The 70,679-nt window shown below is 40.7% G+C and overlaps 4 protein-coding genes across 9 annotated transcripts in view; 3 read left to right on the plus strand and 1 right to left on the minus strand.

Annotated features, from left to right (window-relative positions):
- The first annotated feature begins 1,195 nt into the window (after positions 1-1,195).
- Positions 1,196-28,530, plus strand: cfap20dc (CFAP20 domain containing). 3 transcript variants are annotated; one of them, XM_034586338.1, is made up of 16 exons: positions 1,196-1,375; positions 1,509-1,598; positions 2,580-2,673; positions 2,770-2,842; positions 3,898-4,012; positions 4,180-4,327; positions 5,369-5,515; positions 7,702-7,874; positions 8,002-8,110; positions 9,439-9,573; positions 11,015-11,340; positions 16,276-16,654; positions 18,728-18,990; positions 22,870-22,931; positions 26,985-27,079; positions 27,923-28,530. In XM_034586338.1, exons 1-16 carry the CDS (start codon positions 1,355-1,357, stop codon positions 28,027-28,029), a joined length of 2,337 nt encoding a protein of 778 aa, XP_034442229.1. In that variant the 5' UTR covers positions 1,196-1,354; the 3' UTR covers positions 28,030-28,530. The 3 variants fall into 3 exon arrangements, with proteins under 3 accessions (XP_034442229.1, XP_034442230.1, XP_034442231.1); XM_034586339.1 differs by having other exon boundaries at positions 16,276-16,653; positions 18,742-18,990; XM_034586340.1 differs by lacking the exons at positions 26,985-27,079; positions 27,923-28,530 and adding an exon at positions 22,977-24,030 and having other exon boundaries at positions 22,870-22,939.
- A 7,712-nt stretch (positions 28,531-36,242) lies between these two features.
- On the plus strand, positions 36,243-40,146 carry si:dkeyp-67f1.2 (uncharacterized protein LOC556106 homolog). 2 transcript variants are annotated; one of them, XM_034586383.1, is made up of 10 exons: positions 36,243-36,339; positions 36,570-36,662; positions 36,747-36,788; positions 37,470-37,593; positions 37,685-37,743; positions 38,063-38,104; positions 38,217-38,298; positions 38,384-38,510; positions 38,638-38,858; positions 38,900-40,146. In XM_034586383.1, the coding sequence occupies exons 1-9, from the start codon at positions 36,327-36,329 to the stop codon at positions 38,746-38,748; spliced, it is 693 nt and encodes a 230-aa protein (XP_034442274.1). In that variant the 5' UTR covers positions 36,243-36,326; the 3' UTR covers positions 38,749-38,858; positions 38,900-40,146. The 2 variants fall into 2 exon arrangements, with proteins under 2 accessions (XP_034442274.1, XP_034442275.1); XM_034586384.1 differs by lacking the exon at positions 36,243-36,339 and having other exon boundaries at positions 36,610-36,788; positions 38,638-38,857; positions 38,899-40,146.
- A 2,766-nt stretch (positions 40,147-42,912) lies between these two features.
- Positions 42,913-58,814, minus strand: camk1a (calcium/calmodulin-dependent protein kinase Ia). Its single transcript, XM_034586365.1, has 12 exons — positions 58,522-58,814; positions 56,835-56,953; positions 49,725-49,856; positions 48,661-48,735; positions 47,957-48,095; positions 47,758-47,884; positions 47,397-47,472; positions 47,193-47,305; positions 47,011-47,089; positions 46,335-46,422; positions 46,052-46,223; positions 42,913-45,554 (listed from the first exon to the last, which is right to left on the minus strand). The coding sequence occupies exons 2-12, from the start codon at positions 56,918-56,920 to the stop codon at positions 45,451-45,453; spliced, it is 1,191 nt and encodes a 396-aa protein (XP_034442256.1). The 5' UTR covers positions 56,921-56,953; positions 58,522-58,814; the 3' UTR covers positions 42,913-45,450.
- Positions 58,815-59,886: 1,072 nt separating this feature from the next.
- The window catches only part of pbrm1l (polybromo 1, like), a 12,679-nt gene continuing 1,886 nt past the window's right edge, over positions 59,887-70,679 (plus strand). Inside the window, exons 1-27 of one of the 3 annotated variants that reach the window (XM_034586299.1) lie at positions 59,887-60,016; positions 60,333-60,499; positions 60,622-60,719; positions 60,884-61,031; positions 61,358-61,507; positions 61,780-61,896; positions 62,132-62,200; positions 62,290-62,388; positions 62,475-62,560; positions 62,687-62,778; positions 62,853-63,069; positions 63,200-63,341; positions 63,499-63,584; positions 63,770-64,049; positions 64,150-64,255; positions 64,842-65,481; positions 65,669-65,892; positions 65,979-66,170; positions 66,349-66,506; positions 66,622-66,864; positions 67,812-67,957; positions 68,080-68,237; positions 68,335-68,518; positions 68,602-68,806; positions 68,942-69,140; positions 69,233-69,388; positions 70,133-70,294. In XM_034586299.1, coding sequence (XP_034442190.1) covers positions 60,359-60,499; positions 60,622-60,719; positions 60,884-61,031; positions 61,358-61,507; positions 61,780-61,896; positions 62,132-62,200; positions 62,290-62,388; positions 62,475-62,560; positions 62,687-62,778; positions 62,853-63,069; positions 63,200-63,341; positions 63,499-63,584; positions 63,770-64,049; positions 64,150-64,255; positions 64,842-65,481; positions 65,669-65,892; positions 65,979-66,170; positions 66,349-66,506; positions 66,622-66,864; positions 67,812-67,957; positions 68,080-68,237; positions 68,335-68,518; positions 68,602-68,806; positions 68,942-69,140; positions 69,233-69,388; positions 70,133-70,294 — 4,498 coding nt within the window. In that variant the 5' untranslated portion in view covers positions 59,887-60,016; positions 60,333-60,358. The remainder of the gene's footprint in view (positions 60,017-60,332; positions 60,500-60,621; positions 60,720-60,883; positions 61,032-61,357; positions 61,508-61,779; positions 61,897-62,131; positions 62,201-62,289; positions 62,389-62,474; positions 62,561-62,686; positions 62,779-62,852; positions 63,070-63,199; positions 63,342-63,498; positions 63,585-63,769; positions 64,050-64,149; positions 64,256-64,841; positions 65,482-65,668; positions 65,893-65,978; positions 66,171-66,348; positions 66,507-66,621; positions 66,865-67,811; positions 67,958-68,079; positions 68,238-68,334; positions 68,519-68,601; positions 68,807-68,941; positions 69,141-69,232; positions 69,389-70,132; positions 70,295-70,679) is intronic. The other 2 variants (XM_034586300.1, XM_034586301.1) reach the window with 2 other exon arrangements.

Here is a 70,679-nt window from a genome sequence, read left to right on the forward strand (position 1 = left end):
GGGCAAAAATTTTGATTTAGAGCCACCAATGCGAAGTGAATGTCTTCAGCTGGGTGAATATTTAAGTACACTGAGATGACAACTTCATTATATGCACAGAGAGCTGGCAAGCTACTTTTTTATTTCTGTACATATTTATCACAAAACCTCGATTTTCTTCTGTAAATATGATCCTTTATAGCAACTTCCACATCTGTGTGTAGGCGTATGCAGCATTTTTTTTTCATGTGTTTACCGAAGGTCTTTATATGACAACAGGATGGCAAGCTCATGAAAGTGCCTCCCTCCATACAGACATGGCATTCAAACTACTGTGTATGACTATTGTTACTCTGTGTTCTCATCATATATTGTGAAAATGTGTTAAGGACAGAAATGTTTGCTCCTGCATCAGAGGATGTTTATTAGTGTCACTGCAGCGAGACTGAACACTAAGATGTACGGCAATTTAAATGAGGACAGTGAGATTTAACTCTGTAGTGGCGTTTGCTCAGAAACAATAGAAGGCAGTCACAGGTGTACGTGGACACGTATCTTGTTTTTGTGTGGTGTCTTTTGTTCTATATCCGTAAATAACTGAGACCACCTTGTGTTTGAAGTCAGACACATGCGAACATTTGAATCAGCGGTAAGCCATACAGTTGTACTTCCGGATGCAGTCTCCCTCAGTAGCTAATTAAAAAGACATCTTTTTGATCTCATAATAGCCGTGCTGCCAGGGTAAACAAGCAAGTGACAATGACACAATAATGGATTTTTGCATTTCAAGAGAGAATAAAACTTTAATACTGGCCTATTTTTAGCGGTTCTGTTTAGCAACATAGCTGTGTATGATGTTTATTTAAAATTTACCGTAGGCTAATGACAAAGACCTCATGTGCCAAACTCCACTTGATCTATTCCGATGTATTGTTGTTTTCATCACTGGTCCCAAATATTGAGAAAGAAATGTTTAGGACACTTAAGAACGACTCTGTGTCTGCTCTCAGACCAATGCCACAGATCATCATGCTTTGATCTATGGCTTTGATATCATATCATACGTCGTTTGTTGTGATGAGTGACGTTTCTTTTTTTTCAATTTGTTTGTAAGAAATTCGTTGTTAAATAAAGTACGGTAAAAAAAAGAAAAAGAGAGCCAACATAGTTTGCGGACGTTGTGATTGGTTAGTTTACGTCCGTAACCATGGAGACACATCCTGCGTCAGTGTAACGCAGCTCCTTCACTTACTCTCGTGTTACTACAATGATTATAAGACGCGTAGCTTTTGTTGTGATAGTTTAACAAGATTTCACACGTGGGTAAAACACGCGTCGTTTTACTCCTGTGGCTTTCGCGTGACGTCAGGTAAAAATGTTCAGGAGCAACTATCAGGTAAGTTGAATTCTTCCTCCATTCTTTAAGAACAACACTCTGTGAATAACGTGATCTCCGTGGGCTTGCGCGAGCTTCCGCCCTGTGTGACATTAGCTGCGGGCTAACAACAACACCTGTGTGCTGCCCGCAGGGTGGAGCCGTGGTGGAGGTGTTCAGCGGACAGGGTAAGGACCCCGTGGCCAAATGGAAACTAAGCGGGGGGTCGTCGGCCATACGGAAGGTGAGTCTGCGGGGCTGCGTTCCGACATGGCGGTTAAACACAATCTATATCATCGGGAACTTTACCCGCACATGTGCCCCGCGAGTTGAGCCAAGCGCCACAGGGCCCAGAGATGTTCTCTTAACACAGTCCAGTGAGCTAATCATCACACGGTATAGATACTGAGGAGCTGGGTTATCATCCCTGCATGAAACCGTGCATTGGAAATGGAAGATAATACAATATGCTAGAGAGAAGCAGGTCTATTGTTTTACATTTGCTTTGCAGCTTTACAGGTGCCCATTGTAGCCCCCCCCTGGACAGCTCCAGTACATAGTCACAGCCCTACATGATGTGTTTACTTAGATGTCCACAATTACATTTTCCGGATGCTATTGTCAGAACTCACTGGTGTCATTGTAAACTACAACAATATAATTTCACTGAAGAAAAACATTAGAACCCCAGAACATTATGTATATATGTTCAAAGCCCTTGCATCTATCTATCTATCTATCTATCTATCTATCTATCTATCTATCTATCTATCTCTCTCTCTCCATATCTATCTATCTCTCTCTCTCCATATCTATCTATCTATCTATCTATCTATCTATCTATCTACATATCTACATATCTATCTATCTATCTATCTATCTATCTATCTATCTATCTATCTCTCTCTCTCCATATCTATCCATATATCTCTATCTATCTATCTATCTATCTATCTATCTATCTATCTATCTATCTATCTATCTATCTATCTACATATATATCTTTCTATCTATCTACATATCTATCTATCTATCGCTCTATCTATCTATCTCTCTCTCTTTCTCTCTCTCTTTCTCTCTATCTATCTTTGTGCGTGCGTGGTTGTGCTGTGATTTTTGTTTGACAAAAGCAAGCATTTGCAGTCAGTGACAGCAGTCACACTGCAGGTAGATAATACTCTGGACTTAGACATAGCAAGGCCTCCTCTGTTATTTCCTCCCGCAGGAGTATAATAAAGAAGTCAAAGGATTTGTTTACTGTCTGGAGGGAAGCAGCCAGACCGTCAAGATGCAAATGCCAGAGAATGGGAAAACGTCTCGTAAGTCAACACCATGCTTGCACTCATTTATAAAGTTTGTTTTCCTTATTCCCACTTAAAAGTAATTCACTGCTTTGCCCATTTTTCTTTTCTAAGTTGGGCTCCTCCAGAGATTCTTGGTCCTTCAAGTGAATATTCCTCAGGGCAAAGATTTTTCCGTTGAGATAGTGTAAGTACAGCATTTAGTACTTAGGAAAAAAAACGTACACATGACTGACTGCTCACCTTGAACAACCTTTGCGGGAGAATGAACAGATGTGGATTTCAATAGGTCTTTAACTTTGTGGCTGATAAATGGAGTTAGATAATCACATAAGGTTTTTCCTTACTGAAGTGTTTAAGAGAATATATATTGTTACATACAGTAAATCATAGATAATAACGATCCCAATTATGATTCACAGGGAATTCCCATCAGTCCACTGAAAGAAAAAACATTTAAAGACTTAAAAAAAAAAAGCCAATTTAGACCTAGTGTGAAACCCCTTGAGCCACCTGAACTATTGAAAGCATCTTTTGTGCAATGACTGTTATGTAATGGCTTAAATAACGATTTATCACCAAGAGCTTGTTAAACCATTTGCTACAAAGAAGGCTTTTATCTTGCCAACCAGGGTAAATTCTACAAGGTTATATATAAAAGAACGAGCCGAATTTGTAAAGTGTAGTGTAATGTGTGGATGTAAAGTGCTGTTTGTTCATTTTTCATGGACACATTTAGCCAGTGGTGATTGTATAATCTACTTCAGTGAGCTTTAGTTAATTCTGCATTTAGCCAGTGGAAGAAGAATGCCACTTTGTGAGATATGAATGTCCTTAAAATCAATGAAACAATTCATGCAATCAAGGCTGTTCGGGAATATATCTTTAAACCCTTCAGTAAGAGTTGTGCTTAAAACGCCTTTGTGAATTCACCTCGTGGTCACATTCTAATTGTTAAAGGCTCTGACTGTGGTATTCATCAACCTACTCATTGAAACCGTACAGAACATCAACTCAAGAGGACACACTTTCAAATGTTGAATTCATTTCATAGCATAAGGTTATCCATTATTGTTTTGTGAAAGCAATGTAATTTTTCCATTTGAGTTTTGTATAGCTCCAGGTGAATGTGAGAAAACCTTTAAGCCGTCACTTTACATTGTGGCTTTCTCTGGTCACGGCTTCTCTGCGACACCACTGACACTGGCGATAATTTATGTTCGGATCTGTTGATATTCACAGAATAACTGATTCAGAGCACATGAAAGGAAGACTCCACTTATCTACCGTGCATAAAGAGTTGACTGCCACTCTTTTGCATGCAAGGATACCTTTTGTTGGATTGAAGCGGGGTATTGTGAGTATCTAACTCGTCCTTTCTGTATTAATTTAGTATTTTCAGATTCACGTTTATCCGTGAGCGTTTTGATCGCTGACGTTTGCCGGTATTTCATTTTTAGTCTTGAGCTGTATCTCTAAAGGTGCGTTTTAACTCAAACAATCTCATTGTCTCTGTTGTCTCAGTGGTCTACTTTGTGCATCGACCTTGTGTCATTCACTGCTGAACTGTTCAAGGGATTTTTGACACTGGATGGCATCACTTTGTTTGCTACCTGTAAAGTCCGCAGAATCTTCACAATGAAAACTGGGCCCGCAGGAATGTCAGATGAAGGTAATGAATGATTCAGCTTCAGATAAAGTCCCCACCAAGAGGACTTACTGAAGAGTTGTCATTGAAGACTTTACTTTAAAGGTTCACTGTGTCAGATTTAGGTGAAAGGGATCTATTGGCACAAAATACAAAATAAAAATGTTCCTTTACCCTACAATGGCCCGTTTATAATTAAATACTCATCGGGAGCGGGTCCTCTCTACGGAGAGCCGCCAATTTTTTTACAGTAGCCCAGACTGGACAAACCAAACACCTTTTGGGTTTTTATGACAACTGAAGGCTACCACAGGTTCTCTGTCATGTTTGGAAGGGGAGGGTGAGGTGAGGGGTGTTCAGCTGCAACATGCAGCATCACCACTAGATGTCACTACATTCTACACACTGAACCTTTAAATAGCTTTGTTGTGAGTTTATATGAAATTGTGTGTGGAGAAACAGATACTGTGAGAAGCTCAGTGGTGTTACTGTATGTGTTTAACTCTGATGTAGCCCAGCACTGCTAACAAACAGCTCTGGTTACTCGCTGAACATCTAGTCTACAGCTTGTCATTTGTCAGTCAATCACAGTGGGACTTTCTATGCCTCTGCGCCGGCGACAGCCAGTGGCCGGAGGCATCATGTTTTCGGGGTTGTCCCTCCGTGCGTCTCATTCTTGTGAACATGATATCTTAGAAAAGGCTCCAAATTTGGCACAAATGTTCAGGTAGACTCACAGATTAACTGATGAGATTTGGGTCATCAAAGGTCAAAAGTTAAGCTCACGGTGGTTTAACAAAACATGCTTTTGCCTCTTGAACATGTAATCTTAAGTCTGCCTTCGACCAGTTATTACTTGGACTCAAAGATTAATTGAATAAATTTCAGTGGTCAAAGGTCACAGTGAACTAATATGAAAAACAAAGTATGATGCCTGAAACTCCACTGTTTGCTGGAGGCATACAACCACTGGGCTGTAACTCTAGTGTTATTTGATGTCATAATAAATAGTTTTAGCTTTACTGTATGATAACGATTAATCCAATGATTGTTTTCCTTTCCTAGTTATGTTTCTTAGTGGAACTGGTCTCATGGACTCGATTCCACGCAGCTGCCAGTTCCCACCAGATGTAAACCACGTAACCCAGATGCTGAACATGAAGAACATGCAGAAGTCAGATATGGGGACTGTTCTTGGGAACTCTGAATGTGGTAGGTCAAATAAAAAGGCAAGGATTTTGAATTGATCAGTAGATAAATAGAATAAAGCAAATAACTTGGATTATGTCAGAAATTGGACCCGTACTTATGCTTTCTTCTGGTACAGAGCTGTTTATAATGGTTTAGTCAGGAGGAATCTTATTTCTGCAGAATATATAAATTTTCAGTGTGATTTGGTGCTGTGGTAACTGTATGGAGAAAGCCCTTAACGGTTTAAAAATGACAAAGTCCTCTTTCACAAAGTAAGTTCTGTGAAGAAATGGCATTTTCTGCGTTGAATGTAGAAAACCTTCATCGGGTCTGCACTGAGCCCTGACCCCAACAACACATTTAGGATGAATTGGAATTCAGCCAGGCGATAAATCCAACATCAGGGCTCAGCTCACCAATTCTCCTGTGGCAGTCCGTTTCCAGAATGTCATGGGAAGCTTTCCCAAACGATTCAAGTGTAATGTTCAGAAAATCCACATAGTTTGTTCATGTGTCCGCATACTTTTGGCTGTTTAGTGTGTCCTTATTAATGCATCACAGCAGGTTCAGTATCAGCCACAATCCCCCCCCATGCCACAGTATTTGAGAGGCTTTGTAGTGCAGAGATGGCTTCACGTAGAATAATTGTTTTTCTCCAAATAGTCTATGATGATAATCGATTAGTTTTCCCCTGTATGAAATTCTCGTGGTCTTCACTTTTGTGTTCATTTGTACCTCACCTGTTGTCAGAGAGCCGCAATTATCCCCTCATATGAAAAGGCATGCACCAGTAATCTACTCCTGCCGCCTCTCTGGCCTTTTTTATCAGCGCATATTTATTGGTTCTGACAGCTGTCTCAGTCCTGTTGAGTCAATGAACAATGCCCATAGAGATCAGTAAGCACAAGCCAAAAAAAAAAAGCTTTTCATAATTAGCATCTACATTATAAGCATAATATTTCAAATCACAATTAAAATGATTGCTATCAAAGTGGGCATCCAATTTAACTGCGACAAATGTTGCTCGGGAATCTTGTCTCTTCATTTTTCAGTCTCTAAGAAACTGCTAAAAGTAAAATACTGTTTTTTTTTCACAAGAAAAACACCATTACATTTAATATGTTATGTTATTCTCAAGGTCAGTGCATTTTCACATATTCTAAACTTCTCTCTCTTTCTCTTATTTTTTGACATCTCATTTTATTATCACTGTCACCACAGTCTTTTCTAGGCTTTTAAAGCCAACTGAATTGCACTTGCTCCTAAACCAGGGTCATTTTCGGTGTTCAGTTCCATTGTCGAATCTGCTGCATCAAACAAGTGCGACCTCTCTAAACACCTCCAGCACATTCAGCTTTGCCTGCGTTGTGTTTTTGGATTTTGGTGTGTTTTGTGGACCAGAAGTGTGTGATGGCTCTGCTCTTTGTTAAAGATCAGACAGAAAGTGTGTTGTCTTTTTATTTATTTTTTGCCGGGTGGCACCAGCGGACTTGTCCTAATGAGCCCTGGCACAGATTCAGCAGGGTCAGGTCATGGCTACTGTCATGGCTCCCACTGCAACCCATTATTTTCACACAATGATATGAAACACAATGATAGATTAAAAGTAAAAATGTCGACGCAATCAGCTCAGCAGCAGCAGTCTAGTTAATGTTTAACCATTTATTTTCTCTGTGTGTAAACTACATGTTTTAATGAACAGGCTCTGACTCAAAGTTGTTCTGCTGCAGGCTGCAGAGTTGTGTTAAACATTATAACACTGATCTGACACATGCAGTTGACTGGGCTTGAGATAAGCAAGAGATTTTAGTAGTTTTGTGGGGTTATGTTCGCTGTATATTGTATCAGTATATCTCTCATCTTACTCCAGTGCATATATGTGTAAAAGCCAGGCTGTTAATATTAATAAAAAAAAGACTTTGAAAGGGCATTGGTTAGTGTGAAGGCGGCTTCTCACTGAACATAAAAACACAGGCCTGAACTGACCCGCAGCTTAAATCTTTCATATATGTGAACTATGTCACTTCTGCGAATTCCAAGCATAACTTTTGGCAGTTGCTGTGGTTACATGATAATTGTTATGACTGACAATAGACAGAGGAAACTGCTCAACCATAAATCGAGTCATAATCAAAGCAAATCTTACCTTATCTTATTAAAACCAGAGCGCAATAATGGTAAAAGAATAATGGGAAATTTATATGCAGGTTCTGATCAGACAGGCACTGCGAGATCAACCAGTCATCAACCAACCAGGCCCCAGGGTGTTTTACGCACAGCCTCGGGCTCCAGGCCTTCAGCACGGCTGCCTAAAACTGGGAAGAAAAGCAGCGCAGCCCCGGGCGGAATGAATAGAAGTGAAGTCTTTATCTCCAATACGGTAATTGCACAACTCCCATAATGATATATATGCCGCTAAATTATTTGGGCCGTTATGTCGTATATTACTGAGAGCACAGAGAAGAATATGTTGTGTTCGACTTTTTTTTTTTTTTTTTTTCCTGCAGGCATCCCCGTCCGGTGGAATAAACCAAAAGGTTTTTACAGAAGGTCAGAGCATTGCCAGCCTGAGCGACAACTTATCACACGGAGAACCTAACCCCACTCTGCACGAGGGTAAATCAATCCCCTTTTATCACAATGCATTCATTTTCTGTGTGTAGATTTTCATACTGGACCCAATGAATAGCAGCTGACATGGAATCAGGCAATAGAAGGGGAAACAAAGTTTTGAAGTTACATCTATGTGGACCCAGAAGCAAATGCAGAGGCAGAGCAGTTTAAGTGAAAGACAGTTTACTTGGCCCATGAGACTATTTTTCAAAGACAGTGAGTTTGTGGTGAAGTATAAATACTAAGTGACTGAAATGAGGGGGAAAAAAGTGAAATGTACTTAAAGGAAGCTGAACTCAGGGAAAGTATATGGCTGACATGTTCTTGGAAACTTTCCAGAGAAGATACACTTGAGTTCTGAGAATAGAAAGCATTACATATAACACATTATAGTTTTTTATATGGAAAAGACCAAATACCAAATGTTCTTACTTTCCCACAAAGCAAATCAAGAGTGCAATATGTGGTGTCTGGTTTCACCTTGGTCTTGTTGGTGAACAGTGACAGTTTCATCAATTGATCAGATGATATGAAAGCAAATATGTTTACTGAACTTAAATTGTACGATCAGAAATGTGCTTTTATGAGGGTTAGGGTTTCACTAACATGAGCACTGACAAAATAAGAACTTAAAACCAAGAAAAGATACTAGAATATCTATTAACTTTAACTGAACAACTTTAAATATCCTATATCCTGAATGATTTAGAATCAGTACAGATTAAAATCACTCGGCTTCTTTTGTTTCTGATATGAATATAACACCAATGCCTATAAGGCCAGTACCTATGTTACTTAAAGTGTACTGCCTGCTGTAATTCCTCTTATTACAGCCCTTTTGGGCAAACACGTATTCTTCTGGTTCTGTAAATCTATAAAAGAACCAACAAACAAACCCAATAGTACATTTATACAGTGTATGGATACAGAGTATGTCCTCCCAACCAATTCATAACAGCATTTACAGTTTGTAATACACTCTTATTTGTGCATGACTGAATGCAAAATTATAGAATTTATATGAAACTTCTTAATTTATATGAACATAATGTAGCTGGATGCTTTCTATCTGCAATGAATGGCTGTGAGAAGCTCGGTTAGTGAAAGGCTTGATTAATAGGGATTTTCAAAGTGCATTATTAGTTCAAGGATTTGCTTCCGGCAAGGATTAATAACACTGTTTGTGTGACTGTTTTGTTTTATTAAGCGTTGCTAATGCCAAAAGTCCCGTATGTCGGGTCACAGCCTCATCTGCCAACCGGCGAGCAGGGATCACAGAAGGTCTGGGTCCTTTATTACTGTATGTTAATGTGTGTATTTCTTATTAACAGCACATTCAGATGCTGTGCCTGGTTGCCACAGAAATAAGAGTAGAACCAGGGAGAAGCACACTCCCTCATCCGCTGGGCAAGAGAGCAGACAGCGACCTCTGACCGGAGCAGATAAAACAGAGCACGGAACGGCAGGTGAGCCTCACATCTGCAGTGAATGGAGAGGGTTCAGGAGGGCAGGAGGCAGCAGCAGGAGGACATGTACACTTTCACACTGAGTGATGGTTGGAAAAGTGTGAAAAAGACAGCGAGTGACGGGAGCGCGAGACAAAAGAAAGCAATGTGCACGTTGAGTGACACGGATGTTGTGATTTTATTCGCCAGCTCCTTCATAACTCCAAAACCCACATATTTCTGCTCTTAATTTATAAATTAGATCCCTTTTTAAAATATGTCCCGAATTTGAATGAGCCTCATTCTTTGCTGCATACACCATTGTGTGTTTTCCCCTTTTTTCAGTTTTGCATAACCCTCGTCAAGGCCATTTGCAGAATTTTTGTCGAAGAGGCCCCTGCTCCAACTCCCCCCCCCCCACCCCCACCCCCACACACACCTACATCGGCATTGTGCTCACAAAATGAGTGCATATGCTCCCTGAAAGCTCATTTATGGATGTTTCTCCGCAGCAGTAAGCTCCTTTGCTGCTGCCCTGCCTACAGACGGAAAGCAGTTAGTTCGTTAATGGTAATGTGGCACATTAAATAAAAGTCAGAGGGACATCTCCTGGGCCCAGGGTTTGCCACACAGTGGGCAATTAGAGAAAGTGATTATACTGTCAAGAGGTTCAAATGTGCTCACTCATTCAGATAGAGGTGGCTCTTTCATGGAGTTAAAGAATTCAATGCTTCTTGCCTGCTCACCTGAAGGCATGCATCTTTCATTTAAGGTTAGAAAACCTTTTACACTTTGGGATATACTGTATATTCAGGGACATACTTGTATCAGATATTGTAACGCTGCAGTAAAACTGTCTTTTTCTTTCTTGAACAAAAACAGAAGTATGAGATGAGGGCAATACTGAGGTGTCTAAGCCTGTTATATTTTGAAGCATGTTTTGGCAGAGCTGTCATTGCATGAGTGATAATTCAGCAGTAAACTGCTGTTCTTAGCCATAATGATGTTGTTTATATTGTTATATTCTCATTAAGGTATTTGCATAGCAGGGCTATTAACTGAACCTACAAAAATGTCACTGCAGGAGAAATTAATGTTCACTTTTGGCAAGCAATGGAATTCATTACAGTCTTGCATATTGGTATTATGAAATTTTTGCGTGCATATAATCAAATGAACTTATAATGACATCAGCCACATTATGAAAACATTTAAAAGGATTTAACACTGACTGTAATTAAATTCCTATAATTATTCTATACTCAGTCTTTGTGGCCAGTTCCTCCATTTGTATTCTGAAAGTCTCATTGCAGTGTTATAGAATTTGTGCACTCAAAGCCGAAACTCTATTCATTTATGACACTGATGTGCAGCCGCATCTGTTTCAAAGAGAGAATTTACTGCTGCACAGGTTAAAACTCCTCTGCCTTTTGTCTCCTTCTGTAACTTTTCTTTATTTTAGAGTGCGAGTTTAACGTCAGTCCTGCGAAAGAAAGTTTCAGATCTGCTCCCACACCGGCAGAGCCCGTCTCCGGCTGGACCCGGCCAGATTTGTCTTCTGACCTGCAGGTCGGGAGCAGCCGGGAGAGTAATGAAGGGTCTGAGCCCCAGCTCACTCTGCAAGAGGAGGTGTTCATTTTCTCATCACAGCCTCACTCACCCAAACGGGGGCAAGGCCAGGGTGACCAGGAGAAGGTGGAGGTGGGAGATGACCAGGAACAGAGCCAGAGTGGGAGGCGGCATGAGGCCCAGCCTGAAGATGACTTCATTGGCAGTGAAAGTGATGAGGTATGTTTTTGCGCTGGGGCAGAGACAGACAAAAGTTTACTACTACTTTAAATGCAAACACGTTTGAAGTGCATCTCGTGTTGATCTGACACTAATGACTGTCTCGCTTGAATAAGCAATTAAACTGCATCACACCACATTCACTAGTTTGACCAAATACCAGATTTAAAAACTATGATTTGTCCATTTCACTATTCGATTTTTTTTCTTTTACGGCAGTCCTATGTAATCACACTTCATGAGCAAATATTCAGTGAATCTTTATACCCTCTGTTGGATTTAAGTCTGTTCAATTTGATTACATTCAAACTGAAATCTTAATTAAAAGTTTCAGTCTCAAAATGCACTGTAGAGTTTGTACGTCATGCAGCATTTCATAACACACATTTCACAGCCTATTTTAACTTCAAAGGTCAGTGGGGTTATTTATCATCAGATCATTTATTAATGGATCTGAGACTTATTATAAAGAATGGTATTTCTCTTTATGCTGAGCAGGGAAATTAAACAGTTGAACTATGAATACAAAGATGACTATCTTCAAAGAAATGCTAATTGCTTTTACTTATTTAAAACTTTATAAGTCTGATCATTCGGATTTAAGAACCTCATTTTCTTGCACTGCTGATTAGTTTAGCTTTAATGCAGTTTTTTGGCATTCAAGTATAATTTTCATGTTCAGTGCACATTGTTAAAGACCAAATCCATCCAAAAACACAAAGACAAGTAGGAACTGGTAATATACGTCGCGTTTATGTTTTGAATTTGCTGTCGAATGATGTATCTTTTAACTTACTGATTACATCCTGTATTCCTGTGTACATGAAGTTTCTGTGAGTACATTTTCAGATCTTGTATAATGGAGTCTTCTCTAAAACATTGACTGTGAATGGCTCTCAGTACTTCTCAAGAAAGATGTCCCATTGACATTGTGTGCATGTGCACATCGAAGTCAAACTAGTGAAATAGGTTAGAATAACCAGACTAAACAGGTTGGTTTGAAAAATTGGACTAATCCCCAAACAACAACGAAAAAGACTAATACAGTTGCTGTTGTCACGGAGGGGAGCAATCACATGATGCTTTGCACACACAGGTTGTGGAGATCACGCAGCCTTTTAGAATCCTGATTTCAAACTCTAACCATTTAAAAGAAGTTTAAAACGTGCAACCTCCATAACAAAGCATTGTCTTAGTTTTGACCAGTAGAATATTATGTGGAGTGGTCAAGTTTTCTTTTATTGTGTGTGTGAAAACCTTAATGTGTGTGAGACAACCAGTAGCATCTCTACTACTGGTTTCAACTGGACACTTGCTCTGTTGCCATTAATATTGCAATGTCTGTAGTGACGTTGTAGAGCTAGACGATAAGGCTGAACATTATATCAAGATTTTCACATCAATCGATATCGACAATTAACAGGATAAATGTGACATTGTCTTTTTAATTTAAAGGCTGTTTTTTTGTCCTCGATCAAACGTTGAGGTTTTAAACTCTTATTTATGGACAAAGAATGAAAAACACTTGATAAACAGCAAAACATTTTCGCAAAATCTCAGGAAGATCAATTATGTGTTATACCTCCTCACTGTGCTTGCATAATGCATAAGCATTATATCGATGTATATTGGAGATTGCTATTGATTAAAATTCACCTACACATGTAAAAAAACACCTATGCAACCTTTAAGAGAATGTCCACTGGCCCTCTGATAACTGATACCAACTATATTAAACAGCTCAGGTGCGAGAAATGCACACACAGAAAATTAAATTACAGCACTTCACAATGAAATAACACTGAAAGTGTGTCTGAGGGGGTGTTTAAAGGAGCACCTCTTCAAATTACACTTGGAAATCGGCTGCCATCACTCTGTATGAACGAGGCTTAGAGGGAGAAGAAGAACTGTGTCATTTCATTCGGAAAGGAGCAGAGTAAGTAATTTGCTTCAGTTCAATGCACATTGCTCTGACACGACCAGCAGAAAGAAAGACATTTTTATGTTTTCTGGCTCCCCATCAGCTTTTCTGTGAAATGGTCAATTTGAAAATGGCTATTCTTCACGGGGGGAAATGAGAGAGTCACACTTGTTTATGATATCCCATGAAGACAGACACAATGCTTTCCCTCCCTCAGGTATCCAAATAGATCACATATTCAACAACCACAACTCTTTCCGCTATACGGCACACTCCAGGTTGGACTATGGCCAAATATTTTCTGGAGCACAAAACTGCAAACTGCCACATATATTGAAAACGTGTTGTATTGGTGGAGTATTGGAGTATTTATTTAGGGTGAAATTAGTTTTTCAAATTGCTCTCCACCGTTTCTCACATATATTGGCTGCTAATGAGTTGTTCCTCACACATACAGGTATAGCAAATCATGTGTCATTGGCCACAACTTAACCAGTTTAAAACTTAAAATGGGTTATATTGTAGTGACATCAATATTTCAGTTGTTTCCTCATACACTGATTACAGAGCAGCACCAGTATGTCAGATAACCCGGAGACACACCAGGGTTTGGTTGACTTCAGGGTAATTCTTAGTATACATTTATTAAAGGACGTGTTTCAACTGACGCATACAGACAAATATAATGACAAAGATTAACGGATAACAAAATAGGCATTTTGTTTCTCAATTATCATGAAGCAAATTTGATTAGTTACCATTTAAACATCATTGGGGTGTGTTGGCTCATGTTAAACTAAGCCATCGGTAGCTTGCATACACTGTGATGTTTGTCTTGTTGTCCTGCTGAAGAGGAAATCGGCTGTAAAATTTATTTAAATAATAATTTATATTCAAGTCAATTGAATATTATGTCTTTTTGTTACTCCAATAAATTAACGACCATGATCACCATGTGTACAAATTCAGAAACACTATCCATCTTTGCACGTAGACCACTTACTTATTAAATTCACAGCAACAGATATTCAAAATTGACAAAACAGATGTGCATGTTTTGTTCCTTGAGCACAGACGTGCCTGGTGCGGAGGACATTTAACTGAACATGGAAGAAAGTAAAGTTTTCATTTAGAATTTTATTCTTTAGAATGATTGCAGATTCAGAATGAGTGACGGTTGGAGAGTATACACTATGAATTTGGGGTTTGATTGAAAATGATTTCTGTTGTTAAGTTTAGTCTAGCAGAAGAGTTTGTGTATATGTCCAAGAAGGCCTCACACATTGCAGCAGCATTTGTGGGGGTTGTGAATCCTTTGACCTAATCTTTGCAGACCAACGGGCCTGAGCTTGCTAAGGCGACGAAATTGGCCTGATTTAGATTTGTATTCATTCACTGGCAGGTTGCTCAATGCTCAACTTGAAGCAATATCATCTTTCAAGGTGTTGCATCAGGTTTATGCAATTCTTGTGAGCTGACGTTTGTTCTTAAACATAGAGAAATATTAAAAAGCAAAACAAAGCGAGGGACCTTCAGTGTATTCACCATTTTGACATCCATGAGATCCAATGGACCAAGGTAAAATTTGGGATATTTTCAGGTTAATGTTATTTTAATACAATATGCACTTGTGCAGAAAATTGCATCCATCCCTCTGATACTCAAACATTACTTAGATATGCTCTCAACATAGAGGCTAGCACTTGATTGTAGCTAGCATTGAATCAGAAGTGAAAACAAATAACATGGAACAGGTGAGTTTTCTCAAAGGGATTCTGATAACTCTCCCAAAACAAAGCCAGAGATTGAGACAGAACTGAAAAGAGACAGTGAGGAGAATGAAGTAGTAGGGGAAGCTTCAAGCTGTAAGATTCAATGTCTACATGTTTAAATATTATATATTAATTGATCTATTTAGATAGATGACGAGTGTGTGAGTATTCCACATTTGTGCATCTAATTTATTTAATTGAAAACTGGTCTGGAAACTTAGAAGATGTGTCATATTACATTATCTTATGTTTTAAAGTTGAATTTCTCATTCCAATAGAAAGCATGATTTATAACATTCACAACATACGTACATCAAATCTGATATATATTTAACAAGACATTTGGTCTTTGCTATTTCTGTTTTTAACACAACTCTTTAGACAGTGCACTGAAGGACTTGCATTGACTTTAGCCATAGCGGTGATGAGCTTGTAGCTTGCTCCTTGGATGTTCACAGCTTCGATTCACAAACAGTCCCAATAGACTCCAGCTGTGACCCACTTCCATCACCTCTTCAGCATAATCACTTCTGCTCTGTCTACACAGGCTGTATGTGCATGGTATGTTCCAATGGCTGAATTCACAGGTTAGCCAGTTTCTCATTAGCTGTTTGTATCCACGCTTATTAGACTTGGGGTCTACATGGTCAATTGGTGATTGGTTGTGTGATGGGAGTGTTTTTTTTTTGCTGCAACAGTTTTTTCAACAAAGTTTCCATCTGTGTTTTTTTTCCTTCTTTGTTGTGGAACTGGGTCACAATGGAATCCATTGTTGCTGTGTTGCGAATCCGGCTGCCGTCCTCAGTAGAAGAGCAAACTTTTTAAAAATCAATATCTTTCATGCCCACAGGGGCGGCTGTTTAATATTCAAAACTTTTCAGTGGAGTTTTGCCTTATGTCTGAAAAGAACCCTGCACCACGTGTTACATAACCTTATTGGTAGGCAACAAATTTTGAATTACATTAGTGAGTCTGAAGGTGGGAAAGATGAGCAGATTTACCCTTTTTTAAGTGTGAGACACCAAAACCTAGTCAATCCCAATGACTGTTTGCCATCTCATCATACTGTTTCATTAAGTGCACATTAATCAAAACAGCAGAACATAACATTAAAGGTGTTAAGGTATCACCAGACACATTAGAAGCTTATTGTAATGTCATGATTACTTTTCCCTTTAACAGTATCCCAATGGCAATCATTTTAAATCAGCATTTTTTGCTTGGTTCTTCTATTTCTTTCAGGATAAGAGCAACACCCCGATGCAGCAGCAACAGACTAGTGAGTCTAATCCTGCTACTCCCAGAACTCCAGATCCAACCTTGAATATGCAACTAAAAGCCCGTCCTAAATCGCCTAACATGGACCACACATTTCCAAAAGTGCTTCGTCCAGCTACCAGCGATATTCATATTCAGTCTCCGTCTAATGGGGGAGCTGAGCCAGCTGCAATGTCCCCCACACGCCGCCTCTCACCCAGTGTGACAACCAGCCGACAGGAACACAAGTGTGGCCCTCGTGCATCAGAGGGAGTGAACCAGCTGCAGAATGGAAACAACAGAGTAACAATTTCCAGGAGTTTCCTGCAAGAAGTCAAAATGGATGACTCCCCACTGGACAAGGTACAGCTTTCAAACATCTGCCCACAGCCATGGTGCAATGGCTCCTTTATATTTTGGTGAAACAGAGTAAATTTCCACTTTAAAATTAAGTGAAGAGCTGTCATCATCATTACCTCATTGTCTTGATGTGTGATTCCCCTGTTTGACGCTAAAATTATACAGCGATAAAAGTGTCAACACTCCTAAAGCAGACATGCTCTTTAACACACAGATGTCAGTTATTAATGAAAACAATTTGACCCCCCAACTTACCAGAGGTGTTCTGATACCCCTTTTCCCACTACCGTCTCCGATACCTGGACTTTGGGTATTGGCCAATACTGAGAGTCTCAATCATATTCCATTGATAAAGAAACAAAACACTTACTAACCCTGTATGTAAGTGATCATTACTATCATTGCTGTATATTCTGGCTCACGTTAAAGCCTTTGAAAATCAAAAACATTTAGAGAATGAATGCCATCGATTTTGTATTATCTAGTTTCATAAATGAGAAAGAACATAAATCTAGGAGTACATAACGATTTCTTCCTTTAAATGGCTGTATAAGTACAGCTGCGTTTTTTAAAAATAAGACCTTTTAAGAAGTACTACCTCTTGAAACTAAAGTCTTGCATACAGTACACGTCAAGGTTGTACTCATGGAGATTTCCAGCTTGAAATCTTAGCAAGTTACTGACAATTAGCTAGCTCCAGCTAACGCTACTCTACCGAAAATCCCTACTTCTTTACCACTCTAAAAACAGTATTTGCATATGTCAGTAAAGTGTAGCTGCTGTTTTGTAGGAGGGACGAAGAAGTGATGTTTGGGGAAATAAAATTGCAGTTTTATCAGGTTTAAACCTTAAATACCTTAAAGAAGTGGTTGCCCAGTCATTTCTGATGCTGGTATCTCTATCAGAACAGTTCTACAAATATTTCTTCTACATTTGCAAACAAGCTGGTTTAAAATGTTGGCAGATGTACTTAAGGACCAGTGAAAGAGATATAATGTTTATTCTATAAACATTAAAAAAAACTATAATATTTAAATCACCTAACTATAAAAGCAAAGGGGTGGCTTTCAGTTGTAAAATCACGAATTACCTTTGCAGCTCTACAGAGATTTACTCTCCTTTATCTAACTATCTTGGTTTTATGGCCTACAAATTTACTGCTGAACCACTTGGAACCATCTTCAGAAAAAGCCTTTGGCTCACACCCAACAGCAGACACCAAACACAACAAAATAAAAAAGAGAGTGAATATTTTTATATTCTTGCTCAAACATGGAGTAATGCAGCTTGGTTAAATAAGTATTAGCTCGATTAATCTAGTTTGACCACGAGGCCATTGCAGCTGAAAGGGTTGAGCGGATAGTTTAATGTTAAAATTCAACTCATCTCGAGTTGGGATGTGCAGACTCGGTTGCTAAGGCCTGGTGTCATATTGTAGCTCATCAACAGCCCTGGTGCTTTTTTTTGTCTAGTTGTCTCTCTTTGTCTATAGTAATGTGTGAAAACTGCTGATTTGGGCACTGCTGGAAAGGTTTGTACTTCCTCGCTGAGGAAGATCAGACTGCGATCTGTTACAAATTGAGGTAGGCCTGTGCTCCAGTTGAAAGATCCAGGATCAGAGGATAGTCGACTGCAGCGATCAGAAGGCCTGAAGGGAGATCTGTCACTTGGCTGTTGCCTTCTGCATTTACACAACTCACTGCTGAGACATATCTCAGCATCCTTCATCAGTGCAGCTCCTGACTGCTGATTCGTGCCAACTCTAGCAGGCAGCCCGCAGTGAAGGCTTTGACTGAAGGGTTGTCAGTGAAATATGACACGGAGTTTGTTTCCCCTCCCTACATCCCCTGGTTTACTGACTGCCATAGATAGAGCACCATGGCAACACCAGGTTTCATCGCACTTTGTCAGGCAAATCAAGTTAGCGTGGCCCTTCAACCAAGGGATGCACCGTTAAAAGACAAACGTTCAAAGCTGCTTTGAGCTCTGTACTACCGTCTGTTTACAATTTACACTACTTTGTTTGTCAATTTTGTGCGTTAAGTGTATAATTACCACGTTTTCTTTGTTTTATGGCTGATTATTTTAAAGGAAGAAGACAAGACGAGCCACGAGCCTGTTGATTCCAGTCATTACAGCTTTCACCTGTTTGGCAGTCCGAGGATGCATGGGGATGATGATGATGATGATGAGGAGCTCCGAATGTTGGCGAGCCTAAAAAGGGAGCAGGAGGAAGATGAGTGTAGAGCCTCGGGCCCCAGTGCATCTCAGATCCACCAGTGTAATGTCAGCATCAGTATGAGCAGTGACGACGCTTCCACTTGGACCCACATCACCATGGTCTGTGTCATCACACTCTGATACTCTTGATCTCTAACTGTCGGTTATTCTTTAACAAACAGCAGACACAACGCTTATCTACAGATTACAATCATTAGTAGGTTGTTACCCTTTCTATCTCCTCTGTCTGGAATAATTTCTGTGACCCTGATCCCTACCTGCTAATTTCCATTTCGAGCCTCCTAACTTATGCCACTACAAAGTGCTAATGCACCTCTTTTTCCAGTGTGTTTTCTGCATTACAAAAGATTATGTAGATAGAAACACATTAATTGGCCTCTTAGAGCTTTTAAAGTACACCGGCATAATATCTACAGTCCCCTGCCCCCGAGACTGAAAATTATTTAGGTCATTTGAAATTATCCCCAGAAGTCTTTTTAGAATTCAGAGATGGTATAGTTCGCTCTTGGCTATTGAAGGTCATTTAGATCTATGGTCCATTAGCATAAGCACATTGCACTCATGACGAGCGAACACTGCCCTGCCTGGCCCTGCTGGGTCCACTGTGGGATCCCCAGTGAATACAATCATTACAGATGCTTGAATTATAGGCCTGCTACCATTTCTGTCCATGCTGATATCCGTTCTCATACTGCGATTCAAGTAGAAGACAATGCATGCTGGTATTACCGGAGGGATTTTCATTTCATGGGTCCCTTTCGAGGACACACTGACGTGGTCACCAATAACAACGTGTATATCTTTAGACTTTAGATAATATATAACAGACGCTGCAGTTCTCCACAGGGACAGGAAAAGACTTCAATTTGACTTCTCCATCAAACACAGAAGGGGATGTTTTTTGAATAAGCTATAGTGCTTAACAAATCTAAATACACATGGCAACAGCACCACCAACAGCATAACAGGAAAATCCTTAGCCAATAAAGCGAGAGAGAAAAGGAATCGGACCATAAAACAAATTACAAAATATACAAATGCAGCTATGGTGACATTGTAACAAATAAAACTTCAAAAACAGCCTCATAAATGTCTTTCAAAGATAAAAAACAAGGCGTTCATGGGACAATGGAAGAGAATAGTTGCTTTCTGGTGCTGGGACTGAAACTGACAAGCCATTTCTTGCCTCTGGGTGTTGTGATTTAAGTGGTCCCTGCTGTTGCCGCCCATGCTGCTGCAGCTTACCGTACCAGCTTAGATGTAACTTCACCCCCCGAGGCAACTGCATGCTAAAACTCAGTCACTAGGCTGAACATAAAAGAATCAACTTGTAGACATGGGAAACTAACACTTTGGTGTGTGGTCCTATATTTGATGCATATTCCCTCCATTAAAACTTAGAGAACGGAAGAAGTTAGTTTTCAATGTTCAAAACATCTCAATGTGGAGCACCAAATCCAATTTTTTTTTTATTACAAAATTCTACAAGTAACAGCGTCCTCAAATATCATATTTAGTTCTCCACATAAAGCTGATGACACAGTTCCTCTGCTCTCTAAAGTTCTGCCAGTCAGTGTTTGTGCCAGAAGCGCTCACATGAAACCATGATATCGTTCTGTTACAAATAGCTGGAGCAGGTTCACGGGAGAAAACCATGGATTTGATCTGTTTGTTGCTCTCAACATTTTGTATGGTGATAATATAAATCTGGTTTGATACTCACCTGGGAGGAACAAACAGAACTTAGGTTTTTTTTATGTTCGGTTGACCATTCATTCCCATAAGGGTGGTTGATACCGATATAAATAATGCATTCCCCTGGCATAAGCATTCAGACCAACATATTCAATGTTCTTAGGTAGAATTAAGTATCTGCGCAATGAAATAACCTCCCTTACCTTTCTTGTCACATCTAAATGACTTATATCCAGCAAGGGTTATGTCTTCATTGGAACACTGGCCCTGAGCCCAGCAAGAAGAATGTTAGAATAGGAAGTCTGCTAGAGCATCATTTAATAACACATGTACAAGTAAATTTTTTGGAACCAATGGTCTTATATATTATAAATTATTTAGTGGTGCAAGGCTGAGTCCAGCATATCTTATATTCAAGGGGAAATGTTTATTATAAGATGTGTTAGGATAGGAAATAATATTAGGAGGAAGTGTTTTAGGTCTAAGATTCACTACTGTAGTCCTGCTCAGCCTGTATATCCACCAGCATAGTTGTACTGTTGAGGTAAACAATAGGAACCTTAAACACAGAAGGAAAACAGGGACCAGAGTGGAGCTGGTCCACCGACTGTCCCCTGGTTCCCACCTGATAAATAGGGCAGTAAGATGGATGTAAAAAGTTAAACACCACCACTGTTTGGTTGAACATCGCCAAATAGGTGAGACCAGAAATGCTATTCAGTGCAAGTTTATAACAAAAAGGTCTCTGCAGAGTGTTCTGTTTCAATAACAGAGTGCAGGTAAAGAGCCAGAAAAATAGAGTGTATATAAAGATGGACGATGTGTCTCGACTTGCCACCACTATCCAGAAATGAATAAAAAAAAATCCTTGATACAAACGCTGCCATTGTGCGCCCAAGACGTAATTTTGCGCCGTAGCAATCAGGGAATGGAGGCGCGTTATTGTAGTCCTTTTTTCAGTCATATCGTCCATCTTTATATACAGTTAATGGCTCTATAATAATAATAATAGGCTCTAAAGCAATGTCAATCAGAAACAAGAGTTTATTACAAATATTTTCATTTCACGCAGGGTTGAAAACATACGCTTAGTCATACCTGTTGTGCAACTTTACGCCAACACTGTGTTTCTGAGAAACTGTGGAGCGGATAGTGTTTCAGTCGAGTCACCACAGCATCTGTGCAGCTACAGACACCGAGCACCGCTGCGTTCACACCCCTGACCACATCGGATCGAGAAGTGATGTCAAAAGGTTCAAAATAAGTGATGTAGCAGTTTAAGCAGCGGATGCGTACTTCTAATTCTATTAGAAACAAATCTTTGATCCCTTTGAAAGTGTGGTTCATGCAAGTTTAAAAGAGCATGTGAGGCGGTGGGTTTAATATTACAGCCAGAGCCCAGAAATGGTTCAGCTCTTATCTCCTCAACTGAATTTTCTCCATCACCCTACAGGTAACTCATCATCATCAGTGCATATTACCTGCAGAATTCCACAGGGTACAATTTTAGGTCTCGACTTATTTTTAGAGGAGGATTACATAAAGAAGTTACTGGAGCACACAGATAGCTAAAATTTACTTAAGCAATGCAGGCGCTGCGGCTCCGACGTGACTGCTTCTTCATCAATGTCATGCAACATAATAGTGTTTAAACAGGCCCTAGGCTTAAATACTCTCCTGAGGCTATAATGTGGTTTTTAGCTTTGACAAGATGGAGATGGTGCACTTATGTTTTGTACCGCTGAATATTACTACAGTGATATCTTTTACCTCTAATTATTCCTCCGCTAAAAGTCTCACACACTCGCAGCTCTCAAAACCGAAGCTGCTTTAAAAAAAGAACATTGACAAATAAAACTCAATTCTTCGCTTTGCTGCGGCTTGCTGTTCCGTCCATTTTCCTGTGATTTGTTTTTCTCTGTCTGCTTGCCAGAGAAACAAGTGATTTTTATTACGTATTGTTTGCCCGAAGCATACACATAGATCCCAGTCGCAAAATGAGGAAGGGCGGTGCAGATTTAAGCCTTTTTAAGTCACATTTGTGTCATGATAAAACCTTTTGAATGTGTCATTCTAAGGAAACAAGACATTTATGGAGTGTAATAAGCCACTGGAGTGGGACTTTAAATAATAATCTGATAGTGCATTGTATTGAATGAAACAGGGAATTCAGAACCTGAAACGTATTTTCAGTGTGCTGGGATCGTTTTATTGTCCAGCCAGGAAACATATAATACTTTTTTACTGATCCTTTTACCTTCTCTCCCTCAATTACCATTCCAGCCGGCTAATCAAGGTCACCACTATCAGAATGAAATGAACCCCCCACTACACTCAGACCCCAGGTAAGCAAGTGTGTGTCCCTTATTTTGTGAGGAAAGACAAAATAAGCCATATTCCAACAGTAGAAACTCTTGTTTTATGTTTTACACTTTCTTATGTATTGTGCTTAAAATTGCCACTCTGATATATTTCATGTAAAGCCTGACAGAAGTGGCCCCATGTCACCTGTTTTTGTACTTGGCTCCTTGTACATAAAACATCCCGCGAGATTCATAATCAGATGGTAACCATTGACTACAGTATAAAGCCTAAATGTCAACTGTCAGATAGATATGCAGATGGGGGCTTATCTCTCTCGCAGATGAGAACAAATAAACTGAGAGTGTTCCAGGCACTTTAGTTTCCTTCTCCCTCAGCTGCAGTTGGCAGTTTCACAAGTGCTAATTATTTTTTACTTATTATTGTGCTCGTCGGATTCTATGCCGGCAACTTTTTAATGGCACAGTTTTTACCTTGGCTTTTGATACAGTAATTAATATTAGATATCAAGGTTCTGGTTCAGGTCATTAAAAAACATCAAAAAGCATGGTGTAGACATTTGGTTTAGCGTTGACTTTCAGCTGCAATACAGGCAGAAATCCATCATTGATGAGGCGAAGGCCAGCTTCTGCCCAGTAGGAGCCTCGGTATTTGTAAAACAAAACAGCCACAGGACAGGTTCCACCTTGTTTTACCTGCCCACAGGTTACAACCGGAGCGGAGAGCTCGAACATTAAAAAAGAAAACACACGGATGAATGGACTAACATTACTGCAGGAGGCTGAAGAATTTGTAGCTGCTATTTTATTTATTTTTCGCCAAAAACTGGCGAAGTGTGTCCAAACTAAAGTACATGTAAAATGCTAAGGAGAACACATACAATATAATGCCTCAATAAATGAGATGGTGGTTGACACAGGGTAATAGTAGAAAGTGGACACAACTAAAAGGCAGGTTACAGCACTCCATCAGAAAATATCCCTTCATGAGTGCTTAACGTTTTTTATGCCGTGCTGAAAGACGTGTCAGAGAGAGGAATGTTTTCTGCAAAGAAATTGAAATTAGCTTCGTGGTCGACATTACTCGATATAAATGAAATAGTTTAACCCTCAGTAATGTTGCCTGAAGAGAAAATATGTCAGAGTTAAGGCCAATGTCAAATAGCTCTCAGAAGAAGATTTAATGTGTTCAATCTGTTGAGAACAAGAGGTTAAAGAAACTCCGCTGAAATACCTGTAATACTGACATTAATAATAGAATAAATCAAGATTATTATCGGGAGCATGTGTGTATTGCAAACTCTCTGACTGAATTCTGGGCAGCTTCTAAAGCTTGTTCACAACTGTATCAAGACCCGACCACGGCAGTTCTCCTCTGAGGGTTCTGGAGACCCCGTACAGCGCCCCCCCCCCCCCCCCCCCCCCCCTCAAATCTCCATCTCTTTGTGGGTACACACAACAACCATACGGCAGGTTACAGCAGAAGACAAAGGGATTGCATCATTGTTCCGCTTGCCCAATTATGTAAGCGCCGCTTCACCAACACTTCTGATTTATTGATGAAAAGCAAGTTAGCCTGGTGTGAACACGTGTCGACTTGCATGTATTTACATATTTCAAATAGATGTATTCGCTGTTGTTTAAAGGTGTGGAATATAATACACCTGATCAGCGTTGGGGACGAGCAGGAACAACTTTTGCTTCTTCTTCTTTTTTTGACTTATTTCAGTGCGAACATGTCTTCGGGCCTTTTCACATTTTCAGTGATGTTATTCTGTTTGATTTAATGTCCACTGACATGAATATTGCTATTGACAGACACCTCTAACACACTCTGCGGCTTTTGTCACGCGGCATCCACAGCTGTACCTCTGGAGTTAGACTTCCAGAGCATTTACATATTGAAGAGCAGCTGCACGGGAACTGTCCTTGTTTTCTTTCTTCTCTTTTAGGCGTTTGCATTCTGAGACCCCCTTGCAGTGAATTTTATCATGGTGGTTTTGGCAGCATCCTGGCACCGCTGCACAGCTTCCTCACTGTTAAGCAGCTCAAATTGTGTTGCTGGGCTCGATGCTGCCAGGGCTTCTCCAGCCTCTTTTAACATGTTTTATGGGATTCTTATGTCTGTCTTCCAAACGTCAAACCATGAATCAGGCCACAGAGACCCTTGCGTAACAATTCAAATTGTTTTACAATGGCCTATTGTGAACTTCGGTTGCCAGCTTGTCAGACAAACAGTCCCTGTACTGTTTCACTGGGAGATATTTGCGAACCTTCATTTCAGTATATTCCACAGACGAGCAGAAACAGTGTGCTCGCCCCAAATTAAATCAAACTAATTTATTCCCTTAATCGCACATTCTTCCATATCTGGATTATAATGACTTCAAAAATCTAAGAATTTAATCACTCACACCAAGTCCCACTTCACACGCTGAAGTCCAATTTGCAGCTCTGCAGCAGAGGCCCTTGTCCTTGAAAATTGCTTCTATTAACTTTTGTACGATGTCCCTGCCTATCACGCAGTCAAAGGGGTGTTAGAGTATGGTAAATGCTTTTGTTAGAAATAAAAATCAGAGCCCTGAGAGAGATAAGCCACTAGATCACTGCGAAAGTGTACGGTTAGACGAAGAATTAATTTCTTATTCACGCCAAAGTGGATGGAAAGATCTGATCAAAAGGAAGCTGTGTTAATGTTTGCATTTCCCTTAAAAGCTGTGATTTTACTTTTCTATTCCCTACAGGTGTTACAATATTATTTCTTATAGTATCAAACAGTTCTATGTCACCGCTGATGCCACATAGACACCAACAAGATCATAGTATTTATGTTCATGTTTTTTCATATTGATGTTTATTTTTTTTTAAAAGACTATGCACATTTATTATCATGCCTACTTAGGGCCAGCATGTAAATGTGACAGATTTAGATTTAGATTTATTTGTCATCTACAGTCCCTGGCAGGCACATACATTCAATTGACAAAACACAGACCTACACACACTGACACTAAGCATAAATTATTAACAAATGAAGGAAACGTGGACAAAGGCACATAGTAAACAAATAGCACAAATGATAGTAAAACAGTAGAAAGACATAGATGTAGTTGCAGCACAGTCACAAGGCCTTTCAACAAACATCATACCGAAAATAAAGAAATTAGATAGAAAGAGAAACAGTCAAATTGAAAATGGCCATACATTGCAACCATTAATACTCGTATTATATTAAGTCTAATAATTTATTCAGTGGAGATAAATGTAAATCTTTTGATTGTATCCTGCTGAATGTACTAACGTGGCAAGACTTCTCTGCATGTTCCCAGTGGACGTACTTTGTTCTCAGTCAGAGCCACATTATCAGTCATTGCCGTTCTGGATGGTGCCTCAGACAAGCAGATGTAAATATTTGAGTTTCCTGCTCTCAGCTAAATATTGTACATTTCACTTGCTCATTAAATATGCCATGATGTGCTCTTATGAGATGTTACGTCCAGAGGCAAAAGATGTGAATGGATAATTGTGCAACTGATGTATACTCTAAAACGATTATGCATTCTGTTTAACGAAGGAATCTTGCAGCGCTCCCAAGTAATAATTCATCTTGTGGCATTTCCCCCCCCCCCCTCTGGCTCTAATCCCTTACTCCATACTTAAACAGCAGTGTCTTCATTTGCTGGAGAGTGATTGATGTAAAGTCGGAGCCTGTATGCTTCTCAGACGGGGAGGATAAACTCATTTAGGGAGGAAAGGAAGTCTTGCGCTCGCTGACACAGACAAGGTTAAGACACCTACACAGGGCCAGAATGTGGACACTTGGAAGTCACAGCTTGAATCAGGATCTAATAAATGATCCTTCAGGTAAAAACCGTGAGGCGGAGAGGCTAAGTGTACGGGAGAAGTGGCTCAAGGACAATGGAGGCTGAGATGGGCTTGTGAGAGCACAAGATGATGGGACTTCATTGTTAAAATGTCATATAGAGGCAATTTGATGTGCAGGCTACAGTGGTAGCGCGGTGGGTGTAATGTTTTGTGTTGTCATAACTGTGTGCCTTTTTGTGGTGGTTTCCCCAGGGAGTGGATGGACGTGCTCAGCCCTCCCATTATGCCTCCCAGCCAGCCGAGAAGGTCAGGGAACACATGGAACAATTGGGAGAATCTCGTCGGAGGTGCAGTAACTCCTTTCGCCTTCCAGACTCCCGTGAAGTCCGGGAGATGGCAAACAATTCACTGCTTTAACATTAACCACAGTAATTACACCAATGCATACACGCAATGGAAACGCTCGCGAGTGTCCGAGCTCGCAGGAATGTTCAAGTTTCCTGCCAAAGACTCGCTTTGTGCAGAGTGTGAGACTGTACCTAATTAAGAGTAAAAAAAAAAAAAAACCCAGGAGAGTGGAGCTCTCTGTCCTCCACATAACTCCATAGGTCAAAAGAGACAGGCTCATTACAGGTCCGTACCCCCTAGACACACCGACAAGGTTAATTGATGAAACCTTTCCAGTTTACAGCATCATTTTAAAACCTCTTACACAATGTGTCTTATAATTAGTTTTCATTATCATCGCCCAAGTTCTGATAAGATAAAAACGTTCCTCTCGGAGCATTCCATAACCTTTTTAGCATTTAACTGCCTGTCAGCTTAGCAGCTAAATTCTCATGCTTTAAAGTAGCGGGGATTACAGGGAATCTCTTTTACAGCTTCATAATGTGGTGCCGGCTCTGGGTGTCTCAGGTCCTGATTGATGAGCCCAAAAAAATGGCAGCAACAGAAAACTTTTAAATCCACCTGAGTCTGAAGGTCACCTCAGTCGCCCGCGCTCTCTCGGCGAACAGTCGAGTGTGTGCCCCCACCCCCTTTTTTTTTATATCTGGCACTGCTCTGCTACTGTACATAGAAAAATTAAATACACAGATTACATTTATAGATTTTTGTCTGTGCAAAATTCATTTACGTGGAATACTGTTGCGCTGCTTTCTTTGCTGAGTGATTTTCTGGCATTATTTCAGGTGGCGATGAAGAGGAGCTTGAGGACGAGTATTTGAATCTGCACTATGATTCTTGCCTGAACTGCTACTTCGATCCAAAGACGGGGAAGTACTACGAGCTCGCTTAAATAAAAGCTCCAGAGAATTCTAATTAATCATTCATGTGACATTGACTATGGATGAATGAGTGAATGAATTCAGGGTTTTTTAAGGCTTACTAAGCAGAAATGAACACCCCATTCACACAAACACCCGTTGGTATTCTTTTAATTTTTTTTTTATACTGGAAACTAACAAGAACTTGGTGTCTCTATAAATAGTCATGTTAGTGAGTCAAAGAGCGGGACTCAATTAGCCACATACAATCTTTTTTGCAGGAAGTGGAAGTGTCGCTCATTCACCAGCACGTGACGATAAAAAGAGGCTTTTTCAAAAGTCTCGGCGATCAAATTAATACGTCGGCCTTCTGAAAGAACTTCCTCTTTTCATTTAGAATATTTCTGACATCTAAATTTAGCTCTGGGTAACTTTCAAAAGCAGGGGGTCTTGGTCTTCATCATCATTTCATAATTGAAAGTTGAAAATGTATTAATGTGTGTGTTTATATCGTTTTAATTAAATTTTAAATTGAAAAGGCGGTGCTTGTGATTTCTTGCGTTTACCTCGATTTTAATTAACTGCCGCAGTTGGACGGAGCTGCACTCGCCTGTATTTAGTGGCTCAAAAGGCGAAAAGGATAAAAAAAAAAGATGATTGATTATTTTCATGCATTTGAAATGTTCCTCTTTTTTTTTTTACGACTATTGTGTTGTAATGATTGTTTTCACGGATGGACCTGTATCTATGTGTGCTTTTTTTATTATTTTGTAATGGCCTGTAACTGTAACCAGCAATAACAACAGACGGAGAGCTCGTGGGACTGGCAGGTCTTTTCATCAGTCTTGCCAAAACACTGATCACACCTGATGAGCCGCTGAGACGAGACCGATTCATCATTTACAGCCTGAGATGAAATGAAAGGAAACAAGTGGAACAAAAGAAGAGAAATAACAACATTTATTTATCTCGTCGTGATTCACGGCTGTTTTTGTCAAACTTTACCTCAACCAGATCTGTTACCGACTATTCATTAGGCGCAGCAAGTATAAATGGCTCAGGTCAGAGAGGGCGATTTAGCAAAATTACTAAATTAAAAAGTGACAGTGTGTGCACGATTTTATTTTTCCACTTGTCAAAGACGTCTTTACTATTTGAGCAAACTAAGTTGATGAGGCACTGAATGTGGTTTTCTACAAACTCAATATTCACTCCCACGAGGCATGTATTCCAATTACTGTGAAAATCAAGCCTTACCTGAACAGGACCTTGGGTGTGGAAATAAAAAAACAAACATTGAAAACATTTTAATATATTTATATGCTGACACAAAACTGATCCTAGAAATTGTGCCACAGTTAAATTCTTGTTTCTAAATATAAGTAATAATTTCCCGATGTCTTGTATTGTAAGTATGTTCTTAATGTTTTATTTACAACAGAATATTAGGGGCCACTTATTAAAGGAACATTTTTATCTGAGATTTTGAAAATGTAATCATAAAAGAATATATTCATAATATTAAGAAAATAAAGTATTTTTAGACTTCATGTGGCTCATCAGCATCACATCAGGACTTTGAAAAGATTGGGCCAGAAACTTGAGTTTATTCTGAAGAAAGAACCTCAGAGACAATTGCCTTTTTAGTGGAGAAGGAAATATATGTTAATGGTGGACTGTGAGGTTACTGTTGGTTACATTTATGTGATTTTTAAAGGAGTTTCATAGGTTCTCAACAATCAGACTGGTTCAAGCTTTTGGACCCAGAGGTAGTCGAACTCTGGCGAGCACGTGTTCTCCTGACAGCTCGGCTTTCTTTTTCTCAAAATGTTTTCTTATAAAATTCCGACGTCTTGTTATCTCACTCGTTTTGCCTTCACTACGGCCCTGATACGCCATTTTAAGATACATGACTGGAGAAATGCAGGTTATGGGCGACGGTAGGACTCTTGCCATGGAGGGATTTACTTAAAATGAACTCTATATGATTCCATTCACAAGTGTTTTCCCACTTCAACGTGGTTTCATACTGCGAGGATGTTGACGTTCTGAAGACCACGTGACACTACATGACACACCACGTGACGGCTTCTGGAAGTGGGCGTGGCAATGCCGTCGTGTCGCAACAGGTGAGAGTGAAGCAGGAAGTAAACACACTTGGGTGCGATCACAGCGACAAAAGTTAGATCAATGGCATCAAAGGCACTTTGAGAATTAGGGCCGGGTTAGTACAATGCACGGAGGTCTCCTGCTGCAGAACACACGGGGACTGACCAGACTCTGAGGAGGATGTCAGCACAGCCGGTAAATATGCATGTGAAGCAATATGGTCGTTACATGCATGAAGTTCCTCTCTGTGTGAGCTTCACTGGTTTGCAGACAGCAGCAGTGGAAACGCAGGGTCACATTATGTTAAAGCTGTTTGAACTGGTTGGAGTTGGAGTAAAAGCAGCCTCCATGAGGGAAATGCTTGAAATCACCAAAAACAGACAGATGCCATTCAGTGGGATAATATAGACTCATGCACTTTGCAGTAAAAGCCCATCAGAGAGAGAGAGAGAGAGAATAGAAGTCTTTTGTTCCAGATGCACGTTGCAAGGCTCCATCACCTCCTCGTTGCACACTGCTCCCTGTTTGGCAGACGTATCTGTAATCCTCCAAGTTACCACACTCCCTTCTCTTTCAGGGTCGCAACGCTCAGAAGTGAGTGGAATAAAATATCACTTCACAAAGAAGCCTGTCATAATAACACTGTCGGTGCAGCCGGCAGCGAGTTCACATGTCTTGAGTTCGGCGGTGACGTCTCTGCACAGTGAATCTGAAGAGAACAATACATCTTGACACAGACTGACGCAGAAAGCCACCTCTGAACCGCAGAAGTAACGTGGGCACCTTAAGTGTAAAGTTAGGAACATGGTTGGAGGATGACTTGGGGACTGATGAAGGTTATGTTTTAGTTTGTGTTTCTGAAATTAGCAGGATTACGCAGAAACTGCTCAGGGGTCAGTCAATTTTGATGTGGATCCATATCAGGGGGTGGATTTTTTTGTTGATTTCTCAGTATAACACATGGATCTATATGAAAAAAAGCAGACATGATATTTATGTGTTTTTAAATTTGGTGCCAATCCAAATACAATTCTGGATCTAGTGAATTTCAAAGTGGTTTCATAGTGGGACTGTTGGATATGTGCTCTGCGCGAGTGCCACTGTGGTTGGTTTGTTTGTATGTTTTTTTGTCTATCTGCACTTAAAATGTCCTAACTGATCTGGACGGATGGGGCCTGAAAGGTTTTCAGGATTGTTTATCCTCCATTATGTTTTATGTCAAATGAATCAAACCACTTCCTTTTTCTCTTTTATATTCCGACTGTAAGAACTAGACAATCGTGTGCAGGATGGTTCGACCTTGTCAGCTTTGCACCCAATGCCATTGTAGCTCAGTTTAAGATGAGTCCAAGTAAAGAAACAGGCCGTGTTATGTCTCCTGTGTGTGTCTCCGAGTTTACACAAGTTGATAAATCAGAGACAAAGTAATGTCTGTTCCCCGTGTGGTGATAAAACCAGCGTCTCTACAGTCTCAGCTCGTCTCCTTGTTTTTCACATGTGACACCTCCTCTCTCCTGTTGTTGAGATTGAGATTGATCCTGTAGAACTGTTTCTCTTCTGAACCGGACTCCTCCACGTGAATCCTAATTATCCCTTCAGAGACGTATGTGTTCCCAATGTTATACATAGCTCTAATGTTAAAGAGATCTGGTGGTGACCAGGGTTTTCCCATGTGAGTGATCGTCAGTGTCAGAAAATGCTCCTGCTTGGCCCGGAGATTCATTCCCCTGCTGTTGAGACTTTCTGCTCTCGCACCGCTCCGATCCATACCACCCTGCTGTTCAGCTGTCATATCCGCTGCTCGTATTTCCTTTTTATCTAAGCCACACATCATGAACTGAGCTGTTAGGTTTATGGGCTCTTTAACTACCCCACTGTTGGCTCATATTGGATTCATTTGTCTTTTTTTTTAGGCCGGGTTGAGGCTTCACTCTGGGATTATTGCGTCGGTGATCATCGTGTCGGTGGCGATGGTAGCTGCTGCTGTATTGATCATCCGAAAATTCTGCTTCCCAGTCAAGTAAGCAAACTTAACTAATGGGCCTTTGTGGGGTTTATTATGAAATCCTCGCTTCACCTCGGTGTTGTCACGTTCATTTCAGCCAGGCGACGTACAGATACTCAGTGCTGAGGGGGATGGAGGATCAGGGTTCATCCGTGACAGACGGCGACAGGGGGCCTCGCACAGCGGGAGAGGAGTCAGACGAGGTCAGTGCGTCTCGGCTCTTCTGTTTGTAGCTCTCGCTGTCATCTGCCGCGCCGCAGCTGTAACCTTCCTCGTCACGTCACGTGTCATTTGTTAACTTACTCTTTCCTTGTGACAGGATCTTCTGGAATAATCCTCAGATCGACAGGAAGAAGAATTTATCTGTGGACGAAATGTTCGGTTCAGGGCTGCGAGAAATACTTAATTTTTGGATCAATCACTTGGTCCCTTCAACATCACCCAATTAGTTTGGATTCATTTGGATTTGAGCGAAGAAAAGCAACAGAAATCTCACATTTGAGAAGGTGCAATCAGAAAATGTTTGGATTTCCGCTTGAACAAAAATCAAATATCAAACGAATGAATCAACTAATCGATCAATTAGCTACTTGCAGCCTGAGAGTGGTTTATGTTTCTGGATTTTCCTTCACCTTGCCAGTGTTTTTTTTTTCCATTATGCCTGGGAAGAAATAACAAGCTCAATCTGTTTCATCACTGACACCTTTTAAAAGTAACACTCACCAGTTACACATCAAGGTCAGACACAGCCCCTGAAAAGAGTGGTTTAATGAGTTAGTCCTGATGTAGCCCTGTGAGAGAGTGGCATTCTGGGAAATGTGGGATCTTTCATTTTCCCGAAGCCATAAACCAATAATCAGGAAGAAAAGAAAAGCCAGGATGTTTCTGCCTCTGCTGCATCAATTTAAAAGCCCCCCTCCCACAACTTTATTTTAAATGCAATACTAAATCACCAGAGAACCACTTAACAAAGAGTGCATTTTATTATATATATTTATCTTTATTTAAATGTGCTCAGCATATGGCGTACAAGGCTTCGAAAGCTGCATCAAGCAACATATTTATTATTAACACCTCCTCCGATGACTTGTGGTTATGTGAAAAGGAGGCTGCTGATCCCACCGAGAATCAACAGCTGCTGTTCCGATTCTGTTTCGACGTTTTCACTTGTCACAGACAATTCTCCGTCATGAAGAATCTACTTTGAAAATGTAAATAATGCTCATGGAACTCGTGAAGTCAAAGAGTGAAGAGATTAAAGCAAACAAAGCAGCGGCAAGACACAAATTGGCTGAAATATACCTGAAATTAATGAAGTAAAGTGTTTTATTTGACCGTTCTTTCACCGTCTGTGTTATAATGTCATTAATTGTTAGTTTTTGCATCCAGTCTCAGATCACTTGACTGTCTAACGCCATTCCACAGTTCTGAAATGAGCAGTGCAGAGTTGACATTTCTGATAAAGCGAGCGAACTTGCACTCGCACTAAGACGCAGCGATCTACTGGTCGGCCCCGTTCCCTTTGAAATCTAATTCCATTTTTCATGCTCACATTAACCCACTTCAAATACATTTGCTTTAGAGTTCAGTGTCCACCGCCTATTAAATGGACTCCTACACTGACTGATGTCGCATGATAGTTTTTTGACAGCAACATTTACCACAAAGACTCCAAAAAGAAAGAAATCAGCAGCTCGGGAGTCGTCATAATGTGCCGCAGGAAGCCGGTGATTAATCATTCATCGTCAAAAAATCATTTCACTCCAGTTTCTCTCGATATTTTATATGATTAACAAACTAAGTATTCAAACCCCTCAGAAGTCATCAGTCTTCTCTTGTTGTCACTGTGAAGTTTGAGTGTTACTGTACATCTTGGAAATGGATCGGATGAGTGTCTGCTCCAGAGTTACTGATTGATGGTGTGAACGATCCTGACGTGAGCTGTGCATCCTCCCACTGTACGTCTCCGTGGAGACTAAATGTGTGATGTTATTAAATGTGTTTAAACTGTGAACTGGCTCCTCGATGATTTATTTTCTCTTTTTCTCACCAAAATACAACTTCAGGGAGTAAATCTGTAATTGATATAATAATGCTGTCGACGGATATTGACCATTTAAAACAAGGTTTAGGTTGTTTTTCATCTTAAAGGTAATTTGGGTTAGACATCACTTAACAAAAAAATGGTGACTATATAACTACAATGTTACCTCGTCCTTAAGTTTCACCGGTTGTATTTTTTATATGATCAGTTTATGATACATGGACACTCTCTGCTGGTTGTATGTAGTATTACACCATGTAAGGAATCGAAAGCTGCAAACATCTACTGTCAAGATGAAAAGCCCCTGACATCTAAAACTCGATCATTATGTGCACTAATGTTACTCTTGCCAGTTTTTTAGGTAAACGCAGTGCATGTTCCCCATATAACTCCACAAGTATTGTTGTTATGTAGCTCACAGTTGAACAAAACAACCTGAGTGTAATACAGCTCCAGAAGCAGAAGTCTTCGAAATGACCATAATGATAATAATGTCAATAACTAAAGAGACTAAAACCAGTGATAAAACAAAAAAATCTAAAGTTTCTTCACCACTGTTCATCTTTACTGTCTTAATGCATATCATCTTTATTTGGTATTTATCGTATCCATAAGCAACATCAGCTGTCAGTACACACAATTCCTGTAAACGTTAAATATGCTCAAGCTTGTGTTTAAAATGTCTTAACTTTATCAAAGTCAAAGCTGGGTTTTCAGCAGTTGAAGCACCAGAAACTTTGATTTAATTCATGTATTATTAGTTTGTGGTAATTAGATACGATTAACAACACACTGCTTTTGAGAAACACCTTCTCAAAACAATGAATATTCAAAATGAAGGATTAAAGAGAAACAAACCAAACGATTAAAAACAGTTTGAAGATCACACAACATTAGAATATAAGAATTAAAATGTTAAAGATGAGAAAAGAGAAAAAGTAAAATAGTAATAGTTAGATCAAGGGGAAAGAAATTAATAAATAAGATAGTAATAATTATAGACTAATTATAGGTATAAAATGTACATGTAAAACAACAGTTTAAATATCGCTATATGATATAAGCTGCCTCGTAGCCTGGGATCCTCACTTTTGTGTGTCCTCTGGAAACACTTCCTGTCGTCCATGCTATTTGGTTATGTTGTTATCTAGCTAGTTTTTCCATATGTTTTCTTAAGCTGCAGGGTTTTGAACTCACAGGGCCACCATACTACTCAACTACACGTTGCACTTGTTGCGTCTCTATTGTTTGGGTCATGTAACAACAAGTCGGACCAGCTTTAAAAATAACATCGCACCCTGTCCTCTCTCCGTTTTTCTTCTGTTGTGATTTGGTCCCATACAAATGACTGAGTTGAGTACAACTGATCTGCTGCTGTAAATGCTGTGTGTGGCTGCAGCTCTGCAGGCACGTGGAGACTTCAGCTGCTGTTCAAGGATCAGCGGGGGGGGGGGGGGGGGGGGGACGCTGGCTGACACCAGAGTTAATGTTGTTTTATGTGATTACCAGGACCCCCACCATCTAACAACAGTAATTCCTGCAAACAAAAACACAATCAGGTTTGTTTACATCTTTCTTGTAGTAACTCTATAATTTGATGCCTCCTCTAATTCTATTGTATTTGTTGTTTCTTCTCAGATTGTGTCTTTTTCATGAATATTATTTTGCTTTTACTGAGGTTTTAATTTTATTTTTATCATCTATAGTCTGTTGCAACTTCACCTATGACATTGGATTTACAAAAGAAACACACCCATGGAAAACTGAAAAATGACACAGATTCTTTAAAGCTTTTAATTTCATTTACTTCATTTACATTGTTTTCTCCTTGTGACCCTTCTCCCCCAGGTTTCATTTGCATTTGCCCTTAAGAAACAATGGTGTTTCTGAATCTCATTTTCCGTTGCTGGGAACCGTCGCTTTTTCCAGCATCTTAAGAGAGAGAGAGAAGCCGGATCATCTTTTTCACCGTGTGCGTTTGTATGCAGAAGGCTACACCCAGCAAGGGAAAGAGGGCTGCAACATTTTTTGCATATCCAAACACTTGGCACAGGTTTATAGCAGGGAGTGTCCAAACAGATGAGATGTCTGTCAGGCTCTGCCGCACGTCAGCTGCATTTCATACCTTTTCCTCTCACGTACGGGTAGAAGGCGTCTGATTTGTTGCAGATATGAAATTCAAAGGTGAGAGTTTTACTGTATTTACAAACAGGTCATTTCCACCGTGGAAGTTGTGTTCCACTGCTGGACAGGTGGTCACGAAACTATGTGGGAGAATGTGTTGTGGGTCAGGGAAGAACAGGTGAAATGTGGTGCAGCTTGATTGAATTCAAGGTGACTGCTTGGCCTTGGTGGAGGTACATTCTCATTCCTTTATCAATAATCATTGTCTCTCTACTCTTTGTGGTCGACAGGTGTTTTGAACATTGTGGTTGGAATGGTTGTCCTCCTAATAATATGGGGAATCGCTTCATTTAATGCTGGTGATAGATCAGCAGAGGTTTTTGGTGAGCTCTTTTTTTTTTAATATATATATATATATGTTCTCTGTTGCATGTCCCAATGCAATAACACAGTCTCCGTTCTTTCAGTATATGATGACGATTATCAAAAGAAACTAAACGTGGATGAAGGTAAGTCCATTTTTAAATTTTTTCATGAGAAGGTTACTTTTCTTCTGGAAGTTGAATTCCACTAGGGCAGAGACTCAATGGGCAAAAGTCAAAACCACAACACACAGGGAAATAACCCCTGTGAAATCATGTGATTAAATAGCCCAAAACTACTGGGTTGAATTGAAGGTGAAGGTGTGTGTGTGTGTGTGTGTGTGTGTGTGTGTGTGTGTGTGTGTGTGTGTGTGTGTGTGTGTGTGTGTGTGTGTGTGTGTGTGTGTGTGTGTGTGTGTGTGTGTGTGTGTGTGTGAAAACTGGCTGAACTTGATGGACTGAACAGGTGAGTAGATGACCAAAAAGAGCAGAATGAAGGCAGGCAGATAAAAAAACAAAAAACTACAAGACCTGTAAGGTTTGTCTGGAGCACAATACCATGAGGTGAGGTGTAGCTCTTACAGAGTATTGTAATCAGACCGGTCTCAACATATGAGTGGGTGAAGGATGAGGCTCAAGTGCGTGGAGGAGGAGGAGGGACCAGGAGTCACAGCCGGCAGCAGCCAGCAACACACACTAACAGGCGAGGCCCACACCAACCTCCCTGATGCCATGATGTGGACCAGAAAAAAGGCCAAACACACACAATCCTACCATCATCCTACAAGAAGGGAAATATCTTTCTTCCTCTCTCATCTGCATTTTTAGGGTTTGATTCCTCGAAGGTAAAGTGCAGCATCTCCGAACGCTGTCAGCCAGGTCACTTTGCCTTTCGTATCCGGAGTGGAGCAGCTAACACAGTCGGGCCAAAGATCTGTTTTGATGGTAAAACGTACGTGTTTCTGTATTATGTGCCTGAATGAACCAAAGATGGAGATTATCAGCTCTGGAAGGGAAACTAAACCTAATCAGTATCTCCACAGTATCATGAGCGAGGCGCGCAATAACGTGGGAGGAGGACTGGACATCGTGGTGGTAAATGGTGAGTACAATTCTCTCTGATACCTCATCAATACACTGAAGAACAGATCCTATACAGAACTGGAGGTAATGTTTTCACCCCAGTGTTTGTTGGTTGGGATATTACCCGAGAAAGAACCTCTTTAGATTTCAGTGCGGATCCACTTTCTTAAAACGTAAGATGTCCTTCTAGTTAAAAGTGTTTATTCGATGGTGAATGTGCACAAAATAACAAAATAGAAATGTAACATCCAAAAGAGTTGGTCAAACTCCATCTTCTCCTGAAGGGGATGTGAGCAAAAGTTTCTTGAGATTTTTTTAACATGGCTTTTCCACCTCAGGTAAAACTGGAGTTGTGGAGAACGCTCGCATTCTTAATGGAAGTAAGTGTTTGTATTTCATTCATTCTCACTTCTGTTTTCCATTCCAACGTTTATTGCTGATTTTCACAGTCATGATCTTTATTAATATTATTGTGAATTACTCTATCGAAAGGCCCACAAGAAACCCTTTCATTCCTGAAAGACATTAAACCTGGGATGATTGTTTTGGTGGCCTCTTATGATAATGCAAACGGGTGAGTCAGAAACTCAGTGATTCAAACTGTTAAATCTGTTAATGTCATGTGACACAATTTGACCAGTTCTCTTCTTCTGTTGCAGAATGACGGATGAGATCAGGAACTTATTCTCTGAAATGGGGAGCTCTAAGGCCAAGTCTCTAAAATTTCGGGACAACTGGGTGTTTGCAGTGAGAACGGGGCTGGAAAACACACTGCATTTTGAGAAGGTAAGTGATCCTGTTCCCCGCAGTTTGATTTGTTCTGTTTGCGTTTTTTAAAATATACAAAATCCGGAAGAAAAAGACACACGATGTAAAAAAAAGGAAAATGACTTCTCCTCTGTTCACCTGTCAGATAAATGTGAATGATGAAAAAAACAACCTTTATGAGGGATGGCCAGAAACGGCAGAGGTGGAAGGCTGCTTCTCAAGTATCGTTGGACAAGCAAACTTGTCAGACGTCTGATTGGACGAACGGCAGGAAAATACTTTTTATTGGACTTTTAAGACCATTGTGTTGCCACTCAAATGTTTTATACTCTGTCTCAAACTTTAAATTATAAACTTAGGGCGGCTGTGGGGTTGAGCGGTCGTCCTCCAACCAGAAGGTCGGCAGTTCAATCCCCAGTCTTTCCGATCTGCATGCCGAAGTGTCTTTGGGAAAGATACTGAACCCCTAAATGTCCTCAGATGTTAAATTCACTAGTTGTAACTCTCTTTTATCCAAATGACGTGTAATGTAATGTAATAGATAAACAGTATTTGATTCAATTAAAGTTTTCTTCTATCTCTGCTCCACTTTATCTGACATGTCTCTTATTTTGTTGTTGTGCTCTTTTCCATTTCACCCTGAAGATTCTGGAGAACCCTGAATCTTTTTATTGATTTACTTATTTATTTAAAAAGTAAAAGTACTGAGGTATCATCAGCAAAAAGTGTTTTTTTCCCCCCCCACCAACTCTGTGCACTCTTTTTAATCCTGCCACTGTTTTCTCTTTCCTCCTAAAGGCAGACAATTCTTAAACCAAATGCAAACAAAGTCTTGTAAAAAAAAAAAACAGGCCTTGGCAACACTGTGGAGAGTCTTGTGCCTCTGAGACTGTTTATCCCATCACGTCCTATTAATTCTTCTCCGCACAGTCTCCAAAGTGTGAGATTTAGCCAAACAGCAGGACGCTCAGCTCATCAACCAAACAGCAGCAGACTTAGACTTGTCATCTCAAATGCCTCATGTCGTTTTCATTTTAACAGCCGTTTGCTGTTTCGAGCTCGGATGAATAGAGATGAAACTTTTAGACAATTATCACTTTTTCGCAGCATTTTTTGCAACTAATGCAAATGAAAACATCGAAACGTTATCATCCTGCGATCATGCTGAGAGCACAGATTGTAGTTTAACACGACATAATCATACAGGTAAAAATAGAACAAACCGACCGTTTTTAGTCAGCGGGGGAATAATTCCTGTTTGACAACTGTTAATGCTTCAGCCAATGCGTCACTCAGTGGGAGTAGAAATTACGCTGTGATTAATGAGATTTGTTATTTGTCAGCTTTGTGTTTGCCTGAAAATGAATTGTGTGCCCTGCATCACACTACATCACACAAAGCACAATGTGTTATCTCTGGTTAGTGAGACATGCCTGACCAGCACTGGTAAGAAACCTTAAAATATTCAACGTGGCATGTTGATTTCTGTGTCAGTACAAACATCAGTCAAATATTGATATGGTGAGCAAAAGGTGCAAGAATTAGAAAAGGGTCATCAGAAGTTCTAATGTTCTACGATACTTTAATTAGTCAGAGATACAGTGTGCACTGGTGAATTTCAAATAAAATATTCCACCTGAAAGCAGCATATGAAAAACGAGTGTGTAATTTTATACAATCCTATTTGGTGATTAATTGTGGTCATTAGTTCACATTAGTGTTAAAATCACTGATTTTGAATGAATTGCTTGCTCAGCATGACAATAGGAAAAATAAGATAAGTGGTAAAGATGTAAAAATGTCACAAATTAACATTGTATACGCATTGTATTTGAGTTCATGTTCATATTTAGCAAATGAATATGTGTTCTCTGTGTTTAGAAGTTTAGATCCAAAAATAAAGTTATTGTGTGACGACAGAACACACACTGCATTGACACCGTCTTATTTAATTTCCTGCAGTCATATCTCTGTGGGTACAAAGCACTCTTTTCTTACATCTTGTCAATCACCACTGCATCCATACATGTAGCTCAAAGCAGCCCCCCCTCCCCCTCTGCACTAAACTGTTGAACATGTTAAACAGGATGTGGGATTGGCTCCAGCTGTCAACAGGTGTCCTGCTCCCACTCCCTGCTAACTGCCAGGATCCTGGTTCTTACTTTCAAGGTGTGTGTGTGTGTGTGTGTGTGTGTGTGTGTGTGTGTGTGTGTGTGTGTGTTTGTGTGTTTGTGTGTGGGTTTGTCACTGCTGCTGCTGACATCCACCTAAAACTTTTATGTGCAAAATATATATTATTATTATTATTATTATTATTATTATTATTATTATTATTTTCAGTGTTTTGCTATCAGTTTATTGTTTTTAGGTATGAATAAAGTAATTGCTCATAAAATGCTTTTGGTAGAAATGGTTTTTATACATTTGGGTTTTTCAGCCATTCAGAGTTTCTAGAAAAGAAAAGCTGGAACTCCAGCGAGTTCTTAAAAAGAGGGAATGGGACCAAAAGAGGAAGGTGAACAGGGAGCAGGAGGAGGTAAAGCGAACTACAATAAGTGCATTCAACCATGAGGGTACAAACCCAGAACAACAAGAATCATGTTGCCTTCATCAAGAGTTGTTGAAAAGACATCATAACGTCAGTCAGACAAAATGTTATAGTGGTCAACTTTATGAGAATTAGTAAATCAATTACTGTTTTATTTAAAAAATTCAAAATTGAATATTGAGACTGATATATAATAAATATAATAAATCAAAATATAGGTGTCTCTCAGGTTGTCCTGCAGTCAGTCAGTCAGCAGAGGGCAGTGTAGACATTGTTTCTGACACTGAAATTCAAGTTTCACCTCCTGCACCAAATTCATTTAAACATGGTGGAGTTCCATCAGCATTTATACAACTTAAAGTCATCACAGAGATAACATCAAAGTTTTGGGTTGGACCATCTGCAGTTTTTTACCAATGGATTGTCTCTGATGCTTTTTATCTGCAGGAGGAGAACATGTCAGTCACACATATATACTCTCATCATATGTTTTGCACTTAAAATATCAATTTGTCAAGGATCCTGTAACCAAAGCAGTCCAAAAAAATGCATACATTATTTATCCCAGCTAACATTGGGAGAGAGGCGGGGCTACAGGGCCAACATACAGAGACAAACAACCATTTATACTCACACCCACAGTCAATTTGCACAGTCAAATGAACCCGTGGGAAGAAGCCAGAGAACCTGGAGAGTGCATGCAAACTCCACACTGAACCGAGATTTGAACCAATAACCTTCTTGCTGTGAGGTAACACCGCAAACCACTGCCTCCCCATGCCATTCCTGTTTTGAACTGTAGTGGATCAGAGGCAGAAAGTGGCACAGAAATACTCAAGTGAAGAATGGGTGTCTGAAAATTACAGTGGAATGTAAAACATGCATTTGGTGACGTTTCACGACTGTTTGTATTGACTCTGAAGTCTTCTGTGTGAAACATGAGGCTTGTTGATTGGGTCCGAGTCTCAATAATCTTTAATTTCTCCACAGCTGGAGAGAGAGAGAGAGGAGAGAGACCGAGGAGGACAGCAGCATGATGCAAGAGTGACGGCCATTATTCATGACTTCATGTTTTCTGTTGACTGTCGGCGCCGTGCACCAGTGGCAGTAAGTGACGAGGTGGAGAGAGACAGGAATTATCTTCACTGTCAGAGCTTCAGTTGCCTTTGTTTAAAAACCTGGTCAATAAATAGAAAACAGATCCAGTCGGGTCAAGTGGAGAAAAGACCCCCCAGTGATGATCTGACCAAAGATGCAAGTAATACAAAAAAATCTGTTGTATGTCAGATAGTGAAGTGTGCGTGAATGGAAAATTCATTAATGATTTCACCTGAAAACATGCAGCAAGTGTCATATGAAACATGAATAACAGGAACACCTTTGTGTTTTAATACAATCAATGATTGTGATCATTTTTTACTTTTTACTTTACATTAGTGCAGTTTGGGCTCCATTGCTTTAATTATTCCTGTTTACATTTGGCGTGTTTAACTCAGTGCCTCCGCCTCTTAATCTGATTTTAATATTTGGTTTTATTTGTATTTGTATGTTTATATATGATGTATTGTCGTCAGAATGGCACCATGAAATTGAATGGATATTATTATTATTTACATGTGTTGATTGTGTCTATTACATAGTTACAATCATTGATTTTTGCGTATTGCTCATTTGGCATGACAAGAAAGGAAATATCTAATTAATTTACAGGTACTTTGAATTTTGGGATTTAATATATTTATTTATTATATGTCATTTTGGAGGTAAACTGTAACCTGCACATTTCCATGTTTGATACTTTACAAACCACTGTGTGTTTTCTGTGTCATTTACATCTAAAATACAGCTTTTGCATAACGACAGAACACACAATGCATAGACAAGGAAGTTTTATTTCATTTCCTGCAATCATATCTCCGTGGGTACAAATCATTGTATTTTCGTACATCTTGTTCAATAACCCATGATGCATTGCATCCATACATTTGTAGCTCAAAACAGCTTTTACAAAAAAGGATATACAATATATACTTATATTTATATATATAATATACATGTGTTTCTTTATGCATTTAGATGTGTTTTTTATGGGTAAAATAAGCATTAAAAAAACAGCCAGGTGGAAACAAATCCCATCTAAGATTCAACACAAGGTCGTTACCAAACAAATGAACCATAGCCAAGTTATCAAAGTCGTCAGTATTGGCTAGCTAACAGTTAACATGAAGCCCTTCACACACAGTTTGCATATTTTCCACAATTACAGTCGTGATTTCCCTCTTTTACTCTACTATGGACCTACACGTGTCAATGACCGATTTGGGGGAATTGGTTTTAATGTCGTCAACAAAACGTCATGGACTGGTTCTCTAATAATACAGTATTATGTCATGGCATACCGTAAAATCAATAATGGTACGATGTGATTGATATAAGGATTGAACTAATTTGAGTTTGTTGTCTCGTCCTTTTTTTTATGTTTTATCTCTTTCAGATTTCTCCATCTGATTTATTTAGAAGAGGAGTCTACAGTAAAACATTCCCACTTCCCTGTATGGCTTTTGTACTGTCGTCCTTTTACTCAGATGGACAGGTGACGTTTCCAGCACCATCATTATAATTATTAGTATTTTTCATGTTTTGTACTGTGGCTGGCACATGTTTTAAATCAGGATATGTGTGATTTGAGAGATACTACAAAAGCAAATGGCAAAAGGTAGAAAGAAATATCTGAGTTAAAAATGAACATAGTACAGGAGACATGTCACTCAGGTAGAGGCTTGACCGTCACAGTCAATGCAAATGATAAGTCCACTGTGCTGTGTTGTACTTAGTCAACAACGTTACTTCTGGTGTTACTCACTTCACATTATATAGCTCAATATTACAGTATTACATCTTTTTTTTTTCTCAATACAACAATAATAATAATCATGTGTGTTTATACTTATTGATCATCATTCATGTAAACATATTAAACCAGGTCATGCAAACATTAGACCAAAACTTCTTCCACTAGAGGTGCACAGCACAGAGCAGGCGGAGCTCCCAGACTGAGATCCCTCTGACTCAGCGCGAGACGGGCCCCAGCCAGAACCACAGACGGCCGGCCGGCTGGATAGTTCCCCACTCGTCAGTGTCAGAACAGGGAGGATGAGCGAGACGTGAACATGATCTGTGTTCTTCCCCACGCACGGTGGATTTTCCGCGTCTTCACAGTTACTCTCCTTTGTCCGGAGAGGAAGGTTAGATTCTCGTCTTTTCACCAACCAACAGGGATCTCAGTTTGAGCCTCTGGTAACGAAACAGCCATAAAACAAAACAAAAAAAAGTCTCCTTTTGGAAGTTCCCCCCCCCGACCCCGACAGAAGCATGCACACACTCCAGGTCAGTCTTCACAAACCCAGTCTGAGCCAGAATATAGAGTCCACACCACTGAGACGCACGTTTACCTCCCCAACCTTCCAGTATCTCCTTTTCCAAAACGGGTTTAAAACAAAGGGAGCAAATACTGAAACACTTAATCATGACGATATGAGAAAAAGAAAAGCGATCAAAAAGAAGTAATGGGCAGGTAGAAGTGGCAGTGACGACATGCCGTGAGACCTATTTTACTGAACAGCTGGACTGGGTGAGTGGCTGGACTGAGTCACATTGACGGGTAAAGTGAATAAAGACATGCAGGAGTAGCTTTCAGCACTCTTTCCCTTTTTTAAAGTGTTCCCCTCTTCTTTGAGCCCTGTCTGGCCAGATATTTGGAGAGCTGACAGTAGTGTGACATGTAGTGTGTGTGTGTGTGTGTGTGTGTGTGTGTGTGGGTGTGGGTGGGTGGGTGGGTGGGTGGGTGGGTGTGGGCCGGATGGATGCAGATGTGCAGTAATTGTGATCAGAGGTAGATGTGACAGATAATGCCAGGACAGAAATAATGGAGATGACTGCCTTTGGGCCACTGCCTCATCTTTGATTAAGACTCCAGAGGTTTTGATGCTTCCTGAAGGTAACATCCAGAGCGACTTGTTGTGATGTGCACGTTGCCCGAGTGACCACTGTCTGCTCTGGCTGCACAAAGGACAACTACATGTTAGGTTGCTATGGAAGGGGGGGGGGGGGGTTATTTTAGGATCATGCAGACAGGCCCTTTTTTTAAATCTAACTCTGTCCATTTGCAGAAGCCTTGCGAACTTTTCAACATCAGTATTTTAACATGGGTGTATCTTGAGTCAGGACGTGTTTGTTTTTTGGACAAAGACTTACAGTGCGTTTCTCCTCATCATAACAGAGACCTGCTCGCTGTGGCCGTACTCGGGTTCGGACACAGCCTGATAACTACTCTGCATTCCTGGCCAGACTGGGCGGGCGGGCTCTGGGCGCTCCGGGGATTACGATGTCAGCGCGACGATGAGGTTGTGCTCAAACGCGACTGGCTGGCCTGCAGCAGTAGGTGCAGCTCCTCAGGCTGTCCCGATCTGTGCTGCCCTCATTGCTTCCACGACGGCCGTCCTCGTAGTGGGACACTGGATGTCAGAGAAAAAACATAGAACATGTGAATTTAAAGCTTTAGTGTCATATTTCCCAGCTAGGGTCTTATTCCTGTACTGGGCCGTAACTTTATTTTTGAAATGTTTGATGTGTCAAACTGGTCAGCTGCCTAGTGGCGCCCAAAAATAAAAATAACCAGGGTGAAATGGTATTTAGCCATTATTAGACCTTTTCGACAAAAAGGTGAACCTGGTCCATCCATCCACCCATTAAACAACCCACCCACCCATCTATCCATCTTATCCATCCATCCACCCATCAATCTATCCATCGACCCACCCACTCACCCATCCATCCATCTTATCCATCTATCCATCGACCCACCCACCCACCCATCCATCCATCTTATCCATCTATCCATCGACCCACCCATCCATCCATTCACCCATCCATGTTCCCTGTTAGTTACTTGACCATACTGTATCTGATTCAAAGCGAGTGTCTGTTTATTCACTGTGAACTGATAACTCACAGCTCTCCTCTTCTCCATTCCCCAAATCCTCCTCCTCCTCCTCCTCCTCTTCCTCTGGGAGCAGATGTCCATGGCAGGGACTGGTGGGAGTAATCTGACTGGGCCCCTCAAGACTTGTGCCCAGCTGCAACTTCCGCATGTGGCGCACCACCGCTGTGGCATTGAACGCTTGCTACATGGACACAGAGAGTGTGTGACAGCCACAAGGAAAACAGCATGGGTGTACAGAATGTGCTGCCAATCTTCAAACTGCTCATTCAGCAGGTTGTGCTGTGACACTGACCTTCCATTTGCTCTTAGCAAAGTTCTTCTTGATCTGAGCGCTGACAGATTCGTGGATATTCTTGTCCAGAGCTGTGTCTCCACAGATCCTGCAAAGACAGCAAACATGAGAGGAGTTACAGCATCGTTGTACATATTATTCATTAATCCTCAACTATTTTTAATATCTGTCCCAATCATTTTTCGAGCAAATACACCAAACATTAGTTCCAGCTTCTTAAATCTAGTTCACACTTTCCTTTTTTTCCAGTTTTGCACTGTTGGACGCAAAATGGAAGATGGGCGTGTGTGTCACCTTTGGCTCTGAGAAATTATAATGTCCTTTTTTTATTTTATAGATAAAAAGATCCATGAGAGAATAATAAACAGATATTTGATATTGTAAATAATCATTAGCTGCAGGACGACTGCTCATTTTTTCTGCAATTAATCAATTCATGTTTTAACTTTTTTAATTTGAAAATTTGTAATATCAAGCACCCAAAGATGACGCAAAGATGAACAATTAACAATGATATTAAAAAAAATGAGAATGTTTGGTATTGTTTCTTGATAAATGTTGATTAAGCTTTTTTTTTTTACTGGTGGTTAATTTCAGTTCATTTGAAATTGTTTTTCTTTTGATCAAAAAATATTGACAAACAGTTTCAGCGCTACACATCTCCTGACTTTCTTACCATGGATGTTGGAGCGCCTGGTCGCATGTATATCTCTTCAAAGAGTCCTTCTCCATCAAGTGACAGATGAAGTCTTTGGCTGCCAACAAAAAAAAAAGTCACGTTATAAATACCTGACCCGCTCTGACGTGTTTGATTTTAAAGCTGGATCTCTTGAAGATATTTGTAGTAAGCCACAGTACCTGAATCTGAGATGTCGTCCCAGTACGGAGAATCAAACTCATACTCTGCTTTCAGAATCTGCTCAAATAGCTTTGCGTCATTTTCATCGTAAAACGGAGGATATCCACATAATCTGCATGGAAGAGTACGAGGACATTTTCAAACTTTTTAAAGAATATGACTTTTCTGTTTTACTTCTGAGGAATGATTGAGTCCGGACTTACAGGATGTAAGAAATAACTCCTATGGACCAGCAATCCACTGCTTTGCTGTACGGCTTCTGAGCGAGCACCTCTGGAGCTGCGAAACACGCATCCAGCACATTCACAGAGCGGAAAACATATGAGCAGCAGCCAGAGTGAATTCAAGTTATCTTGACCTTTCAGTAATACCGTGAGATCTGCCGGGTCATGTTAAACAGGTATGGAGAGCACTTCTGAAACACTTGCAATTGACTCAGTCACGGATGAGAGAGCCTCTCACACAAGGCGGTGAATAAAGAGAGGATATCAGCTGAAACTACAGGGGCTGCTTCTCACATGAAAGAGGGGGGGGGGGGGGGCCCAGGCAAACAAATGCACCTACCCACATATCCAGGAGTGCCGCAGGCTGTGGACATGACGCTGCCCGCTCCCTCGATCTTTGACAGGCCGAAGTCGCTGATCATAATCTTGGAGTCCTCGTCCATGCTGTAATAGAGCAGGTTCTCTGGCTGCAAACACAAGAAGGGAAAGTTTGAAAACTGGAAAACCAAAAAAATTCGGTCTTTCCTGAACGATGGTACCTTCAAGTCTCTGTGGACGATTCCCATATCATGGAGATATTTGACGGCATCTAAGATCTGGTGGATGAGCTGGCTGGCATCTCTCTCAGTGTAGAACCCTTTCTCCACGATCCTGTCGAACAGCTCGCCTCCGGAGACCCTGGCAGGGGGAAAAATCATGGGGGACAAAAGAGGTTAAGAGTTCTGCACCTTTAAAGGTTTTCTCCAGCTTTGATTTTGTATTAATATTTTACTTCCACCAAGGAGGTTATGGTTTAGTCTGTGTGTTTATTTGTGTGTTAGTGGGATTGCACAAAAACTACCCAACCAATTCCCATTAGAATTTGTGGATGGGAGCGATATGACCTAAGGAAGGAGGTATAACATGTTGGTGCAGATCCAGGATTTCTTTAACATTGTGAAATAGAGTGTTTTTCAACATCTTGATCTTGATAAAAAAAAGTGTGTGCAATTTGGTGCATATCCAAATGATTTTTGTTTTTAATCTAGAGACTTTAGTTACCAATTTTGGAATTTTAAGGTAAATTAAATTAAGTGTAACGCTCTCTGTGGAAAGAAATGTGCTTGATATATTGATGCAAATCAATTTTCTGTCATTTAACTAATTCATTAATGAAATCAATTGTAATATACAGTAAAAATATATAAAATGCATTAAATTCAGGCCTTGACTTTGTGTGAGAGAAAGAGCGAGGAGAACTCACAGCTGCATGACAAGATATAGGTGAGATGTACTTTCAAAGATGTCCTCCAGCGTCACGATGTTGGGGTGCTTGATTCTGGGGAAGATGAGTGGACAGAAATCTGCAGTGCATTTCATTTTTTTATGTATCATATTTCTCTAACGCTCACTGTCAAATGGTCACCAGATGGCCTTCTTGTTGCATAATCCAGATTTACAGGGTCTGTTCTGTCTTTCTTTTTTAATTCTGTAAATTGGGATCAACCCTATGCATCTACCCTGTTCCCTGAAAATACAAAACGACAAAGCTTCAGATGGATGATTTGTTAAGAACAACAGTGATTGTTGTCGGCAGCTAGAACTGCTAACAAAGACCGGCTTTGGATATTATAGCTGGGGCCTGAAAGGAGGGCTGTGAAAATTGTCATTCAAAGACCAGATCTGGATGATTTCTTTTAAATGTGCAGTCAAGCGTCTCTCTCTTGGCTCTCGAGTTGAGCTGAGAGCATATGAACTCGCCATCACTTCAGCACGGCAGCAGCTGAGAGAGGCTAATGTGACTTTCATGAGAATGAGCCAGAAACGCTTCTCTCCTGCTTTTTTCCTCAAACTATTTTTCAACTTCCTTGACGTCTCTTGTTCTCAGGACCGTCTCATCTATTTCCAGGAGACTTTAAGCGTTTGGCCAAACTCCATTTCTACCGTCCTTCCATATCTTTAACCGTCCATCATACCCAACCCCCCTCCTCCTCCTCCTCTCGCTCTCTCTCTCTCTCTCCACTTCTCCACCCTCTATGTCTCTTTCTCTTTCTTCAATACACTGCTGCGGGGAATTCCACACCATCTCCGCCTCTGTGTGCTGTTGCCCTGGCAACAGGGACACTAAAAATAGGTCTATCTTCTTTACTCCTGACATTTCCGGTGCACAATCCTACTGTTTCTACTGACACCATGCATTTAGTCACCCATTCAATTGACCCCTTGCATATATATCTTCTGCATCTGCACAGGCATTGTTTGCAAGAGGCCGCGCTGATCCTCCTGCTGGACATGAGGCGACAGCTGAGGCGTTGCGAGAGGCTTCACCTGTGTAGTACTGCGATCTCATTCTCGATGTTGTTCTCTTTGCCCTCCAGTGCTTTCTTGGGGATGCACTTGATGGCCACCAGCCGCTGGGTCCTCTTCTCCTCTGCTAGAACCACCTCAGAGAAAGCTCCGCTAGAACACAGGCAGAGGAAACACACACACACACACACACAAAGGTACATTAGAGAAGGAATGTGAAATGTGTGGGAGTGTGAGGTGAAACGCATAAGAAAGGATGGGGAGAGAGAAGAGACTGCAGGACAAAATAGTGTCAGACAAAAGCAAGAAATAATGAGAAATCCCCAGTGACAGGTTGTCAGTGCAATGTCATCTTTGGTTGATTGCAACAATGTCTTAAAAATCTCCTAGTACACTACACGCAACCACCTTTCTGCGTGTCTGTGTGTGTGTGTGTGTGTGTGTGTGTGTGTGTGTGTGTGTGTGTGTGTGTGTGTGTGTGTGTGTGTGTGTGTGTGTGTGTGTGTGTGTGTGTGTGTGTGTAGATGAATAATTGAATATGGTGACATAACGGAGAGGTTTTGGGAACTGAGATAAGGCTCAGGAGGTGAAGCCACAGTCACAGTGAGACATTTAGAGGAAGAGCATTTGCTTTATAAAAAAAGAAAAACCCCAAACTATTTTTAATCCATTCAATAATAGATGCAGTAAAATGTAGTGTGGCTTTTTCTGGAGACTAGACTGCATTATGGATTATGGTCTGGTGGCGATGACAGCGAGAAAAGTGTGTATTTACACAGTCTCCCCACAGGGGCGTGGGAGGGGGCGCAGGAGGAGGCCTGAACGCACAAACATTGTCAGCAACCGCAGGGATCCTTTACATGTATGGGAAGCAGCGCTGTCACACGACGGATGTCCTCTTTTTCGTTCGTCTCCCTCATGACCGTGTGAGCAAAAGTCACTGAAGTCTGCAGCCCAAATAAAAGCCTGCAGACTTAACTGTGCTGTTACCAGTAGCAACCATGCGATAAGAAGGCAAACATCTCTCACTTCTCCCTGTTTACTCTGCTTCTTGTGGTTAGTGAAAACCTGACCGTCTCAGCTTTGTGAACCTTTTTTCCCCGTTATTATGTCACATTTAATGCCCTGTGTCAATCCTTGAGACGGCGTTGTACCACGGCCATGTTGTGCTCAACGAACCAGAGACATTTGAATGCTAGCGAAGCAGATGCACAAGAGGAGGAGTGTGGATTCTCTTACACATCTCTGGTTTCCTACGATAATAATAATCTCAAAGCAACATCACATAAAGCTCCAGTTCCCTTCGACCCATAAAAGCATTTTAATATGTTTAGGTCCGCAGCTCCTGCAGCCAGGGTCTCAGCGCAAAAATCAGTTTTTGTCTTATTGGCTGTTTAAAATCAGAAGCTGAGACCAGGACTGAGATCTATCTGTTGTCCGTTGAAACAAACCAAATTATAGGACAAGAAGAATTGTGTCAGGTTCACTTGATCTGACACTGCCTCTGAGATATGTTGTAATGAGGGCTATAGATTCTGTGTTGCTTTCAAGCTGTGGTGGCGAAATGGCTCTAGAAATAAAGATATGTATTAGATGGATTGATACTACAACACTTTTATTACCTCAGCCAAAGAAGTTACGTTTTCATCTTTGTTCGTCTGCAAGAATATGCAAAAACTACACAATGATTATAACAAAACTTGATGGAAGAAGTATGGATCAAGGAACAACCCATAGAATTTTGGTGGTGCCTTTCTTTAAAATTTCATTGATTTATCAGAATAATAATTCATGGATCTTGATGAAAACACCAGGCATGTTAGAGGACTGATATTTAGAAGTGAATTTAGGTTTTTCATTTGTGGTTCCATAAGGGGACTGTTGGTCCTTGTTAGAGTTACGTACTCTCCTGAGTACAATTCTAATACTAGGCTACTTCTAAACGGGAAAAAAACACATCAGAAGAAATTATTTTTTTAATGACTGTGCGCATGAGCTAGAATGACAGGTGTAAATATGCCTGCATCATTTCACCTGATATTTTTGACTCACAGAATGACTTAGAGCAAATGAAAGAGCCGGCAGATGCACACAGATGCACACACATGCACACACACACACTCATGCACACACGCTTTTGTACTGTTGCCGTGAGACACATTGTAATTAACCATCCAGTTGCTCATTTCTCCTTGGAGACTTGGCAGGGGAGGACTCTCAGGGTTTGGGAGCAGAGGAAGGAGAACGAGAGGAAGCTAGTGTAGCTGTTTGGTTTTCTGAAGCGCTAATGTGGAAAACTCTGACGTGGTTATTTGCTTCTGTCCAATTTTGCAGACCTCAGTTTCTTCAGTCTAAGATTCAAACACACCATTTCTTTTATTCCCTTATTTAGACCACTGACATCTTGACACATGATTAGATCTATTTTATTCCAGGACATAATTCTGGCAAACACACGTTAACTTGCTGCTATCGAATTAAAATGAATAAGTTTCATGTGAGTCACTGGTCTCAAGACTCATAGCTGACGCATCTGTCAGCTCGGCTGTTTTTATATGATCGAGACTGTCACAGAACAGCTGACATATTCTCATAGATAGATAGATAGATAGATAGATAGATAGATGGATGGATGGATGGATGGATGGATGGATGGATAGATAGATAGATAGATAGATAGATAGATAGATAGATAGATAGATAGATAGATAGATAGATAGATAGATAGATAGATAGATAGATAGATAGATAGATAGATAGATAGATAAATGGATGGATGGCTGGGTTGATGGATGGATATCACACACACACACACTCACAGAGGGAGAGAGTTGTTGAAATCACTGAAATCCCATCTGTCCATATGAGCAAATATTTATTCACACATTCTCATGTCGCCATCATCTCTCACTACTATGATACACTATGATCGTTGTGCTCTTATTTGAGTATTCTGTGTTTTCAGGAACTCTGAATCTATCTTTATGAATGAAGACATTTGATGATGAATAAATACATGATGGGCCACACGTAAACTACTAGGGCTGCTTTTTGTAAATCTATTGATTCAGTTAAAGTTGCACCATTAAACAAATGTCTGATCTAATTTGAATCCCTGCGTGGCTCGGGCCTTTCTGTGTGGAGCCTCTTCCCTGTGACCATGGATGGGAGGACTTGACATGCAGATTGGGGTTAGGTTAAGTGGAGACTGTAGATTGTGTGTGGATATGAATGTGAGTGTGAATAGTTGTTTGTCTCTGTATGCGACCTGTCCAGGGTGGACCCTGCCTCTCAGGGGCCCAGTGTCAGCTGGGATTGGCTCCAGCCCCCTACATGACCCTGAAAGAAGAAGCGGTATAGACAATGGACAGTTGCTAGCACTGCAACAGCAATCGACTATACAAACAAATTCACTGCAATTGCCAATCATGTGTAAATGTAGGTATGACTTTCTGTTATTTATGTACAGTGTGTATTTTTCAGCCTATCCGTGCGAATTTAGAGCAATCGTGCTAACCTAGCTGATGTTATTGTCATTTAGCAGAAGGTTATTAGCTTAATGCTTTTAAATGTGAACGATGTTATCTTTTTTTCTTTGAAATGTAATTTAAAATCTTCCCAATCTGACATTGAAACTAGGCTAAGGTTAATCTTATGAACAGCTGGTGTGACGGTGCAGCTCGTACACCAGTTGTACAACACGATCAAGAGTGTGATGACCGCTCACAGTGATGGATGTTTTTGCTGCAATGGAAAATATTATTCATAGTATTCAGGTTTTGATTTTATTTTTAGCGAGATGCGCTATCAATCAAGCCGAGTCGGCCCCATTGGACCTGTTGTGAACAGCTCGGCCCATCCATCAGTCGATCGATCTCACCTGATGGAAGTGCTCACTTCAACCCCAACGTGCCTCCAAGTCCAAAAAAAGCTCTCTCGTTTTAGCCTAATCCATTTTGTGTGTGTGCTTGTTCTGTATCTGTGTGTTTGACAGGGAGACAGAGAGAGAACGGGAAGAGTGGATACTGTATAATCCCATTCCAACCCATCTCCACCTCTCACTATAGGAGAATTAACATATAAAAAAGCTTGAGACTGGACCGTAATTGTACAAACTGTATGTTGTCCATGCACTCCGCTGAAGTCATGTGCAGGTCAATCCTCTTAACTTCTTGACTTTTCTCTATAAACAATAAACCAACCTGCGCAAGTGCTTTCCATCTGTGTTTGGTTCTGCACGGTCACAATGTTTATTCCACCCACCTGGACCCAAGTAGATGTTAAAACAGGCCCGCTCCATATTTGACATCTTAGATCTTTTTCAACTTGAATTCTTGCACCAAAGATCTACTGTATGTTTTAAAACCATCCGTTCAACCATAAGCAGTTTAATATTGAATCCAATAGCACTGGGGCCACATTCAAGAGCTGCTAATATACCGCTGCTTCTTCAGCAACACGCAAAAGAAGTTCTTTTACTGCTGAGTCGTGATCTGAAATGGTTTGTTAACTGGCCCAATGCTCTTCATCTCTGTGAGACTCACTCAGATATGTCCATCCACAGAACTCGTAAACTGAACTAATGTCTATATTCATCAATATAACGACTCTGAACAAACCCTTAAAGAACATGGAAACAACCAACCCTGGACAAAGGAGTATTCTCTCAAAGTCATTTCAATGTACATTTAATGAAACTGCACTGTGAATACGTCATGTCGACTTGTTACAGAAGCTAACACTTTGACTACTTTCACCAATAACACAGAGCAGCTGCTGCTCCACTGTCTCTTACTTCTGGGTTTCGTCATCAAAAACTCTTCAGGTCACGTTTAGAAAAACATGAGTTACCCAGAATCTCCTCATGGTCATTAACCAAAATGTTTCCATGACTCCAAAGTGACAATTAAAGGTTCAGTGTGTATGTTTTAGGTGAAATGGATCTATTGGCAGAAATTGAATATAAAATAATCTTTGTGATTTTTTTCCCTTGTGTGTTTCATCTAAATTGTACAAATGTTTCTTTCTTTACCCTCAGCTAACTCCATGGCCCAAACAGTGAACACATTGAGATTGAGGCAGATCTGAATACAATATTTCAACACAAATCAATTAACTTCACACTCTGAGTTCCTGGATAAAGCTCCTCTGTAATCTTCTCTCCGAGCATAAGGAGCTTTCCGTCAACACATTAATTCTGCCCTCAGTCAGGTCCAGCTATACTGATAGAGGGGGGTGGAAAACTATTACAACAGCTTTTTCTCTCTATTTTCTTCTTTTTTTTTCCTGAAATGAGAACATACTATCCTGGCAATTCTCTCCTTCAATCCTTTGTTATATAATCCTTAGTATCATCCCTAAAAATTACAATCACTGTTTTTAAGTTCCTGTGAAGTCTCGGTGGAATCTCGACAGAAGTTATCAGCGCTCGGCAGCAGTCGTGAGTCCTCCAATATGCAGTCTGCGAGTCAGAGTGCACGGAACGCAGCATGTTCAGCTCTGAGACACAATCTGAGACGTCCTCACACAGCACCGAACATACACAGCCTCATCATCTACCCACTGTTCGCTCGCTGTCTTGGATGTGGCCCAGAGTTCTGCTGCCATTAATATCTGATCGTGTGCAGCCTCTCTGGGGTAGCAGGTGTCATTCCAAGAATGAGGAAAACAACCACACTCCATATGGCACACTGGTGGCATCACAGGTGAACATGTGCTAGGTCACTTGTACTCAGTTTGGGGGTGGTGGCGAGTTGGCCCCTGACCATCTGCACTCAGTCCTCTTCCCTGGAGTTCGCAGTCATAGGTCTGTGTGCATCCAGCCGTCGCCATCAGCTGCTTGAAGATTCATTTAGCAGTTTATTACAAAATTGTGGTATATTAAATCCCCAAAATCCATCCATCCATTATCTAAACCGCTCATCCTGTGAAGGACGCAGTGAATCTAAATAATGTGAATGTAAATATGATCTATTGGATTCCAGACTAAAGTCTAGTCTTTAATAAAATGTAATCAGGATTAACAGTAAGGGCCACAGGAAATATAAGCTGCCACCAGATTCCCCATGGGCGGATTGAACTTGAGCTTCAGCGACACTGAAACCAGCAGTTGCACGTTTTCTATCATCATAAGTCAAAAGTTTTCTCTTGATTATCTGTGACCTCCATGTCACTAGTCCATCATCAAATAATCAAATAAAGGTGATTTCCAGATTCAGTGAGAGGGGATAGAGAGAGAAAGAGATGCTCAACACTATAGTGCTAAGAAAATAATTATATTTAGTCACTCACAAGAAAATTGGCTAAAAGGATCTGCCTTCAGTTGATCAAGTCTATTCAGATCAGTTCATTTTAGTTTATAAAATCTTCACAAATATTAATGTAATGTCCAAAGAAGAAAGAAAATCTATAGTGCAAGTGACCGCAAACACTTTCTCCATCTCCCTGCTACGATGTCTTCTTAAACTCTCGGTCAATGGCAATCAGGGTAAAAGCCAATCAGCAGATAATGTTATGATGCTGCCATTTACTTTGCATTGACTTTGACCAGACAATCCATAACACTTAACTGCAATCCCTTTAAAATAGTTTTGTATTTCTTAGAGGAAACTCGAGCAGGGAAGACTGGGGAGTGTGGGGGCAGCATCCGACAGAGAACAGTGTCCAGACTGAAGTTCTGCAGCCTGGCAGCATGTGGCGATGAGTGATGGGCCCGTTTTGACCCCTTGGTTTTTATCAGCGCTATGTAAATGATGTACTGCTGGCAAGACGACACATGGCAGCTTCACTTTTTGGCCTCAAAAATTCAGAAACCAACCAGCTCCCAGTTGGTTTGGTTCTGTGGTAATGTAATTTATACATCATGTAAATTATGAGTATAAGAAAATATAGGATTGATCAAAAACAGTCCTCTTTAAAAATATCTTCTAAAATAGGGCCAACAGACAAACCCACGTTTAAGGTTCAGTTCAAACCACACAGACCTCAGTCCAAAACACCTTTGCTGAAATATTGTCCCACTATTCAGTGTACCAGCTGACACACAGTTAAACTGGTCTGGGGGCGAACGGTACCATAGCCTACTTGGTAATCCGGCCTCATCCTGGTGCCACACGTACAGTATGAACTTACGTTCCCAGTACTTCTTTGAAGTCATAGTGTTCTTTGATGTCTGATGTCTTCTTCTTCCATCCATTTCCATCCTCTCCAAGAGGCATCCTACAACGCTGATCGGATTCGCCACACTACAGCTACAGGGAGAAAAGCAGAGAAGAAAAAATACATTTTATTGACCCACAGTTTGCACAATTAAGCTTAAAGCACCACTCAAATAAATATATTTTGATCTGGACAATGGCTGGATGAACTGAATGGAGCATTTTTTTTATTGAAAGAAACATTGGCTCAGGAGGTGGGTTGTCCACTAACCGGAGGATTGGTGGTTTGATACCAGGCTTATGCAATATGACACATGATGACGTCCATGGGCAAGATACTGAACCCGAAAATTGCGTTAAAGTGCAGCATATAGTAGCTCTGTATAAAATGTGTGTGGGAATGGGTGAATTTGGCTTGAAGCACCTTTAAATGTAGAGAAGCAGTATATGAATACAATACATTCACCATTTAAAGACAAAATTCCCCTCAGGACAACACAGCGTCTCATCATAGTGAGTTTTTTAAGCACATTCTGACAAACATCACTCTAGCAACACGATGGAGAAATAACAGACACACAACCTCAGTTGAAATACTAGCACACAATGGCTCCAGCACTGTTTAGTGTATTTCATTGAGGGTATTCGGGCTGCGAGCGGGCAGTGCGCCTCTGCAACAGTTCAATCGATCCGGTACAGTTTGGCAGGCCGATGTGACTGTTGCCTTCAGTCATTAAATAAACCAATGATTTTTCTGATCAAGTGCTGTGTGTGTTGCAGCATCTCGTGCTCGCGTGGTTCAAAACCACCAAAGTAAAAAACCTGAAGCAGTGGAGGGGCCTCGAGCTGCAGGTTCATATTAGGTGGTTGCTCCTGAGAGACATGAAGGGTAAATTAGAAGGATAACTTTTAAAAAAGGCAGAGCAGAAACATTGAATAAGCCAAAAAAATATATGCTTGCACCCTGATATTAGGATATTAAACTACAGTGCAAGGGGGACTACTCGCTTCTTTGCTGACATTGTCTTGCACAATGAGTATCAACGAATAGCAGCTTGAAAGTAGGACAAACAGTGCAGCAGAGACAAGAAGAGGGACCATGCCTACCGTCGCAAAAACAAACGCATGGTCAGTGGAGGCAGATACCAGCTGGGGGGGTGGGGGGGTGGGGGGGACTCGTGCTATATTTAACATCTGAAGCTCTACAGATTCATGGCTTCTCCGAAGAAAGACAAATAATCTGCACATACAACACTGGCGCAAACCGTATTCCTCATCTGATGACCTGCTCTGCGTAAAGGCTGCAGGGCGTGAATGACAAATCTGGAGGATGAATGGGAATTTGAAAAAAAAACGGTTTTGCTGGTGCAATATGTCTGCAATACTGAAATCTGTTTGTTTTTCATCGTAGTGGTGATGGTGCATGTAAAAGCTGCGGGAGAAAGAAGAAGGCGTTGTGGGTGTGCGAGCCGGATCCTGCGCTGCGGCGCTCAGCTCAAGGGTATATGGCAGTCGGATGAAATGAAGGCAGCATCCTTTAGGTTTGGATCCGGATGGCTGCACACATGCGACACGGGCGCGCACCAAGTTTGATTGCTTAAAGGAAAACAATACTTGCAAGTAAACGGAGATGTAATTGGGGGGAAAAAATATCCACCTACCTAAATGGCGATCTGCAGCTGCGATGCGCGTCTCCTTCCCTGTGGGAGCGATGTGGATGCTGAGCTTGTGCGCAGCGCTCAGACTTTCTCCTGACGTCAAGAGAAACCAGTCGTCTGTGGACGTAGTGCAGCATAAAATCACCCTGTGTTCTCTCTGCACAACGTGATCTGAGATTCACCTCATGATGCTCGAGCTGTTACATGTGCACGGCTCCTCTGTACATCTGCCTGTTTCCCCTCTGTCAGTGAGTGTCAGTGCTCCTGCAGGGAATTTCGGGCCCCTTCCAAACAGGAATGACAGCACCGGCAAGGGACACACATGCAGTGTTTAATATGAAAATTAAAGCAGATAGTTGAATTGTACCTATAGTGTAAGTAGTCAACCTTTTAAACCAACAGGCCTTAAGAAAAACACTTTCAGGGTGTTACATCTGTGCCCCACACTCCCACATGTCCACCCTCATATGACAATAGGACAACCTGCTACTGAGGATGAAAAGAATACTTTGAACAGCTAATAATATAAATTAATTCATATAACACCAAAAATTGGCCTAAATATGAACCACAAACTGGATTCAATATCTCTCTGATACCTTTACCTTGTTAAATAATAACCACAATTAAAATTATACATTTTAAACTGGGCTATTTGCAATGCTTTTACGTCATTTCTGATATTGTGTCCACCCTTTATGTGAGGGTAGCTCTGCTGTCCGTAAACGATGAATACCAAGGTGTGATCACATAGAAAACAATGCCACTCCTTGACTTCTGAATAAAGCAAATAAAGTTCACAGCTGTGGTCTTTATTTTGAAAAAACTGTAGAAAGTGTCAAGTAGAGAACCAAAGGCAGTGAACACTTTGGCTATGTTTTTGATAATTAATCATCAATCATTTTTAATCATGACTAACAATTTTGGTCTTTCTCAGCTCATCATGACTCAGAAGCACTTAATAAAACATTAACAATGATAAATAATAACAACACGATATATAATTTTGGCTATTTTAATAATCATAATCATAATCATAATCATAATCATAATCGTAATCGTAATCGTAATCGTAATCGTAATCATAATCATAATCACGATAATAATAATGCCTTTTTAAAGCAAATCACTTCAAATTACCGTGTTGTTAAAGTGTGTTATGTAATAAACTACCTTCCCCTACAGTGTCACATGGTTTAATAGGCCAGAATTATGCCTCAGTTACAGACTTACATTACATTAAAAACTAGGAACTACTTCTCTCTAATATATATTTTTATTACGTTAAAGATATATAATTGTCTATTTGTAGAAGATGTTTTCACAGGAAGCGTATTCTCTTTGATGCAGTCCTTCTCCTAAGCCCTAGAGGGCAGCGCTGTACGATGTGGCGCTTGCACTTCTCTTCCGGGCAGGAGTTTTCAAACAACAGCAGCTAGCCAGCTAGCCGTCACACATTTTAGCTCAGGGATCTAAGACAAACTTTGCTGCGTTTTGGGTAAGATTTTTCATACTCCGTTTCTGTATCCATTCACCCCAGAGCGTGTGTGTTTTATTAGGTAACTTTATAATATGTCGCTTCGCTGTGTTTGTAGGAAAGCGACGGCAGCTACGATAATATGCTAACTGCTGCTCGGCTCTTTGCTTTGTTTCATACATTCATGCTAATGCTAACGCTTCACTTCACACTACTACTCTAGTTGAGGATGAACAGATGAGCGGCCAATGCTCCCTTTAACCATTTTAATCAACCAGGTCTAACCCGGGTCAGAATCCACACCGAGATAAACCCCGTTTGTGTTGTATTTTTGCAGCTAGCGGGCTAGCTTGTTGATTAGCGATGTCGGCGAGCTCGAAGAGGAGAAGGGCCACTTCACCCTCCAGCAGTGTCAGCGGAGGGGGAGACCTCGACGATACCTCCTCTACTCCTGGAAGTGGCAGGAAGCGAAGAAGGATCTCCAATGTCCCTCCTGTAGATATGGTGAATACACTCATATTTATTGTATTGGTTTTATTTGCAGTCAGCGTTGGATTTGCGTTATCGACCGTTAAACGAATTGATGTGGAGTCTTATCTCTTCCTGTGCATCCTCTGCCCCCTCAGATCGCTGTTTGCCACGAGTTGTTCAACGCTGTCAGGGACCACAAGGATGAGCATGGAAGGCAACTTTGTGACGTTTTCCTGAGGGTTCCAAAGAGAAGGTATTATTATAGCATTAAAAACGGGCCAAGATAAATCCTGCACTCGTGAAAACACACTATTACACACGTATTACTGTATTTCAAACAGAGATCTGAGAATCTGACTGTGTGTTGTCATGAAACGCAGCCTGTGGTGATGTGTGTCCTCTCTTGTACCTTTTCAGGAATCTGCCTGATTATTATGAGGTTGTGTCTCAGCCAATTGATATGACAAAAATTCAGTATAAACTCAAGTCAGAAGATTATAACGATGTGGAGCAGCTGACTGCGGATTTCCAGCTCATGTTCAACAATGCCAAATCATTCTACAAGGTATGGTATCGCAAAGAGAGTACTTTGATCATGAATCATTTATTCATGTATTTTACCCAAAGTACCCTGTTTGAAAATATCAATTTAAAAACTGATTCTTGTTAAAATCTTGTTTTTAATGTTTATTCTCCCTGTATTTTACTATATTAAAGTATAACTAGTCCTGTAATAAATAAATATTTTCCGTTAATTCATAAATAATTAATTAAAATAGTCTTGTATAATATTTACAAGGGAATTAGATTATGTTTCTAATTTGTGTAATGCCCCTCAACTGACAGTCTTGATGTATTCATTTTTTTTTTTTTTCATGTTCAACCCCTCAGAGGGACAGTGAGGAGTATCAAGCTGCCTCTAAGCTGTGGCAGGTTTATCTCCAAACAAGGAGTGAGTTTGTGCAGCCTGGAGATGGAGATGATGATGATGAAGATGCTGACGACATGATGGATAATCCAGGAATGTCAACAGAGGACGAGGCAAGTGATAGTACTAATTACATGTAGTGTTAAGTTACTTTGTCTGTCTATAAGATCGTCACTAAATGTACTTGCTAGAACTTAATTGTGTAGCATATTAAACAATGAAAAATGTCAGTCTCTTTTCAATGAGTGAAATGTGAACAACCCATGTATTTGTAGATGAAAATGCTTTTAATCTGCATTTTGTGGTGACTTGAGTTTATTGTATAGAAAAACAAGGGCTGCTGTGCTACATGAAACCTAATTCATGCATAATTATCACCTTTCAGACCTCAACTGGTAGTTTGAAGGAGGTGTTGGAGCAACTCTTGGAGGCTATAGTGTCACATGCTGATCCCTCAGGGCGTCTGGTCAGTGAACTGTTCCAGAAACTGCCTTCCAAAGTGGTAAGTCCTTGAAGAGTCTTTGGGTTAAGATGATGCCCATGAAACTGATATGTTTTTAACATTTATTTTGCATCTCGAACAACAATACATGCAAGTTTATGATCGATTAATAAGGCCTCATTCATGCTAAAGCAACCCATTCGAGTTTTACTCTAATCTACGACAATTTAATAGTGTAAACAATTTTTTTCCCCCATCTTTTTCTCATCAGTTTGTATTTATCTGTCTTTTCTAGCATTACCCAGACTACTATGCTGTTATCAAGGAGCCAATAGATTTGAGAGCAATCGCTCAAAGAATACAGGTAGTCCTCTGACTCACAAACTGAAAATGAACTATTGTCAGCACAACATATTTTATTCTAACTAGCACCAACTTATTTCATTCGCCTAGATTGGATACTATAAAGGTGTCAATGCGATGGCCAAGGACATTGACCTGATGGCCAAAAATGCCAAAATGTACAATGAACCAGGATCTCAGGTTTTTAAGGTAAACTCGTCTTTTTGATTACTTTTCCCTTTTCAATAAGATTTAACATACCCTCAAATAATAACAATGGTTATCTTACTGTACAGGATGCGAACACCATAAAGAAGGTGTTCATCCAGCGGAAGACCGAACTTGAACATGCTGAACCCACTAAATCGAGTCTTCGCATCAGGTATTAAACAATAATAGTATTTAGTGTACAATTATTTTTTTTAGCGCAAATCACTCCCTGATACAAAATGGATTCTTTCAACATCTTAAATGATGTAATCCTTGTGTCATAACCGTTACTATTCAGAAATCGCAGGTCTGGCCAGGGTGATCGACTTTCTGGTGTCAGCGTCGCTCTTCACTATGGTTCAGAGAGTGAGGACGACCCTGTTCTCTCTGGTAAGTATTGTTGCTTTAAGATGAATACGTTGAACTTGTGTTTGTGTAACAGCTTACTACATGCATGTTTGCAGGCTCTGTGTGTTATGATGAGGGAGAGTCGGAGGCTGAGAGTCAGAGTTCTAGTATGGAGATGAGTAACCCGATCTTCCAGCTGTATGAAGCTGTGCGGGGCGCCAGGAACAACCAGGGCCAGGTCTTCTCTGAACCCTTCCAGCACTTGCCATCTCGCAGGGAATATCCCGATTATTATCAGCAGATCAAACAGCCCGTCGCTCTGCAGCAGATCAGGTAAGGAACTCTCATTCAATATATACAAGTCAGCAGTGTAGAAACACCTTTGGTTTAAAATCGTTGCTTAAAAGTTCTGAAATTGATCAATTTTCAATTTAATTTAAGTGAATTTTGTTTTGTTTTTAAGGGCAAAGATGAAGAATGGGGAGTATGAAAGTGTGGAGCAGATGGACACTGACCTCAATCTGATGTTTGAGAATGCAAAGCGCTACAACATGCCTAACTCAAGCATTTACAAACGAGCCTTCAGGCTCCAGCAGATCATGCAGGTAATGATTCTTCAGTTATTTTCTGTCAGGTTGTGCTGGAAGATATTTTCAATCCACATAATTTGAAACAGACCAGTAAAGATCTTCCCATATCTTGTGTACAAAGATGAGTGTCTGTTGTGATACTATATGCATCTGTCTCTTGCTCTCTGGACAGGCCAAGAGGAGGGAGCTTTTAAGGAGAGATGATGAAGATGGAGACAGCATTTTGTCATCTGATGCCGGGAGTGTCAAGAGGAAAAGGTACAGCAGTTTTAAATTTTCTAAAATGATCTATTGCTCTCTCTCAAACCACAGAAGCTTCTCTAGTCTGTTTCTTAACAAAATAATACAATACATCACCCTTATTGTGTTATTCTTGTATTCTGTTCTTCTGTATTTTCATTCATGCTTATCTGTATTATATTTTTGATTTTTTTTTTTTCAAGCCACAAGAAAAATGTCAAGAAGAACAGAATGAAATCCCTTTACACTGCAGTTTTCGATGCCAAGGAGTCAGGCACCAGTCGGCGTCTGAGTGACCTTTTTATGGTTAAACCCTCCAAAAAGGACTACCCTGACTACTATAACGTCATCCTCGAACCTATGGACATGAAAACCATTGAACACAACGTCCGCATTGAGCGCTACACCACAGAAGAAGCTCTGATGGATGACATGAGGTTGATGTTCCGTAACGCCAGGCATTACAATGAAGAGGGATCTCAGGTAGACGGTTTGAACTAGTTTTATTGAGTTCTGACAATATTGTATGCACAATTTTACCATAAAATACATTCTTGTAACACCCAGTGTTTGGATTACATAGGTGTATAATGATGCTGACATTCTGGAGAAGATACTGAAAGACAAGCGCAAGGAGTTAGGACCTTCCACTGAAGAAGAGGACATGGGATCTCCAAAACTGAAACTAAGTAAGTTTGATGATATCAAGTGAAATTGCAGCTTGTTTAACTTTACATTGTTGCTGATAATCTTCTAAAATGTACCACATTTTCATTACGGTATACAATTTACTAGAAGAGATTTAAAACAATTAAATTCTCCATGTGGAAGACGCCAATTTATCTTTTTGCAAAGGATTTCATTTTTCTATCTAGTTTCTCATTAATTACAGAGACAGATGTTGGCCTGTCAGAGTCCCAATTTGTCCTCCCACAGTTTCATAATGAACCAAATATTTTACACTTCTCATAGTAACATAAAAGATCTGCCAACACAGAGTCTTCAGTATCTTTACCTGTTAAACACAAAATATTTGCAGGGCACATTCAGGATCACAGCAGCAGAGAAATCCTTTGTTTGGTGATGTCGTGATTTGTCTCCCCCTCACACATTCATTTTTTTCCCATTCACCGTGTACAATGGCAACTGTGAAAAGGCTAGCTGAGAGATTATTAGTCCTTGCAGTGGTCTGTGCTCTATTGAGTGCTTTCATGTATTTGTTAGTAACACTATTTTTTTGCAATACATAACCTGGCTGTATTTTTTTTTTTTTAGGAAAGAGTGGTGTTTCTCCAAAGAAGTCCAAATACCTCACACCCCTCCAGCAGAGGTTGAATGAGCTCTATGATGCTGTGCGAAACTTCACTGATCGCCGAGGTCGGCGTCTGAGCACGATCTTCCTCCGTCTGCCATCTCGTGCCGAGTTGCCTGACTACTATGCTACCATCAAGAGGCCCATCGACATGGAGCGCCTGCGAAGTCATATGGCGGCTGGCCGTTTCCAGGATGTTGAAGCCCTGGTTGAGGACTTTGTTCTCATGTTCAACAACGCCTGCATATACAATGAGCCAGAGTCTCTGATCTACCGGGACGCTCTGCTGTTGCACCGGGTGCTGCTGGAGACACGTAAGCAGCAGGAGGGAGGCGAGGACTCTGGGCTTCCGGCTGTGGGACTTCTGGTGAGAGAGCTGATCAGGAACCTGTTTGTGTCAGTGCTGGGCCACCAGGATGAAGAGAGCAGATGCTACAGCGACTCGCTGGCTGAGATTCCTGCTGTGGATCCAGCCTCTCCTGAGAAGCCACCACTTAACTTTGATGTCATAAGGATGAACGTGGACCGAGGCCGCTACAGGAGACTGGATGTTTTCCAGGAACACATGTTTGAGGTGCTGGAGAAGGCACGCAGACTTCACAGGTATGCACATTTATTTAAAAAAGACATGATTTCTATGTTAAGTAGTCTGAGGCTGTCTCAGTAAAAATATTGGCTCTGTTTTTGTTTTCTGGTTCTCTGTAAGCAAATATTTATGCTTTTGTTAGGGTTACAACAAGATTTTGTTCACATCAAAATAGAAAAACCTTTCACCTTTGTACTTTTGCAGGACTGACTCTGAGATATTTGAAGATTCAGTGGAGCTGCAACAGTTTTTCATTAAAATCCGGGATGAGCTATGCAAGAATGGAGAGATTCTCCTGTCCACTGCGCTCAACTACACGTCAAAACACCTGCACAGTGACGTGGAGCAGGAAAAGAGGGACAAAATTCCCAAAGAGTTTGAGGAAGACAAGCAAAAGAAAGAAGAAGAGGACGAGGAGAATAATAAAGGTGTGTGAACTGTTTTTATAATGAACAGGTTTAAAAATGTTGATGTGGTATCCATTTCTAATGATTATACATTTCTACCTTAAAAGATGGTGAGAAAGCTGGAGACCGGCATGGAGAACCATGGCAGTCGGAGTCCGAGACAGAGCGTGTGTACACTAAGGAATGCACCTTTGAAAACCTCACCTACCACGTAGGGGACTTTGTGTATGTGGAGCAGTCGAAACCGAACCTGAAGCCACACATCGTCTGTATTGAACGTCTGTGGGAGAATGAAGCAGGTACCGTACTCGACTGTTTTTTGAGTTTAATTCTTATAAGAAATGGTTTTAAACAGCTTTTAGATAGAGGTTTGTTGTGTATTCTAAATAATGATTATTGATGATTGCAATTTATCCATTAAAATGGTAAATTCTTAATTTTCCTGTACTGAATATTTGCATGTATTTGTGTTTGAAGGTGAGAAGTGGCTGTATGGTTGCTGGTTCTACAGGCCCACTGAAACCTTCCACCTGGCCACACGCAAGTTTCTGGAAAAAGAGACCTTCAAGAGCGACTACTACAACAAAGTGTCACTCAGCAAAGTCTCGGGCAATTGTGTGGTCCTGTGTGTGAAGGTAAGACCCTCTACAGAAACATAACCACATAAAGAAAAGTTTTTACTTTGCAGAATTGTTTTTACTTTGCAGAATTGTCCTAACCTATTCATTACCTTTTTTCTGGTGCCTGTAGGATTATTTCAAAATGCAGCCAGAGGGCTACAGGCCCGAGGATGTGTATGTCTGTGAATCCCGCTATGCTGCCAGGAACAAGTCCTTCAAGAAGATCAAGATATGGGCCATGCCTACGAGCTCTGTGAAGTTGGTCTCACGAGACGTGCCTATGCCCGTTGTCCGTGTAGCCTCCATGTTCGCCAAGCCTAACCAGGACAAGCTAACAGTCTCATATGCAGAGAGTGGCGGTTTTGTGGAGAAGGTAAGGGGATGCTATATTGAACATGGCCAATTTATGTTGCCCAAGTTTTGATGTCTTTGATGAGAGTAATTTGTTGTAAATTATGATTTTTTTTTTTGGTCTCACTGAGCTTCTCATAATTAACTGTTAAATAATTAATAGCTGTCCAATTAATAATAATTAAATATGTGCTACTAGTGTAAAGGATGAGGCTGGAGTTGAGGTATAAAACAATCCAGAGTGTATTGTGTCCTAGCTGCACAGCGTCAGTTGGTTCAGTTGGATTAGTTAATTGTAGATCAGTTTCTGGATCTTGGTCTAACAGTGGAGTAATGATTTGCAGGAAGTGTCGAACAGGCTCAAATATTTTCAAACCCCTTTTCAAAGTCTGTTATATTAAGCTAAACACTGAACCGCACTGGTAAACCAGATTTTACCCCTAAGTGGCACTCATTGGGGTATGAGTGTTCATTTCTCATTGTTTAATTTTGACCATTTTGCGTGCACCACCCAGGCCTCTACTGCACGTCATGTGGCCATACTTGTCAGTGCCACTGCACTTAAACATACAAAAAGGCAAAAACTAGGTATGAAAGTACAAATATTTAGACATAGCAGGAGAGTGTAGTGACTCCAGTCCACTTGGTGGCGGTAATGATCTATGATCTATTTTATGTTGCCGGTCACCAGTTAGTTAGTCTGTTTTCAAACAAATATAATGTTATATACCATGTTGTCATATTGCTTACTGCTAATGCAATACAAGATACAATTTGGGTTTAGGTTGCGCATCACGTTCATCGTGACAAGTATCAGTTCAGCCAATTTGCATGGAATTAACTGGTTAAAGCTCCTACATCAGACCAGACAGGCAAAACTGAAAATCAACCCAACTCTAACCTAGTATTTAAGTTTATTTGTCACAATATAAACACCCACCTGGGTCCTCTGTGTGTTTATTCAAAAAGGAGAGGGAGGATGTCCCTGTGGAGATGAATGCAGCTGAGCCCGGTGGTCAGCACTATGAACAGTTGCGCTACAACAACATGTGGTTTAAAGTGGGAGACTGTGTTTACATCAAGTCTCACGGTCTGTCAAAGCCCCGGGTTGCCAGGTGAGTGAAAATATATTTTTCTCTCTGGTGTAAAAAGGCCTCCTGAGGTCTAATAAGTCATTGGTGCTATATAATTATTATGGAGATATCAATGAATGGAAATATGATTCCCTTGACTGCAGGATAGAGAAGCTGTGGGTGCAGAATGGAACTACTTACTTCTTTGGACCGATCTTCATTCATCCAGAGGAAACCGAGCACGAGCCCACGAAGATGTTCTACAAGAGAGAAGTTTTTCTGAGCCAACTGGAGGAGACTCTGCTCATGACCTGTGTCATAGGTACTGCCTTGATAACTTCCTAACACGAATTTGAATGTTGACGTTCATCATCAGTTTCATTAATAAACATGTTCTGTCCTTCCTCTCTGCTCTCCAGGCAAATGTATGGTTTCCCCTTTCAAGGACTTCCTGTCATGCAGATCCACCGAGGTTTCAGAGGACGACGTCCTGCTGTGCGAGAGCCGCTACATTGAGACTGAGAAGCAGATGAAAAAGTTCAAGGGTCTCAAACGCTTCTCATATTCTGCCAAGGTGGTGGAGGACGAGATCTACTATTTCAGGTTAGTCAGGGAACCAGAAGGCTTAATTTGTTACATTTTTTCAAATTTCCTCAAAGCCTAAGCGTCTCTTCTGTCTTGCACAGAAAACTGATGGTGCCTCAGAAGGAAGCCTCACCCTTTTTGACTAAGAAGATAGAGGAGCTTGAGCTTAAACTGGCCGACATTGAGGACGGAGATGATGATATTGAAGATATGGATGATGAGGAGGCTCCAGTAACACCTTCTATGCCTCAGATACCAACGCCACATGCAAGCGAAATGGACACACAGCCATACACACCTTCTCAGGTACCCTGACATCTCAAAAAGCCCAAATCTTATGTCCAAAGGCTTAAACCCCCTGCTACTAAAACATACACAAACACACACACACATAACCAGTTTGATTTTTTAATTTGCATGTTTGTTTGTTTTTTCATGAAGTCCACTCCCAAAGTAAAGGGCTTATCGAAAAAGGAAGGGGCCAAGAGAAAGATCAACATGAGTGGCTATATCCTGTTCAGTAGTGAAATGCGAGCAGTCATCAAAGCTCGACACCCTGACTTCTCCTTTGGGGAGTTGAGTCGACTCGTGGGCACCGAGTGGAGGAACCTCGAAACTACCAAGAAAGCCGAGTATGAAGGTGAGAGTGAGAGCTGATACGTTGTGAGAGACCTTTTTACTGTGAGCATTAGTCAAAACTTCAAATCTTTATTTATTTTTTTTTTTTTGCAGAACGTGCGGCGAAAATAGTGGAGAACCAAGAGCGCGACAGACCACCCCAGAAGCAAGCATCCCCTAGAGCAGGTACCCCAGTAGGGGCACTGATGGGGGTGGTGCCTTCGCCCAGCACTATGGGAATGATAAACCAGACCATGACACCTGTGTCAGGTAACCCCTCTCAGAGACAGCACGAGTGTTTGGCAACAAGGCAGCAGAGGAATAAGGCTGGACTATTTAATCCTCTAATTTTCTAACCATTTAACGTGGATGGAATATTGACCTAAAAACTACATTTACAAAGCTACATTTTTTCTTCTTTTGCTGCTGTTTCATATTGTTTTACATTTCATCGTTCTATTTTACCAGCTTCATCTGTGAGACTGCATGACATTGACTGCATGATTGTTATTTAACCATGAATCACTTGGAAAACCAAACAAACTCAACTTTCATGCTCATTTTACTCGCTAACATTTCTCAGACCCATTTGTATTTGTCTGCCCCTTTCACACACTGAACCTCTGACATCACTGGCTATGTTCAATCTGGTGGTTTTTATCATGCACAAATTCAATTATACTGCAGATTTCAGTGTCAGGAAGCTTAAAGTAAAGCTATACAACCTGGGGTCACTCTTAAGTTCTCAGTATACCTAACTGATTGAATCATATCAAATATAACATTTACAGTGATTAGAATTTATTATTATTTAAGTTTTACACTGAGATATTGCTGCTTCTGCTCCCCCTAGAGTTGTAGTTGCACATTTTGAGAAAGTAAAATAAGTGAGCATGAATGGCTCAAGGTGCATGTGTGAAAGGGAACGCAGTAGTAGTGCATGTTATGTTAGAGTCAGCTGCATGTCACTTATGCATGGATATGTTGTCCTCTCCTCCGCCCTCTTCCCCCAAGGCTTGATGGGAGCTTACGGCCCACCTTACATGCCCATGCAGGGCCCCCATGAGGGCTTGTTGAGTGTGGCAACAATGTCACCTCACCCTGCAGGGGGGCCCCACCTGCCTCTTCACCATCTCCAGCAAGGTATTCCTGGGTACCCTGGCATGCCTCATCAGGGTAAGGGCCACTGTCCTAGCCACACCTGCTCAGTCAGTCACATCCAGTCGTGTCTCTCCTGCTGGAGGGGTTTACCTGGTGCAGAGGCTGCACAGCCGAATTCACTCAGCGAGCAGAGGCAAAGCTCTCTGGTCTTCAACATCCTCTCTCAGTGTGCACATATCCCACCACAATAATATACAGGATACATACACACATTCACAGATACAGTGTAATGCATGTTAAAACTGAGACCAAACAACTAACATACAACTGATATTCAAACTAACATTCAACCGGTATTCAGAAACATTTCTACTGTACAAATAATTGTTGTAGATCTTAAGAGAAACCAGTGTGAGTTTTCCCCAGGTGCTGAATGCAGAGAGAATTAATATTGTCATTA

This window comes from Hippoglossus hippoglossus, chromosome 5, assembly GCF_009819705.1.
Source record: "Hippoglossus hippoglossus isolate fHipHip1 chromosome 5, fHipHip1.pri, whole genome shotgun sequence".
NCBI classification, from domain to species: domain Eukaryota; kingdom Metazoa; phylum Chordata; class Actinopteri; order Pleuronectiformes; family Pleuronectidae; genus Hippoglossus; species Hippoglossus hippoglossus.

Bases quoted from the DNA above. Each gene is read 5' to 3' on its own strand.
- cfap20dc (XM_034586338.1), top strand. From the start codon at position 1,355: ATGTTCAGGAGCAACTATCAG. The intron at 8,111-9,438 runs GTAAATCAATCC...TCTTATTAACAG, and splicing joins TAACCCCACTCTGCACGAGG to CACATTCAGATGCTGTGCCT. The intron at 16,655-18,727 runs TACAGCTTTCAA...TTGTTTTATGGC, and splicing joins TGACTCCCCACTGGACAAGG to TGATTATTTTAAAGGAAGAA.
- si:dkeyp-67f1.2 (XM_034586383.1), top strand. The intron at 37,744-38,062 runs GTGAGTACAATT...TTTCCACCTCAG, and splicing joins GGACATCGTGGTGGTAAATG to GTAAAACTGGAGTTGTGGAG. The intron at 38,299-38,383 runs GTGAGTCAGAAA...CTTCTGTTGCAG, and splicing joins TCTTATGATAATGCAAACGG to AATGACGGATGAGATCAGGA.
- camk1a (XM_034586365.1), bottom strand. From the start codon at position 56,920: ATGCCTCTTGGAGAGGATGGAAATGGATGGAAGAAGAAGACATCAGAC. The intron at 48,096-48,660 runs GTGAGTTCTCCT...TCCCCCTGCCAG, and splicing joins CTATATCTTGTCATGCAGCT to GGTCTCCGGAGGCGAGCTGT. The intron at 46,423-47,010 runs GTAAGAAAGTCA...CTGTCTTTGCAG, and splicing joins CAGGCGCTCCAACATCCATG to GATCTGTGGAGACACAGCTC.